This window comes from Macrobrachium nipponense, chromosome 36, assembly GCF_015104395.2.
Source record: "Macrobrachium nipponense isolate FS-2020 chromosome 36, ASM1510439v2, whole genome shotgun sequence".
Classification (NCBI taxonomy): domain Eukaryota; kingdom Metazoa; phylum Arthropoda; class Malacostraca; order Decapoda; family Palaemonidae; genus Macrobrachium; species Macrobrachium nipponense.
Genome location: NC_087220.1, coordinates 49,539,765 through 49,611,853, shown reverse-complemented (window position 1 = coordinate 49,611,853; position 72,089 = coordinate 49,539,765). Strand labels below are relative to the sequence as shown.

The 72,089-nt window shown below is 40.3% G+C and overlaps 1 protein-coding gene across 1 annotated transcript; it reads left to right on the top strand.

Moving 5' to 3' along the window:
• Nucleotides 1-20,290: 20,290 nt before the first annotated feature.
• Nucleotides 20,291-68,927, top strand: LOC135203620 (E3 ubiquitin-protein ligase RAD18-like). The gene is made up of 13 exons (XM_064233451.1): nt 20,291-20,448; nt 42,081-42,133; nt 42,788-42,866; nt 43,452-43,584; nt 51,105-51,311; nt 52,387-52,635; nt 52,868-53,002; nt 53,329-53,475; nt 54,019-54,133; nt 56,506-56,566; nt 65,067-65,741; nt 67,453-67,697; nt 68,179-68,927. The coding sequence occupies exons 2-13, from the start codon at nt 42,083-42,085 to the stop codon at nt 68,287-68,289; spliced, it is 2,208 nt and encodes a 735-aa protein (XP_064089521.1). The 5' UTR covers nt 20,291-20,448; nt 42,081-42,082; the 3' UTR covers nt 68,290-68,927.
• The last annotated feature ends 3,162 nt before the right edge of the window (nt 68,928-72,089 follow it).

Here is a 72,089-nt window from a genome sequence, read left to right as displayed (position 1 = left end):
TGTATATTACTTGTTGTTGATTGTCAATGATTATTTAAGATGTTCTCTTGGAGAGTGGGGAGTATGTGTGGTTAGTTGAAGTCAAGCCCTGTAGGACATTATTACCTCTCCACCAAAGGATCGTTGTGTGTCTGTATCGATTATATATATATCGTTTTTTAAGTAAAGAAGAAAAAACCAAGTCTGTGTTTCTTTACTGCCACATGATCTCTGAGCCTTATTACTCCTGGTGACTGCTGGATTTGATACATAACGCCTGCTTGGACGTACTTTCACTCTTGAAGGATTACTCTTCATCCTGCTTCACCCTCGGCTCAGTAAATGTCGAGGGGCTCTCGCTTTGCCAAGGTATAGGTGACTGATATTTGTTGGGATATCCAAGCGATCTTTGACTTGTTTCTTTTGGACGTCCCGGGTTTCCTGGAGGATCATCCTCGTGGACGTAGGATCGCTGCTTTATGGGCCCGGTCGAGTACCATATGTACATTCATCACTTCGCCCCTTCAGTTTTGTCTCTGGACGCAGAGACATATAAATATTTATAAAAGATCACGGTTATAACTCCAATGTTACGGAGGACAGAAACTCATATGTAATTAAGGAGATCACGGCAATAGCTCCAGTGTTTCAGAGGAGGGAAACCACCGTTAGGTTATTTAGCTTGTGATTATTAGGTTATTCTTACTTTCCGAATACCTTCTCCTGTCTGAACCCCCTTCTTCTTTTGGATGTATCTTTGCCTTACTATCTTCAATGGGTAAGTGCGTTGTTTTATAAGTATTTCAGGGTGATTGATTTTCATTAATATATGTACTGTGAGTTCAGGAATAACTTCTGTCTTTATGTTTTGTATTAAATTAAGTGTTTTTTGTGGTGTTTCGTTTTTCCCCATGAATTAATTTTTGCACTCTTGATATTATTTGAGAGCTATTCCACTGATTGCGGACTTAGCTTCTTGTTGTGAACAGAATTTAGTAAGAAAGTTATTTAATTTTTAGTAGCGGAGGAAAAGGACCGTTACAAATTGGCGACCGTTTGAACAGGATTTTACGTTCCTGTCTGTTCATTCAGTGCAAAATTAATTCTGGGGGCATGGTTTTCTTTGAACAACATTTTTACACCTCCTCGTGTTGAGTTTGTTGGAGTTTGTTTATATTTAGTTAGTTTGTTTTAAAAACAATGTCGACAGTTAATGTGTTAGATCTCCTGTCTGGAGAGGGGTGGCAAGCAAGGCTTGCGGAGCTTGATAGAAGTGAATTGGAGCAGGTAGCTCAACATTTATGCAGGGGTCACACATTCACGTATCACGACGGCGTATGCCCACGTATGTGGATCGTGGGCATCATCGCGGTGAAATGACCTTGAATAGCTGGTAAACAGGACATGGGCTTATGCTGGGGTCACACATTCACGTATCACGACGGCGTATGCCCACGTATGTGGATCTTGGGCATCATCGCGTGAAATGACCTTGAACAGCTGGTAAACAGGACACAGGCTACCGGACGTAAAGCCAGCGACGTAAAATTGCGCCGCAAATGTACGCGCAAAGAAAGAAGGTCGGACGTCTACCTGGAACTTACGCCGATCAACTTCACGTCAAGACCACGCCCACCGTTGTGGGGCTGTGCTGTTGCCAGGGGTATGAGCACATTACTACAGTTTTTAATTTTTTTTAATTTTTATTCTGTTTGAATCCGCGAAAGACATCTACAACACAGCGAATATTACAGTTGAAAATTATGCACACAAAATCGAGATTTATTATCATTGAGAGAGAGAGAGAGAGAGAGAGAGAGAGAGAGAGAGAGAGAGAGAGAGAGAGAGAGAGAGAGAGAGAGATTTACCAAGATATATACTTTCTAATTGTACAACAAAACATTTCAGTAGACGTAATTAGAATAATGGTGTAAATGAGCACATCACTGATTATATATTAACCCCATTTCTGAATGATATTTATAGCAATAACCAAGTAACCAGTCGACAAGGAATACAATACGTAGTTTTAGGAATTATGATTTATGAACGCTTTGGGAGCTCTTATATAAGATTAGCACTAGAATTGTCTTGCTTCGATTTTACCATTCAGACATACACTTAGACTTATAAAACTGTTGACTATGGGCGATTTATATTTAAGCGATATAGAATAACATCTAATAACTTATCAAACATTCTTAAAAATAAATAGGAATTCTACCTATTCAAGATAATATTTTTTTAGATGTATATAGGAATTCCTCTTAGATATTTACATTATTTGTTACACCATTATTGTAAGACTGCTATTCAGAAGAAATAAATATCTTCGACACTTCCATAATCTGAGAATACCGTGTTACCGGGAAAGTGTTCGTGTGTGTGTGTGTGTGTGTGTGTGTGTGTGTGTGGTGTGTGTGAAAGTTATTCTAGCAGATTATACTATACGTTTGCTGTCTACAAGTGAAGTCTTTTGTTATTTTTGGCCTAAGCAGTAAAGGTTATTTCAAAAAGGACTACTAGACATCCTAACAATTGTCTTCGTCAGAAATTTCCCCAGTATTTTTTATATTCGTTATCCATTTCCCACTCGCCTTTTATTGAAACCTTGTCTCCATATCTGAATCGTGATCAGCCACCTGAGACACAGAGAAAACAGCCCCTGGGCTATGAAGCCATTAGTCCTGCTCCCACACAAATGGTTCGCACTGCATGGGTCCATATAAGTACTCGTCCAACCCGGGATTATTCATGGCCTAAAGGAAACCTTACCAATAACACCAGGCCCCAACTCAATGCCCTCTTGAACTGTCAGTTCAAGATGGCATTGCCCAACTCCTCTACTGTTCCTGCGTTGCTAATCATAAATTAATTTCTTACTGGAGCAGGTGTGACAGACGACGTATAGGCGGTAGATGCCGGAATCCTGTTGACGAAAATGACCCGGTTGTTGATTTCTGGTTGAGATTTGTGTACCGGAACGCTGGAATACTACCTTGGGAATAGAGCCTGGGATTACCCTGTATCCCTCTGACAGATTCCAATTCATTGTTTGATTGATGATAGCGGTCAAAAGTCAGGAGAAAGTGGAAATCGTATTAGGAGCCAGTGCTAAAGGATTATTCCAAAATCCGCCATTGTCAATGAAAGAAATAACTGAGACCGTCAGGTCTTGGGAATAATCCTGTGGCCATATTTTCAAGTTGAATTTTCCAACAGATGACCAGAGGGCGCCGACCTGACCCTTTTATACCACGCTACAGCGTTGCCTTGTCGTACAGGGTTGTAAATGTGTGAATCGGTTTCGCCGTAGGCTGCAGCGCAATTAGGAGGCCCACGTGCTTGCGGCGGAAAGAAAACAACGACGGCGAACAATGCAGGTGACCCTAGCGCGTACCCCGCAGCAGTCACCGTGGGTCCCACGTGCAATGCCTGGAGCTACGTCAGGTGACATTTGGCGTGACCACCCACGACTTGTTTTGAACATTTCAAAACTGGAGTGGGCTACGGCGCCCTAGTGGGCGGAGCTTAGCACCCGGACGACACGTCGCCGTACGTTTACGATTTTACGTGTGTTTTACGTTACATTTACGGTTTACTGACGTGAGCTGTTGCCAACTACCAATTTCCGCTCATGCGTGGCGTGCGTGTGACGTGCGTGAATACGTGTGTGACCTTAGCATAATGCTAAGGTCACACGTTCACGTATCAACGCACGCGCCACGCCACGCATGAGCGGCAAATTGGTAGTTGGCAACAGCTCACGTCAGTAAACCGTAAATGTAACGTAAAAACACACGTAAAATCGTAAACGTTACGGCGACGTGTCGTCCGGGGTTGCTAAGCTCCGCCCACTAGGGCGCCGTAGTGCCCACTCCAGTTTTGAAATGTTCAAAACAAGTCGTGGGTGGTCACGCCAAATGTCTCCTGACGTAGCTCCAGGCATTGCACGTGGGACCCACGTGACTGCTGCGGGGCGGGTAAGCGCTAGGGTCACCTGCATTGTTCGCCGTCGTTGTTTTCTTTCCGCCGTGAAGCACGTGGGCCACCTAATTGCGCTGCAGCCTACGGCGAAACAGATTCACACATTTACAACCCTGTACGACATGGCAACGCTGTAGCGTGGTATAAAAGGTCGGGTCGGCGCCCTCTGGTCATCTGTTGGAAAATCAACTTGAAAATATGGCCACAGGATTATCCCAAGACCTGACGGTCTCAGTTATTTCTTTCATTGACAATGGCGGATTTTGGAATAATCCTTTAGCACTGGCTCCTAATACGATTTCCTCTTTCTTCTGACTTTTGACCGCTATCATCAATCAAACAATGAATTGGAATCTGTCAGAGGGATACAGGGTAATCCCAGGCTCTATTCCCAAGGTAGTATTCCAGCGTTCCGGTACACAAATCTCAACCAGAAATCAACAACCGGGTCATTTTCGTCAACAGGATTCCGGCATCTACCGCCTATACGTCGTCTGTCACACCTGCTCCAGTAAGAAATTAATTTATGATTAGAAACGCAGGAACAGTAGAGGAGTTGGGGCCTGGTGTTATTGGTAAGGTTTCTTTAGGCCATGAATAATCCCGGGTTGGACGGAGTTACTTATATGGACCCATGCAGTGCGAACCATTTGTGTGGGAGCAGGACTAATGGCTTCATAGCCCAGGGGCTGTTTCTCTGTGTCTCAGGTGGCTGATCACGATTCAGAATATGGAGACAAGGTTTCAATAAAAGGCGAGTGGGAAATGGATAACGAATATAAAAATACTGGGGAAATTTCTGACGAAGACAATTGTTAGGATGTCTAGTAGTCCTTTTTGAAATAACCTTTACTGCTTAGGCCAAAAATAACAAAAGACTTCACTTGTAGACAGCAAACGTATAGTATAATCTGTTAGAATAACTTTCACACACACACACACACACACACACACGAACACTTTCCGGTAACACGGTATTCTCAGATTATGGAAGTGTCGAAGATATTTATTTCTTCTGAATAGCAGTCTTACAATAATGGTGTACAAATAATGTAAATATCTAAGAGGAATTCCTATATACATCTAAAAAAATATTATCTTGAATAGGTAGAATTCCTATTTATTTTCAAGAATGGTTGATAAGTTAGTATTGTATTCCTTGTCGACTGGTTACTTGGTTATTGCTATAAATATCATTCAGAAATGGGGTTAATATATAATCAGTGATGTGCTCATTTACAACCATTATTCTAATTGCGTCTACTGAAATGTTTTTGTTGTACAATTAGAAAGTATATATCTTGGTAAAATCTCTCTCTCTCTCTCTCTCTCTCTCTCTCTCTCCTCTCTCTCTCTTCTCTCTCTCAATGATAATAAATCTCGATTTTGTGTGCATATAATTTTCAACTGTAATATTCAGCTGTGTTGTAGATGTCTTTCGCGGATTCAAACAGAATAAAAATTAAAAAAAATTAAAAACTGTAGTAATGTGCTCATACCCCTGGCAACAGCACAGCCCCACAACGGTGGGCGTGGTCTTGACGTGAAGTTGATCGGCGTAAGTTCCAGGTAGACGTCCGACCTTGCTTTCTTTGCGCGTACATTTGCGGCGCAATTTACGTCGCTGGCTTTACGTTCTGGTAGCCCGTGTCCTGTTTACCAGCTGTTCAAGGTCATTTCACCGCGATGATGCCCAAGATCCACATACGTGGGCATACGCCGTCGTGATACGTGAATGTGTGACCCCAGCATAACGGACGTAAAGCCAGCACCGTAAATTGCGCCGCAAATGTGCGCGCAAAGAAAGCAAGGTCGGACGTCTACCTGAAACTAACGCCGATATTGTAATGTTCTATGTACGTCAACTTCACGTCAAGAACACGCCCACCGTTGTAGTGCCGTAGGGTACAAAGGCGGGCCTGTGAACAGAGCTTGCCGTTCCGTAAACAATCATTTAACAGCTCGTCTCTTCGTTGTTTTCCTAACAAATTTATCTATTTTAGTTTTATGGTAACTTTTTGATAGTAAGCCATCTGTAATATATATATATAGTAATTAATGTAACATCACAAATAAATGAACATAGGATAAGTACTATATAAGACTAGCACTAGAATTTTCTTGCTTCGATTTTACCATTCAAACATACACTTAGACATATAAAACTGTTGACTATGGGCGATTTATATTTAAGCGATATAGAATAACATCTAATAACTTATCAAACATTCTTTGAAATAAATAGGAATTCTACCTATTCAAGATAATATTTTTTAGATGTATATAAGAATTCCTCTCAGATATTTACATTATTTGTTACACCATTATTGTAAGACTGCTATTCAGAAGAAATAAATATCTTCGACAAGGGAACGTTGTGTCCCTCGTCAATGGGGGTAGCTTCATGGAGAGCTTCCGTGTCGCTGTCATCAGTCAGAATCTCATCCAACTCCGACTCCTGTAGGTGGAAGTTGACATTTTCCCTGTCCTGAATGTCTGCAGGAGTGGTTGTAGGAGTGGCTGTAGGAGTCTTTTCCGGGCCGAAAGAAGGTCCTGCAAGATGTACGTTGATGGTCCCTTCCTTGGTCGTTTTAGGAGGTTCGGCATCTTGAGGGCGCTGTGGAGAGCTTGAAGGAAACTGCTTCGCCGCGGAAAGAAAACAACGACGGCGAACGATGCTGGTGACCCTAGCGCTTACCCCGCAGCATTCACCGTGGCTCCCACGTGCAATGCCTGGAGCTACGTCAGGTGACATTTGGCGTGACCACCCACGACTTGTTTTGAACATTTCAAAACTGGAGTGGGCTACGGCGACCTAGTGGGCGGAGCTTAGCGCCCGGACGACTCGTCACCGTACGTCTACGATTTTACGTGTGTTTTACGTTACATTTACGGTTTACTGACGTAAGCTGTTGCCAACTACCAATTTCCGCTCATGCGTGGGCGTGCGTGCGTTGATACGTGAATGTGTGACCTTAGCATTAGAGTTGGAGTATGATGTATCCACTAGAAAAGGTCTATTGTTAATCCAGGTTTATGATTATGTCAGTAAGGTTAAAAAGGGTGAGGTATTAACACCCAAGACTGAGGTGTCTGTAGAGGTATTGTCTAAACAAATTGAATTAAAAACTTTAGAATTTAACTTTGAGAGATTTAAGGCTGAGGAGAGAGAGAGAGAGAGAGAATGTTTGAGAGAGAGATGCGAAATGCAGCTCCCTCTTCCCCTCCTTCCTCCCCGAGTAGTTTGGTAACGCCTGCCATTAATTTGGGGCAGGCCCTTAAGTTTGTGCCGTGTTTCCAAGAGAATAATGTTGCGGAATTTTTGTTTCATTTGAGAGGATTGCGGCCAAATTGCAGTGGCCCCAGGGAATACTGGACCACTCTCATACAGAGTAAACTTGTAGGAAGGGCTCAAAAGGTTTATGTAACTTTGGATGAAACTTTGTCATCAGATTATGAAATTGTCAAGGCTATCGTGTTGAAAGCATACGAGCTGGTTCCGGAAGCCTACAGGCAAAGGTTCAGAAATTTGCAGAAGTGTAGTGACCAAACCTTTGTAGAGTTCGCGAAGGGAAAAAGACAATTTGCCTTAGACTGGTTTAAATCGAAAGAGGTGGATGACATGGAAAAATTAAAAGAATTGTTATTTGTAGAAGAATTCAAGAGGTGTGTATCAGATAAGTTAAAACAGTTCACCTTGAAGAACGAAAATGAAAACAACTAAAACAAAAAAAAAAAAAAAAAAAAAAAAAAAAAAAAAGGAGCGCGCACTTTTACAGGAAGCCGCCTATTGCTAGCGATGAATATTTTTGTCACACAAGAGTGAGTTAGGAGCATCAGGGACGAGTGTAGAACCGAAATGGGATAGGACAGGTCGAGGTGGTTATAATAAGTGTAAGGTGTTCATGCGACCTAATCAGAATAAGAATCAATTCAGGGCACAGGAACCTGTTGATAGTGATAAACGTTTCTCTGCTTATAATGATAAGAGAGGTTATGGTTCCCATGATCCAGAGTGGAAAAAGAGGGTTACGTGTTTTTATTGTAATAAGAAAGGGCATTTGAAGAGTTCTTGCTTTGCTTTCAAAAACTCATTGCAGGCTAGAGGAAGACCGGTGATGGGAGTCGGTAGAAAAGAGAGCGATCCTGTCCCGACCAGACCAAGTGACCAATGACTACCAGACTGTTTTGAGAGGTATCTATCTAGTGGGAAAGTGTCGTCGGTCAATTCACCCATTGAAAATGAAGTAAGGATTTTGCGGGATACTGGGGCGGCCCAGTACTTGATCTTACGGGACGCGTTACCTAAAGATTTTGACTTCGATTATAAAGAGTTTGTTTTGCGGTCTGGTTTTCGATTCAGTCGAGTCTTACCCCATTGGAAATTTTCATTTGAAATGTCCTTCTTTTTCAGGAATTTTGAAATTGGCAGTAGTAAATAAGTTTCCTGTCAAAGAGGTTGATATTGTTTTGGGGAATGACGTGGCTTTTAAGAATAAGACTTGTCCAATTTTGATCAATCCAGAAGTAGCTGTAGTTACGCGTTCTAGTGCTAGAGTAGTTGACGTTGCAACTGATGTAGACTTGAGTAGTTTGGAACGTAGTAGTAATATTGTAGGAGATATTAATATTTTGAGAGATCATCCGAATTGGACTGTGGAAGAGCTTGTTAAAGCCCAGAAAAAGGAATTTCGTGACTTACCAATAGAGTCAGGTGAAGAGTCGGACTTGACTGTACCTAAATTTAGAATTATTAAGAATATTTTGTACAGGGTGAGTAGGCCGATGGAGGCTGGTAACTCGGAACATGAAATATTAAGACAAATAATGGTTCCTTATATTTACAGAAATGGTTTGATGTCGTTGGCTCATGAAAGTGGTTTGGCTGGGCATTTTGGTGTTTATAAGACGACTAGCAAACTCTTCGCGAACTATTTCTGGCCCAAGTTGAAAGCAGACGTTAAGAAGTTTGTTAATAGTTGCGATGTGTGCCAGAAAGTCGGTAAGCCGAATCAACCTGTTCCTAAAGCTCTTTGTGCCCCATCCCTGTGGTTTCCGAGCCTTTCAAAGAGGTAATTATCGATGTTGTTGGTCCGTTACCGAGGACTCGTAGTGGGAATGAGTATATTTTCGCTATAATGGATAAAATGTCTCGCTATCCTGAAGCTATTATTACCCCGGTACAATTAAGAGTGAAAAAATTGTAGAAGTACTAACCAACTTTTTTACTAGGTTTGGGATGGCCAAGGTCATTCAATCAGACTGTGGGACTAATTTTGTTAGTAAATATTCAAAGGTAAGAGAAAAATGAATGAATTTGGGCATTAGACATGTGACTTCTTCCCCATATCATCCAGATAGTCAGGGTGCTCTTGAGAGATTCCATCAGACCCTGAAGTCAATGATAAAGAAATATTGTTTAACTCATGGATCCGACTGGGACAAGGAATTGCCTTATTTATTATTTGCTTTTCGGTCAGCTCCAAGTCAGTCCTTAGGTTTGTCACCTTTTGATTTGGTCTTTGGACATCGTGTGCGTGGTCCTCTTGATGTCGTAAGGGAATCGTGGGAAGGTGATATCCCAGACATAAGTTTGTTAGATTATGTGACAAACTTGGGTGACAAATTGTCGAAGGCTTGGAAATTTGCCCGAGAAAATTTATTGTGTAGTCAAAAAAAGGATGAAATACTTTTTGATAGAAAGGCAAAGTGCGTAATTGCGCAGTAGGTGATAGGGTTTTGGTACTTTTGCCGCTTGCCGGGTATTCTTTGAAAGCTTCCTTCTCTGGACCATGGAAAACTTTAAAGAAAGTTAGTGAGGTAAATTATTTGGTTGAAACTCCAAAGAAGAAGGAAGCCTTTCCAATTGTGTCATGTGAACATGTTAAAAGCTTATAAGGGAAGAGAGAAAATTATTCCGATAGCCACTATTGCGGACGATGTTTCAAATAATAATAATCTTTATTCCTTTTCAGAGGGTTTTACTGATGATAATTGTGATAATGAAATTTGCATGTCGAGTAACAAGAATTATTTGGAGAAATTTGATGGTTTGGTCTCTCATCTCAGTAGCGAGAAACGAAGGTCTTTAAGAAAATTGGTTATGGGTTACAAAGAATTGTTTTCAGAGGTACCGGGTCGTACGTCTATTTTGGAACATGACGTGGACGTTGGGAAATGCCACACCAATAACAGTCCCCTTATAGGTTAAACCCCTTTAAAACTAAGGTAGTAGCAAAGAATTGACTATATGTTAAAACATGGTTTAATGGAGCCCAGTAAAAGCCCATGGTTCTCTCCGGTAGTGTTAGTGAAAAAGCCTGATGGTGATTTTCGTTTGTGCTTTGACTATAGGAAAGTTAATGAAGTCACGCAGACCGATTGTTATCCCTATCCTCGTATTGAGGATTGTATTGATCGCATGGGAAAATCAAGTTTATTAGTAAATTTGACTTGCTAAAAGGGTAGTGGCAAGTTCCTTTATCAAAACGAGCCAGGGCCTTGTCTGCTTTTGTGACTCCACAAGGGTTATTTCAATGTCGTGTAATGCCGTTCGGTATGAAGAACGCTGCGGCTACGTTTCAACGTTTAATAAACACATTGGTTTATGGTTTGGAAGGTTGCGTTGTGTATATTGATGATATCGTAATTTATAGCGATGACTGGGAAACGCATCTGAAGCGTATTAGGGCTTTATTTGAGGTCTTAAAAAAGGCCGGATTAGTAATTAATTTGAAAAAAAGTGAGTTTGCCAAAGCGAAGGTAATCTAATTGGGTCATGAGGTTGTGACGGTAAGGTGGCGCCTAAACAAGCCAATGTAGAAGCCATTGAGAAAATTTCCATACCAAAGTGTCGAAAGGATGTCAGAAAATTCCTGGTCTAGTTAGTTATTATCGTAAATTTGTAAAGAATTTTTCTGACATCGCTGATCCGCTCACTAATTTGTTGAAGAAAACTGTTCCTTTTAATTGGACTCCTGAAACGCAAAGGGCATTTGAGTGCTTAAAAGGTGTGCTTCTTAGTTTCCCAGTTTTAAGGGCTCCAGATTTCGACCTGCCTTTTTCGCTTGCCATTGACGCAAGTGATGTCTGTGTCGGAGCGGTCTTATAAAGCTGGCCTCACACTAGGCATTTTTTTCTCGAGCAGCGAGCCGTTGCTGCCGAGAATGAAAAACCGGCAGCTTTTAGCTCGAGATTCTTGCTTCCGAACAGGACGGAAAGCAGCCAGCACGAGCCGCGAGCCACAGCATAGTGTAAACAAACAAGATGGCTGCTGCTGATAGGACGTACTCTCCTGAGCCACTCTTGAACCCACAAACGTTTTTTGTTACTCTTGCATTCACGTAAGTTTCCGAGAAATAAACCACTGCAGCGCATCTTGCAACAGTCTGACAATTTCTGGGCGCCATGATGGATATCAGATGAATCAGTTTTTGTTTACTTTTTCCTACGGCTCCTCGAAACCACGAGTTCCTAGTGTGACGATACAACACAACGACGAGCAAGGCGTTTCTCACCCGGTCGCGTTCTTTTCGAAGAAATTGAATTCCGCTCGACGAAAGTATTCGACGGTCGAGAAGGAGACACTCGCACATATTCTGTCTATTAATAATTTTTCCATCTATCTTTCTTCCACAGGAGCTCCTATAAAGATTATGACTGACCATAACCCTTTGACCTTCATCAACAGATACAAAAATAAAAACCAACGTCTGATGCGTTGGAGCCTTATGTTGCAGGAATGGAATCTAGAATTCACTCATGTCCCGAGAAAAGACAACGTTGTGGCCGATGCTCTCTCTCGCAGCGTTGAGTAGGGAAGGATTCTTGCAGAGGGCTATGCGGATAATAAGGTAGTATCTGTATCGTTCTGGTTACGGTGTGTGTACTGTTGAAGTAGGTGCTTAGGTTTGCATTGTAAGAGTAAATGAGTGTGTTAACAAATATGTATTAATTATATTTTCCTTTACAGGAGTTCTGTAAAAGCCTAGGGTTATAAATTTAAGAATAGTTTAATTAAGGCCATAGGTGAAGATAGAAAGTGCTAATCGGTGTTCATAATTTGTGGCAATGTTTATTTTAATGAAGGTTGAAGTGCTTATAAGGTGTGATGGAATTGAGTATTATAGGACACAAATTGGTAATATCGTAAAAATTGTTACTGAAAGGTGTGGTATACAATGATGTTGGTATACAATGATGTTGGTATTTGTTGGTCTTTGGCGCATGGTATAATACGGTGAGGTGATTAATTTGGTGATTAGGATATTAATCGGAGAATCTACATTGTTAGCGGACAGCTACTAATCCGGGCATTCTTGGTTTTCAGGCATAATTACGCTTCACGAAATTTTGTGTGTTGGGATTGCGCAGGGGAAAAGTGTTGGTTTTCTCTGTGTTGTCCAGTGTTAGTGTATATATTCGGTAGGACACTTTTATAGTGAAATAGTGTGTTGTCACTGTGATATAGACAGGACTATTGTTCGCTGAACATTGTTGCAATGAGCGATTTGAAACAAAGTGAAACAACGTTGAGTGTGTGTAAATTAATTATGGCCTATGAACAGTTCTATGAAATCCGGATTAGAGCAGTGAAGCTCTTAGTAATATACGCATGTGAGAGCTTTGAAGCTCTTGGGTTAACAATGTGTTTGGCAATGGTTTTTGAGGTTTTCTGTGTTGTAGATTTTCCATTGTATTAATGATATTTTGTTAATTTTTATGCCTTTGTGAGCTGCATCCTTGTTCCTTTGCCACCCCTCCTGTTGGATATCATGTTTTGTAAGTTTATTATTTTTACATTCTTGCCTTTGTTTTTTGTTTTTTTGCAGGGTTATATAAAACCTCGTGTTTGGCTTGTAGGTCTTTTTAACGACTATTGAGTTTTCTTTCAAGTATACCAAGTTATTTACTGTAAAAAAAATATTTATGTATATATTTTTTTTCTTGGGAGAGGTGTCACTTTGTTGTGATATTTTATTCTTGGTTATTTTATTATTCTTGTTTTTGTTATGTATAATGGATTTTTATATAAAAAAATCCATTAAGTTTGTTTTTCCTTTCCGCCAAATTTTTTTCAAAAAAATTATTTACCATTTTTTAGGGTTGGTTTTCCTCCTCCCCGGTGGTTTGGTCTGTTTTTGGTAATTGCCACTAATGACCATTCTGTCTTTTCATATATTTGTGAGTGAGTGGTGCTGTCACCGTGGCTGTGTCGGAGATTTTTTCGACTGAAGGAGTCAGTTGATCTCCGAGCCTTATTACCCTCCCCCTGGTGACTGCTGGATTTGATACATAACGCCTGCTTGGACGTACTTTCACTCTTGAAGGATTACTCTTCATCCTGCTTCACCCTCGGCTCAGTAAATGTCGAGGGGCTCTCGCTTTGCCAAGGTATAGGTGACTGATATTTGTTGGGATATCCAAGCGATCTTTGACTTGTTTCTTTTGGACGTCCCGGGTTTCCTGGAGGATCATCCTCGTGGACGTAGGATCGCTGCTTTATGGGCCCGGTCGAGTACCATATGTACATTCATCACTTCGCCCCTTCAGTTTTGTCTCTGGACGCAGAGACATATAAATATTTATAAAAGATCACGGTTATAACTCCAATGTTACGGAGGACAGAAACTCATATGTAATTAAGGAGATCACGGCAATAGCTCCAGTGTTTCAGAGGAGGGAAACCACCGTTAGGTTATTTAGCTTGTGATTATTAGGTTATTCTTACTTTCCGAATACCTTCTCCTGTCTGAACCCCCTTCTTCTTTTGGATGTATCTTTGCCTTACTATCTTCAATGGGTAAGTGCGTTGTTTTATAAGTATTTCAGGGTGATTGATTTTCATTAATATATGTACTGTGAGGTTCAGGAATAACTTCTGTCTTTATGTTTTGTATTAAATTTAAGTGTTTTTGTGGTGTTTCGTTTTCCCCCATGAATTAATTTTTGCACTCTTGATATTATTTGAGAGCTATTCCACTGATTGTGGACTTAGCTTCTTGTTGTGAACAGAATTTAGTAAGAAAGTTATTTAATTTTTAGTAACGGAGGAAAAGGACCTTTACACATGCTACTAGACACATGACCACCACATGCTACTGCTAAAGCACACCACTGTGCCTTAGTCAGAGTAGTTTCAGATAACACTTGGATGGAAGGGGCTGCTAAAAATTCCTGAGTATCGAATGGAGCCATTTTTCTCCAATACAATTCTTACAATAAAATGCAAAAACAAGTATATGGTCACTCTTCTAATAAAATATATTCCTAACACCACCAATATAAGCTAGAGTGATAATGTGATTTGTTTTCCTTCCTGGTCTCTGGGGATTAATAATACTTGGTACATAAAGTGCCAAATATCCTGGGTCTCTGGGCACCATTAATACTTGTGACGAAGTAGCAAAAGATCTGTGTCTGGGCACCATTAATGTTGGTTAACCCAAATTGCCAAGTATCTGGTTATTTCACTTACCATTTGTACTTGTTAGCACAAGAGACCCTTTTATTCCTGGGTCTGGGACACCCTTTGTACTTAGGGCACAGTTTGTTCAAGTACCTGGTTATTACTTACCTCATTACAGCCAGACACCTGACCCTTCATCACAAATACTAAACGACTGAATACTCTAAAGGTAACAGTGATCCCTTATAGAAATGAACAGTCAAGAAAACAATCGGTCTAAGTTCATTAAAATAGATGTGAGGTAATCTTAATTAAAGGGCATCACTCCTGCAATTTCAAATCTAAGTATTTCCCTGATTCTGATTTATTTGTGGGAAACGGCACAATTATCACTATATTTCTACCTAAATAAAACAAAATATAATAGTATATTGTTATATACTAGTGGAAGTAAATGAAACTCTTCCGAAAATTTTAAATACAAAAATTTATTTCTAAATTTAAAATTTATGAGTGAAATTCACAACCTCAGGGAAATTGTTATTACTTGAAAACAAAAGTTTAATTAATTCTTGAACTAATTATTAAGCAAAACGAAATCAAAGTTTATCCGGAAAATTAATTAAATTAAATCATAAAGCAATAATTAAATTTGAAATTAAATTTAATTATACAAATTAATTTGCAAGTGTTAGATTCAAACAATTACACAGTATAATATTATTCAAACCAATTAAACAAAATAAAGACAATGCAAAAAACATCATGCATAATAGAAACAATTAAAGCATGACAGTACAAACATTAAGCATATGAAATGAACATGTCAAAAGAACAAAGCAAAAGAAAAATATATTGAAAATGATAATTTTATCCAATGGTAAAATAAAACCTCGAAGTGCACTTCAAAACATTTGTAAAATACCTTATACGCAGCTGCAGCTTCTCACTCAAGAGAAAGGCCTGTTACACACTTTTACACTTTCGTGGGCGCCTTCACAAAACCAATAGAAATACTATGTTCAGATTCCATAAACAACACATATTTTACAAAGAATTACATGAGTGACCTTCTCAAATACAAATGTAAGTTACATTATTGCGTTAATGAAACACTTACGAACGAGCGAGCGCGAGAGGGAGAGCTTTGAGAGAGAGAGAGAGAGTCCTATCCCTCACACCAGCGGCTAGGTCTCAGAATCAAATGACTCGTTCTCTATCCCCAAAAGCGTATGGGCGATTAGCATCTAGTTCAAGACGAAAATATATTACGTCATCTCTCTATGTTGAATATGAATAACATCATTGTAGGGAATAAACAAGGCCCCTTGTTTAGTTACAGGCCAGACTGGAACTATGAAAAAATTAGCTTAGGTAAGGTATTCTCAAGATGTGAAAAAAACAACCCTCTTGAGGTTACATATAAGCGCTCACTCTTTCTCTCTGTCTTACATATGTTTCAAAATGAAAAGTTGCACTACTTAATATGTGTTATCTTTATATGTGGGAATCTGAACACCAAAAAACATACATTTCATAACATGATACACAGGTTCTGAGGTGAATTAATCATATTACCAAAATTATAATTGCATTACAAAACTTACATTATAAGATATATATATATATATATATATATATATATATATATATATATATATATAATATATATATAACTGAATCACGAAAGTTAGGAACGTGATAAATCCATAAATAAAGATATATGCCACGAGGGAAAATAAACAATGGAGTATCCGCGAGATCTTTTGACATTGAAACATACTTTACTTTAGCAGATGAACTGACATACATGAGGAAATGACGATACACGAAAGGTCGTATAATTGACAGATAGGGATTATAAAGAGATTAGTACCTAGAATCCGACACACCTAGAAGATGAGTAACCTTCCCAAACAAGCAAAAAACATGGGTACAATTAAAAGTTTAAGACAATCTGCTCAGACACAAGGGCAAGACAATTAAAGGATTATTATAGGTGACAGCTATTCAGAGCTTTGGTAAACAAAAACATATTCACAATACATATTCACAATACATATTAAACATACTTATACAACGAAGATATCTCTAAGGCAACTAATTTTATTTAAGTCTGTAATTATATCTTAAAGGTCATTCTTAAACATGTTACAAATACAAAGGTCTAAATGAAACAGGCCACGACTAATAGTAAAATTGCAATGAGAAGTAAGTTGTATTAAAGCAGATTCTAAAAGATTTCGTGATAAGACATCTTTTGACCTTGCAATTACTGAACTACCAATCCAATTTATTCGGTGGTTATTTTCACTTAAGTGAATGAATATTGCATTAGATGTCTGCCCAGTTTTTACAGAATATTTATGCTGGCTTAACCTTACTTCTAAGCCCTTGCTCGACTGTCCGAGATAAAATGAGGGACAATCCATACATGGAATTTTATATATTATGTTGTTGCTTTCTCTGGGGCCATTTTTTATTAACATTCCTTTTAGTGTGTTATTATAGGAAAAAAACAAGGTTGACCTTAAAGGCTTTTAGCAATGATTTAATGGTTTCAAATCCGTTGAAATAAGGCTAACTGAGAATGTTCTTGTAATTTTCTTTCTCCGTGTTACTTACACTATAAAACTTTTTGTGGCCTTTATTATAACAAATATCTAATATATGTGAATGATAACATAAATCTTTCCCTATTTTTCTTATGTATTCAATTTCTTGATCCAAATATTGGAGACTGACAATGCGCAATGCTCGTAAAAACATAGGAGAAAAATTTATATTTTTATGTTAAGATGGTTGTAAACCTATCAAGTAAACAAATAAGTGACAATGTTGTGAGTGCGCTTGGATATGGTTTATCTTTCTTTATAACTTTCCGAAAAAATTCTGTTCCCACAGAATTTTTTCGGAAAGTAAGATTTATTGGCCAAGACAAAAAGAGTATTGAACTATTAGAGAAATTTAAAGTAATTAATCCTAAATTACCCTACTTTCATGGCCTTCCCAAACCTCACAAAGACAATCTTCCATTCAGACCCATCGTTTCATGTGCCGGAGCTTTCAATTACAAAATTTCTAAATGGTTAGCTGACCTCCTTTCCCCTTTTTTAGGTACTTTTTCTCCCAGTCACATTAAACATTCGGAAGATTTTTGTCACATATTCACAACATAAAACTTTTAAGCCTTGACGTAGATTCCCTATTCACAAAAGTTCCAGTACAGGACGTTCTTCATTTTTTGAGGGAACAATTATCCCCCTATTCAGATCATTTCCCATTGGCGCTTGACAAAGTAATAAAGTTAGTTGAAAGATGTGCATCTAATAACGTATTTTCATTCGGGGAATCATTCTACAAGCAAATATTCGGGTGTAGTATGGGTAGTCCTTTAAGTCCTATTTTAGCCAATCTGTACATGGAATACTTTGAAACTACAGTAATAAATGCAATAAAACCCAAAAACATGCTGTGGATGAGATATGTAGATTATATTCTAACATTTTGGGATAATAGGTGGGGCAATTTTAATGAATCCCTTCCAAAATTAAACACATTGGTGCCCAGCATCAAATTTAAAGTTGAATGGGAAACAGACAACAAAATTCCTTTTCTTGATGTTTTAATAATCAGAGACACGGCAGAATACAAATTTACCATATACAGAAAACTAACGTTCTCACTCTCATACATTCACTACTTTAGCTATCATGACATTGCTATCAAGATAGGTGTAGCCAGCAACCTGTTCTTAAGAGCCTTACGAATTTGTTCCCCAGATTTCCTGGAAAAAGAATTTGAACTAATTCGTAAGCAACTTTCGTCTTTAAAGTATCCTGACCATATAATTAAGAAAGCAATTCACAAAGCAAACAATTTTCTACCGACCCCCTAAAGACATGACCAGAGATACACCCAACAATAAGATAAAAATTCCACACCTGGACATGATTAAGAAGGTGACTCAGACCCTCGGAAAATCTAACCCTTTTGCATTTACTTATTCAAACACCTTAGCCAAATCCCTGGTTAACGTCCAACAAAAGACATCCCCCAAGGACACTGGGGTTTATCAAATCCCATGCCAGGACTGTGACCAATCTTACATCGGATTTACAGGTAAATCACTTCCCCAGAGATTAATACAACACAAACGGTCAGTTAGGTATGGACAACAGAACTCAGCTATTTTCAACCATATAAATGAACATAACCATAGAATAAACTGGAGTTTGTCACATATAATTTATAGCAGCAACTGCCGGTACAAGAGTCAAATGATGGAATCGGCCTTAATAAAAGAGAGGCAGGTAATGAACATCTCAAAAGGAGCATGGGTTTCAGATACGATCGACAAGATTTTCATTCAACCAACGCTTATGAAGATTAAAGGAAGATTATCAGCGGGGGTGACCTAAATTGGCTTGCCTGTGGATGGACCTATTGGTATAAATACCACCTTTTCTGTAAACCTTTCTCATTCATCTACCTGAGGAGGGAGACAGCAGTCTCTGATATATGGTACTTTTCTCTCCATATTTTGGTGTTTTTGTGGGCTCCTTTTATTAGATGGAATTCTGTTGTAACAGAACATTTTTACCAGTCAAATATATATATATATATATATATATATATATATATATATATATATATATATATATATATAGTTTTTAAAGAAGATATATATTACAGGAGGCTAGAAATAAGTGTAAAACTGAATCAACAAAAACGACAAACTCTGGCATCATCCTTCGCTCAGCACATGCCTGATAGTGGACAATTTAGTAGAGGAAGTGATGAACATATCAATTAAAAGGAAATTACTTCCGAAGTTCCGTCGATAACGAAATGCTTCATCATCATCAATTTTGTATGATGATATGCAGAAGGTTTTTTGGTCATAGTTCGCTAAAGTAAATAACAGAAGAAAAAGAGACCTCTCAAAGCACGACACCAATATTATTCAATAGGAAAGGACAGTAACTTAAGTGTTCAGAAAACTTAGTGATAAACCAATATTCAAAGTTAAATTTTAAATTTTAACAGTTAGAAAAGCAGCTAAATTAATGGTAAAAACTTCAAATGATAGATCATATGGACCAGCTCAAGATATATATAGATTGGTCTTATTCTATATACTTTGGACCAGCTGAGGGCTTGCAAAACAAATCACGGCTAATGTCAACGTATGTACCTTTCATTTTCAGGTCTAATTTTGTAAATTATTTTTTTGTATGTTGACCTCCACAGTGGCCTTGCCTCCACTCCCTCGCGGCAATTATTACTATTTTGAAAATGACAATGTAGTAGTAGTAGTTATGGATCGAGGCAATGCCTATGCAACGGCGCCTCTTAATCTTGGTTTTTTAAAATTTGTTTAGCTCTTTCCTTTTTTTCTCTCTTTTTTTCCACATCAAGTATATGGTTTCTTTTCTTATTTCGTTGTTACCTGAAAATAGAAATTTTCCCACTACGTCACTTTCCTTCTCTTCATAGGGTTGTTGTAGCCCTATTGCTTTAACCCGTTCTTCTATATAAGTACCACAATATAAAAGGAAATGAAATATGTCTTCCACTGTATCATTGCAAAAAGGACAACAGGTGTTCTCATTCTGGTGCCTTTTTGCTATATTTAAATTAAGAGAGTTGGTTCTGGCTTTGAAGAGAAGGGCTGAACCAATTGACAAGTCGGGACAAGGCGTTTCGAGGTACTGGTATTTCGCACCCAGTAGCTTTGACTTTAGTATGGTCTTAAAACTTTCTTATTTTATTGCTTGCGTCATACAGATACAAGATAGTGTTATATTATTAGGATTCGGTGTGATCAGATTGCCAATTTTAGCGCGTAACGTCATTATCATATGAATTACGCCTCTTAAATCCTGCTAAGACTTGCTGAGCTTAGGGTGGTAGTGAATAGCGTTAATTCACCCGTTTGTTTTGGTCGTAATGGCGCCAACTGATTGTAAACAAACACTATGAGTTGAAATTTACGTAAGCAGCTCTTGAATATGCCTGTTTAGCGAACTTCGTTGGTCACCTCAAGATTTCATATCCTGCGAGGAATTCAGGTAATACGAAAGACAGCTTTTATATTAAATGACAAGTAAATAATAAGGTGCCACTAAATATTGGTGGAGGAGACGAGCGGCGAAGCAGCTTCGGGCTCAGAGTTTAGCTATTGTAAGCTTTTTTTAATACCTACCTAGGGTAAACAACCGCGTGGACTGGCCAACTCACCGACTACCGCGGCTAGGCCACCCTCAGAAAAAGTACTTTTAGGGTAAAAAACCGCAGGGTACAGAAGTGGACCATGTATGATCAACGTGAACAATCCCAAAAAAGTACATTAGCCTATAACGCGTCCTGACATCGGAGATGGGCATCAGTCGCGACTTGTTGGTGAGAAACGGAGCTAAAGACCTCTACTCTCCTTTCGAAGTAAATATTTTCTCCAAAGTTAGAAATTAAGGCCAAATTTTAAGATTTAAACTGAGGGTAGTGAAATGGCGGTACAAGGCAGTCTAAATCTCACCAAAACGCGTTCAACATTTTACTTACAACTCGAAATATTTAGAAGATTGATGCCATCTCGATGTTTACGGAGTCGCTTGTTGTCAGTTCAAATTAAACCCATTTCCCTGTAGACTAGGTAGGTATATTACCACGGCAGGCCAACCAGGCCACCTACAATCAATGTTTGCCACCCTCCGAAAAAGTACATTATAACGCGTCCTGACACCCGAGATGGGCATCAGTCGCGACTTGTTGTTGGTGAGAAACGGAGCTAAAGACCTCTACTCTCCTTTCGAAGTAAGTATTTTCTCCAAAGTTAGAAATTAAGGCCAAATTTTAAGATTAAACAGAGGGTACTGAAAATGGCGCCCACGGCAGTGGAAATCTCACCAAACGCTTTAGAATTTTTACTTACAACTAAAAATGTTTCGAAGATTGACGCCATCTCGATGTTTACGGAGTCGCTTGTGTCAACAAACTTTCCATTTCCTGTGATAAATCCGCACACCACTTGTACCCACAGACGCTGGAGCACTTTTATCACAACAATCGAAACACGATTTCTCACCAACAAACAAGCCAGGAGTAAACAGCTGTTTTGGTAGAAGATGACGAGAAGCGTGCTCTTAGCTAATTTTTAAATAAGTAGTAAAACATCAATATTTTACTATTTATGATGATTAATTTGAAAAATATTCGTTATTGAAAAAGTAACTCGACTCTGACTCAAATTTAAGTAATTATTTTTATGAATTAGAACGTTCTTTTAAGTTCTGTATTATGACGTCACGACATCTTGACTTTCGTACCTATTGTAAATAATTGCTATACTCAACTGTCATTGCAGAACAGTTTACCAGTTATTCATGCAGATTGGTTTATCAGCTATACATGTAATTGTTATAATCGTAATGCGCATATATAGGCTATCTTTATTATTTACTTTTTGGATATATGAAGATGTTTTACTGCTGGATTATCGCCGTAGTGTGACGCAATCGTTTTTCGGTCCATGGGCCTCTGTCTGTTTTCGCACCATAAGAAATTATGGGGCCGAATTTGCCAATGACCAGAAAGTTGTTAAAAGAGGAAAGTTAGCATTGAGGGGCATATGTTTTGACTGAGAAAAAAGAAAAAAATACAAATTTATTCAATAGCTTAGCTTTGTAAAAAGTACTTGGTTATAAAAACTTGATTGACAACTAAGCAGCATGTCTACTATGGGTTTCAGAGACATTGCAAGCACGTTTTTTGGGCAATACCTATTTCTGTAACGAACACTCGTAACAGAACGAGATTTTGCTATAGTGCATTACACCCAGTGCCGTAATTTATAAGTGTATCGTGAATCACTAATCGTAAAGAATAACGACACTTGTCCTTGTACCAAGAGACAAAAACTCCATTATGCAGAAATGGATACGAACACGTGTATAAACGCTCACCTACCTCCTCTCCCCCACCCACACCCCCCCCTGCCACCGCCATCCCTTTTCTTCTTCGTTCCTCCTCCGCCTTCCTTTCTCTCTCTCTCTCTCTGTTGCCATTCGGTATGTGTTGACCCTCCAAACTGGGTATAAGACTACACACAAAACGTTGAAATTGGTGAAATTAGGCTATGTATTGGAAGTATATATACATAAATATTAAAGCAATTTTATCATTATTGCATTACTATGACAACTAGAATTCATGAAACAGTTTATAATAATGGAACGGCGTTATGTTTGAAGGCCCTCCACTAATGTGGCAACGATGATTTTGCCATTCTTAGCATGGCAAAACATTAAAGCATGCAAACATTAAAGGTTACATTTTATTTCCTTGGCATACGATTATTAAAGAAATTCAAAAATACTAATAAGACTGAAATCAATGAAAAGTGCTAGCAAAAAACAAAAAAGCAAAAAAAAAAAACGTAGTCGTTCCTCTGCACTTTTCCGTATTCGTTCCTCTATGGTTTTCGGCAGCCAGATGTACGAAAACGTTAGAAACATTTGATTTTATCTACTTTAGAAATATCTGTAATTTTCGGGGTAATTTGGTTGCAAAAAAGGATAATATACATGAATTAAATCAAAATTTTTAAATAACAAAGTAAATTTAAACTAATAACGAGTAAAAGTAACAGTTTAGGGAATAAAACTTTTGCAGGTTTCGTCGTCTGTCGTCGTCTGCTGTTCGTAATTGTGTTTATGGCGCGCGCGCTTAGAAACCAGGAACAGCAAACGGGTTTAAAGTGCAATGTGGAGTGAACTGAGACCAAAATGTGTATAATAACAATCAAATAAGCACTGTGGAGTTTCAGTTGTGATGGCAGTAAGGATAAAAACCACCGATTACAGGTAAGAATGAATTCAGTTCCAACCATAACCCCGGGAATAACAAGTTTCATACTTTCACTAATATAGGCAACAAAATGTTGTTTTATTGTGCTGATTACAACTGCAATTCTTGAGTAAGATCAATAAAACGTTACATACATACGCTAACATTGTTCAAATGAGTGCTGGGAAGGCTGGGGAAAGATGGTGGCCGTCATGATGAGAACCGTCCATGCAAAACGTAGCCGCCATATTGGATTTCAAAACTGCCTTGAAAACATATTTTACGAAGAGCTCACATGCTTATTTTAGTTCATATGGGCTTCATATATCACATATGTTGACGAAACTTCAGTCTTTTAAATGGTATGCTTAGAGTTGCAATTGTATTCATGTTTCACCAATTAAATATCGAGTGAATAAGACCCGTCTACCGTTGATGAGGGTTGGCCTGTGTGATATTCTACCCTAAATCCGCACACCACTTGTACCCACAGACGCTTGGGCACTTTCATCACAACAATCGGAAAACGGTCCCTACGGCTTGTTGTTAGGTAGTAAACAACTGTTTTGATAGAAGAAGACGACAAATCGTGCGCTTCAATAATTTTTTAAATAAATAGTAAAACATCAATATTTTACATTTTGTTCATGAAACTTACCTGTCAGATATATATATAGCTGTATTCTCCGACGTCCGACAGAATTTCAAAACTCCCGGCACACGCAGTGGGCGGCCAGGTGGTTAGTACCCATTCCCGCCGCTGGGAGGCGGATATCAGGAATCATTCCCATTTTCTATTCAGATTTTTCTCTGTCGCGGTAGTGAAAACACCTTTTGTTCATGAAACTTACCTGTCAGATATATATATAGCTGTATTCTCCGAAGTCCGACAGAATTTCAAAACTCCCGGCACACGCAGTGGGCGGCCAGGTGGTTAGTACCCATTCCCGCCGCTGGGAGGCGGATATCAGGAATCATTCCCATTTTCTATTCAGATTTTTCTCTGTCGCGGTAGTGAAAACACCTGTTTCCACTACCTCCGCCTAGGATTTTGAAACTTCATTAGCCGCTTAAGTATCCTACTTATTTTTTTGAATGATTGACTTGGATTTGTGGCTAGGCATACGCTATCATAAATTAATTAAAATTTTTTCATTGCATATGATGTCTGAATCTAGTTAGCCTAGTTTCAGACTTTGTTGTCTGCAACGGGTAAGGGGAGGCTACCGAAACTTCGGTAGACACTCGCTTAGTATACATGACGTTACATGTTTTCTTTGTTGAAAGATCAATGTAATTAGTGTAATGTTGACTGATTCCGAAAGAGACGTATGATTCGTATGTACGCAAATTAGAGCGTGATAGAATCAGGAGGTCTTCCTCCACAGTAACAGAAGTTAGGATAATGAACTACTAACCTCCAGTAGACTTTATTTTGCCTAACCCTGTGGTATGGCTTACGGCCTAGAGGAAGTTCTGTGAGAAGTAATGCCCTTTCTATTATGGTGGATTACATCAAGTAAGCTTGAAAAAGTGCTCGCTCTCCAATCAGTGTTGTGAGTGTAGTGATGTTGATTTTGCCCCTAGTGTTGTGGAGGGGCGTCAGATCGGCCTTATAATGCCTCTAGGTCTAGACCTCTGTCGGACTCCCAGGACCACAGGGAGAGGGCATGTCGAAAGCCGAAGGAGGGTTACGAGGAACCCCCACCGATCTGGCGTCCCTTCGGCAAGACCTGAAGACGCTTCTCAGGCTGCCAAAGATCGTGCACGTGCACGAATCCTGAAGGATTGCTTCTCGTCCTCTGAGGCGTCCTCACCCGTACAGGGGTTGGAGCTCTCGGAAGGACTCGCGCCCTTTAAATAGAAGCTTATTGAGGAGGAACGCCTTCACTCCTCTCTCTATTGTCGTGCGATTGTAATCGCCGCCTTAACAATTTTGACGACTTTCCAACACATGGAGGAAAGAAGAAGGAAATAGGAAGAACGCTGTTAAGCGCCCAGATCGCCTATCATTCTTTACTGTGAAAAGGAAGAAGGCGTACCCTAAGGCGTCCTTTGAGTGGTTTGTCGGAAGTGTCGATGAGGTGACAGAGACGCAAGATGTCGCACAAGCGGCCGCCGTCTTTGTCAGGAGTTGCGAACGTCCATAATACTCGTCGGACGACGATCAACGTACATCGGCTATGACTAGCACGCTTCATGAGCGGCGCTCCCTTGAGGCAGGACGCTTTTGAGGACGCTTTCGGACGCCTCCGTATTTGATAAGCAACAGTCATGTCGAAGTTTTTACCAAGACGTACGGGAGAAACCTTGGTTTCTTAATAAGAATCTTATCGACGTTTGGGTATGATGGCGGATAGGAAATATCTACTTCCTTCCGTAAACTCCCTAGAGATGAACAGGAATTCTGTCTCTTTCCGTCTCTTCCGCGATTTATGAGGAAATTACGAAGATTTAAAGAGTTCCTGGATTAACTTCCTTCCTTAAGGAAATATATTCTCTTTCTATCGTTCTATTAACGAAAAGAACGAAGATAGTAAAAGTTTTTTCCTTTCTCTATCTGCCTCGGCAGGGAAAGAAGGTAGTAGAGTATCTGCTGTATGATAATACGATACGGTCAAATCATAAGCACATACCGTAGTTACTTCTTTGCTGTGCAACTCTATTACCAGTATCCTTACAGGACTTTCCTAGGAAGGACTACGCTTAAAGGGATTGTTATGACAATACCTAATTAGCTTCTAGATTTATCGAAGTCTTGTTTCGCTTAAATATACATTAATAAGAACTTCCTGAAGTTCGATAATAATTTTATGATTCCTTTATTGAATGGAGTAGCTGGCAACTCGGAAGAGTTAAGGCCAGACAGCTAACGGAGGGGGCTGCTATCGCTTAGACCAACGCAGTAACCATCTATTGCTCAGTCATGAGAGGTCGGTCCTGCGGGATGAATGACTAACCGTATCTCTCCCCTACAATCGCGGTCTTAGCGCCTCGGATTGAGGGGATAGTTAAGCAAACATAAATAAAATATTGTCTGCCTTTTGCTAAGAAACGTTCAATAAGAAAGATATTCCAGCCTTTCAATGCTGATTACCGTAGGTAACATTATTAAAGGAATCTAACGCAGCAGAACACTATATATTATATAATGTTCTCATGCTTACGAAAGCATGGCTTATTAGAGTACATGCTTAGTGAGAAGATGAATGTAGTAGAGAATTCACTTTTAAGTCTACGGTATGGTCAAGTCTTATGGCCTTTCATGCATCAGGGCGCTCGACAAGATCCTCTCTGAGATGCCCTTGGTGTTCTAGGCACCAATACGCTCGGTAAGACTCTCGCGAGGACGTCTCTTGAAGATGCTCAACGTCCTACGCATTGAGACGTGAGGAAGCTTTTGCCGATGCTCGACGTCCTACACGAAGAGACGCTCATCAGGACGCTCTGGAAGACGCTCGACGTCATAAACATTGATAAGGTTTTTGGGAAGACGCTCGATGTCTTACACATCTGGACGCTCGCCAGGACGCTAGCGAGGACGCTTTTGAAGACGTTCGGCATCCTACACGTCATGTCGCTCAGCATGAGCACTTACCAGGACGTTCTTCCAGATGTCTACTTTGCTTTCTACGAAGGGAGCGTTCAATAGAATCCATGACTTGATGAATTCCAGAAAAACTGTAAGCAGATTTCGGTGTAATAAAACGCCTCGTCTACTTTCGGGACGGCGCTGCAAAGGGGGAACATTAAGGTCCTACCTGTCGTAAGCCCAGTCTCTGATTAGGAATCTTGCCCCCCCCTTCCTCGATTTCTGCGGGTAATCGGGAAAAACTATGCTCGAATTCCTGGATTACTTTCGTCATGTAAATGGTTAGTTCTCATTGACAAAGATCTTCATAACATTTTATCGCTTAAGCGGATAAGCTCTCATTAACAAAATTCGAGAGAGCTCTCATTCATTAGTCGGAGGCTCATCCAGGAAAAAGACTTGTAGACTACGTCCATGAAGTCTTATGTCCAATATCATAAGAAGCTTGAACTGTCCTTTTCGATCCTCGGTTCTCACTTGATCTCCATTCGAATAATGTTAATTCGTTCTCTTGGCAAAGAGAACGAAGACAGTCAATTTCCATTCTCCTCTCTTCCTCGTCGAGGAAAGAATGTAGTAGAGAATTTTATGTTCAAGTGAACTACAATACTTACGTATTTTATCTTTGCGTCATATTACTAATGTAGGGTTCAAGTCATATACGCATATCATGGTTACCTCTACAGATGGCAACCGAAAAGACGGTTATTGTAAATGTATTTAATCGGTCCTTCCTTCAAACTTCCAGGAGTTTCGCTGGTAAGACAACGCTAAAGGTATTGTTACAACAACATAAACTCAGCGTCGGCATCTAGCGAATTATGTTTCGCTTAAATATGCCTGCTTGAGAATTTCCTTATCGATAATAGTAACAAACCTATTCCTTCGTAGAAGAGAGTAGCGGGTAACTCAGGCAGAATAGTGCGAGACGAGAGGTTGCTGTCATTGTGGATGACGCAGTATATTTAATCGGTACTCCAGGCAACTTTCCAGGAGTTTCCGATTTAACATTTGGTTAATTAAGCGTAATGTTACGACAACACAAAATCAGCTTCTGTATTTAGCGAATTTTGTTTCGCTTAAATATGCCAACTTGAGAGTTTTCCGTTCAAATAATGTAAAAATCTATCCTTAGATGGAATAGAATAGCTGGCAAACTCGGCATAAGACTGCGAGAAGGTGAACATAAGCTGCTGCCTGCTGCCTGTGACTGTCACAGTGTCACCAACTCAGTATCAGGTAGTCGCTGTTAAGCTCAGTCGGTTACGTCTCTCTCTCCCGCGGGATTGATTGACGAACCATATCTCTACCCTACAATCATGACTTTCGCCTCGGGTTGAGGGGATTTCTAGTAATCATGAATAAACACGATTCCTATTGCTAAGAAATTTTCAACAGAGATATCTCTTAGACCTGTTCAGCGCTGCTTACCGCACTGTAACAGAATTCTGTACGAGTTTACCGCGGCATAGCACTATAATAATGCTCTCCTGCTTATGCAAAGCGCAGCCTTATTAGGGAAGGAAGCATGCTTAGTGAGGGAATGGATGAGTCTGCTGGGGACCATTTCCTCGCTGGAGAAGCTTGTTTCCTGAATAGACTGCAATTCAGACCTCTACAGTTTTTCCATGCAGGAGGACTGAAATAACATCAAAGATCTAGAAATAATTCTAAACATCTCTCAATGGGTTGACGATCACCTCAGGTGATACCGAGAGGGTGCCAGGCATCCGGACAGAGGTACAGAGGTCTGGCACATAATCTAAGAGAATTAATTGGAAGCAATTGGTTGGCTCTCCAGTTCCTCGAAGAGTGAGTTTTTGGTCGATTGGTCCAAATCATCTCAGATAATTTCGCAGCTCTCTCATATCCCAAGAAGAGAGAGATGGTTATCGACATAGGCACGGAACGTAACGATCCTCAAGAGGTTCGTTACACTATTGCACGTCCGTGCGGATCTTCTCGATCGGCGGCAGCAACTACTGACGTCTGAGTAATCCTCGCTTAGAAGTATGTCGAGAGTTGTGGAGACGTTGGAGACGTCCTTTCGTAGATTTCTTTCGCAATATTGAAGACGAAGAAGCTTCCTCTACGTTGCTCCCTTATTCTCGATTCGAGAGCGGTAGCAATAGACGCAATCATATAGTATGGAATGGGGATAGTTGGTTAGTCTCTTTTTCCCCTATTCAAAAGCTTAGGAAATCTGATAAGATAATCGCTGGCGTCAGAGGAGCGAGAAAGACGTGATCGCCCATGTTGGCCTTCGAGAGGCTGGATTCGCAGAGGTCACGTCCTTCAGAGGCATTTTCCCCAAGGACCCTTCCCGAGAGAATCGGTCTACTCTAACAGCCTCACTTCGAGAGGTACCTAAAACCTCTCCGCTCTGAGTCTGGATGCGTTCAGACTGTCGAGAAGCGAGAGGATTTTTCAAGATTAATTACAAGTCTCATTGCCAAAGCAAAGCAGTGCTGCATATTTTGCAGTGTACCAATCGGAGTGGGCCGATTCTGGAGATAGTGCAGGAAGAATGACTGCTCCTACACCTCCACCTCTGTTAATTACTTTACCGTCTTCCCTTTCCGTCTGAATTATGGGATAAGCTAACAGTCCCAACGATTGTAGAATACGGAAATATGTTTTGTTGACGGCCTCTAGGCTCAAGAGATTCGGATCTGTCAAACAACAAAGCCCTTCACGATCTTTGAGGTCTGCGGAAATCTTGATGGAACTTAGACGTAGTCTGAAGTTCTTGATGTCAAAGCATTTCGAACCTCCCTTTCTGTAAACTTAATACACGTGACCAGAAAGGCTAATTTTCTAACCACTCTAGCTACGGCAATGAGGGTTAGTGAGGTTTTAGCCATCATCAGAGGTTTTGGCTTTAGAGGACATAATTCGGTTTCCTCTAAGCCTTCCGTTCTTGCTAAGAACGAAAACCCGTCTAACCCTTGACCCAGAGGCCTGGAGATCAAGGGATGGCACAAAATTTATTGGGCAAGAGCCACAGAGAGTCCTGTGCCCTGTCGGGGCTCAAGTTTTATCTTGATAAAACTAAAGAAAGTCAAGGTCATTCGGACAATCTGCGTGTTCCGTAAAAGACCAGACTTGCCCATGTCGAAAGAACGCCCTGGCGTTATTTTTAAGGATTCTTTCTAAGAGGCTCATTCGTCATGTTTGAACAAAGATTTGAAACCTTTTAAAGTAAATGCTCACGAGGTGAGGCGGCGGCCTCGGAAGCATTCAACAGAGCAGACACTCAGTAATATCCTGAGTGCCACGTTTGAGCGAGGCAACTCTGTGTTCGCTTCACACTCCCGACGGGATGTGAAGACGACATATGAGATCTGCGAGTCGCTAGGACCATACATATCCGTAGAAATATTATTGGAGGCAGGAAGCGCACGAATCCTATCCTATAGAAAAGGGATAGGTGTGCTTTTAACTTTGAAGGGTTGGTCGCTTGAGGCGCTTTCCCCCTTTCGTTAGACCTAGAAGTTTATGGGACTAACTTCGATAGGTTAGGTCAGGGGTGGTTTTAGCTTCGTTGCCCTCACAGTATGGTCAATATGGTCCTAGTCACATTGTGGTCACGCTCCCGTTGACAGATCATCTAGAGCGCACCAACTACACAGGTCACTACCTTGTTGGCAAACTCTAGTAAAGCAAAAGCAGACTTCGGTGACAGTAATCAAGAAGTCAGCTATGCTAACAGGTAAGGAATCAAGATGTCAATCATCTGCACTTGAGGTGTTTCCTAATCCTTCTATTCTGTCCCTTCCCACCTCCAATGGTGGGATTCAGCTATATATATCTGACAGGTAAGTTTCATGAACAAAATGTTATTGTTATGATACAATAAAGTTTGTTCATACTTACCTGGCAGATATATATAATTAAAGTACCCACCCACCTCCCCTCAGGGGACAGTGGTAAAAATCTGAATAGAAAAATGGGAATGATTCTGATAGAAAATGGGAATGATTCCATATCCGCCTCCCACGGCGGCGGGAATGGGTACTAACCACCTGGCCGCCCACTGCGTGTGCCGGGAGTTTTGAATTCTGTCGGACTTCGGAGAATACAAGCTATATAATATAGCTGCCCAGGTTAATTATGAAAACCAAACTTTTGTTGTATCATAACAATAACATGTTTTTCCACTACCTCCGCCTAGGATTTTGAAACTTCATTAGCCGCTTAAGTATCCTACTTATTTTTTTGAATGATTGACTTGGATTTGTGGCTAGGCATACGCTATCATAAATTAATTAAATTTTTTCATTGCATATGATGTCTGAATCTAGGTAGCCTAGTTTCAGATTTTGTTTCTGCAACGGGTAAGGGGAGGCTACCGAAACCTCTTGGTAGACACTCGTTTTAGTATACATGCGTTTACATGTTTTCTTTGTTGAGAGATCAATGTAATTAGTGTATGTTTGACTGATTCCGAAAGAGACGTATGATTCGTATGTACGCAAATTAGAGCGTGATAGAATCAGGAGGTCTTCCCTCCCCCCCCCCACAGTAACGGAAGTTAGGATAATGAACCTTACTAACCTCCAGTAGACTTTATTTTGCCTAACCCTGTGGTATTGGGCTTACGGGCCTAGAGGAAGTTCTGTGAGAAGTAATGCCCTTTCTATTATTGTGGATTACATCAAGTAAGCTTGAAAAAGTGCTCGCTCTCCAATCAGTGTTGTGAGTGTAGTGATGTTGATTTTGCCCCTAGTGTTGGTGGAGGGGGCGTCAGATCGGTCCTATAACGCCTCTAGGTCTAAACCTCTGTCGGACTCCAGGACCAGGGAGGGGGCAAGTTGAAAACCGAAGGAGGGTTACGGGAACCCCCCCACCGATCTGGCGTCCCTTCGGCAGGATAAGGCTGCCAAAGATCGTGCACGTGCACGAATCATGAAAGATTGCTTCTCGTCCTCCGAGGCGTCCTCCCCGCAAGGTTGGAGCTCTCGGAAGGACTCGCGCCCTCTAAGAAGCTTTAGAGAAGAGGACGCTTCACGTCCTCTCTCTCGTCAGGAGGGAACGTCAGATCCGCCCCATAACGCCTCTAGGCCTGGACCTCTGTCGGACTCCCAGGATAGGGAGAGGGCATGTCGAAAGCCGAAGGAGGGTTACGGGGAACCCACATCGATCTGGCGTCCCTTCGGCTTGACTTAATATCGATAAGCGTGACAAAGACGCAAAATGTCGCACAGGCGGCTGTCGTCTTGGTCAAGAGATTAAAAATGTCCTTAAGGCAGGACCCTCACAAGACGCCTTTCGAGACATTCAACGCTCTATCGAGAGGAACGACTTCGTTTGCACTTCCTCCATCTAGACTGAAAGGGAGAGCTGGGATCTGGTACGAAACAGGAGAACGAATAAGCAGGATTGAAAGCACCGTCTTCTTCTCAAGGAGATTCGCCAATTTGGTGGACGCTCCAAGGAGGTCTTATTTGTCATCGGCTAAGGTGTCCTCCTCCCCTCTCATGGCGTTATGTATACGTTATGTGCGTTCGCTTTACTACGAAACGGGATATTGTTCAAGCTCATAAGATTGACGTCCGGCAAGCTGATTTGCATAGTCAAATAGCTCGCCAAGACGCATCTTACTCGTCCCTAAGGGACGCTCTGTCAGCGGACAGAGATGACACTGGACAGACTATCCTAGTTTTCGACAGGAGAAGGGCAAAGAATTCCTCATACCCAGAACACACAGGCGTCCTTTTAAATGCCCTTCTGCATGTCGATGACCGTGACAAAGACGCAAGATGTCGCACAGCCGGCCGTCGTTTTTGTCAAGAGTGGCGAAGTCCTGAAGACTCGTCCTGATGACGATCACCGTACTTATGCTTAGGACGCTCGCGTTTGCATGAGCGGCTCTCCCTCGCCAGGAAGCCTCTCAAGTTACTCGTGTTGACGCACGTCATTCACTATACCGCTTCCCTTGATGTTCGTCACTCTTCTATTCCGGACGCTCTTCAAGACGCTCAAAGAATGCAATCAGGACGTTCGGCAAGCACCTCGCGACGATGCCTTTCGGAACGCTCGGCGTTCCTTTTTTGAGCGCGTGTCTGGATATGTTCATTTGCATTACTAAGACGCAAAATGTTGCACAGGCGGCCACCATCTTTGTTAGAAGGTAACGAAAGTCTTTAAGGCCGCTCTTGGAGACGATAGCCTTACGTCTTCCTATAGTGCTCTCACACTTCAGGAGCAGTGTGCGGCTCTCCAGGACGCTTTTCTCGGGTGGCCGTTTCAGAAGACTCTAACGACGTCATAAACATTGATAAGCTTTTTGGAAGAAGACAGCTCGAGTGTACTACACATCTGGTACTTCTCACCTCCAGGACGCTAGAACTCACACGCAGGACGACTCGCCAAGGAACGCTAGCGAGGACGCTTTTGAAGACGCTCGGCATCCTACACGTCATGACGCTCGGTAGAGCACGCCAGGACGTTCTTCAGAACGATAGGCGTCCTACGCATCAAGATTCAGCAGGATTCCCTGCAAGAACGCTCTTCAAGAGAGCGTCGTCGAAGTAGAGGAGGAGTTTGGTCTCGTCAAGATGTCTACTTCTCTTTCTACGAAGGGAGCGTTCAAGAGAATCCATCACTTGATGAATTCCAGGAAAACTGTAAGCAGATTTCGGTGTCATAAAACGCCTCGTCTGCTTTCGGGATTGCGCTGCCGAAGGGGACATTAAGGTCATTCCTGTCGTAAGCCCAGTCTCTAATCAGGAATCCTGCCCCTTCCTCGATTTCTGCGGGAATCGGGAAGGCTATATGCTCGAATTCCTGGATTACTTTCGTCATGCAATTGGGTTAGTTCTCATTGACAAGTTCTTAATAACATTTTATCGCATAAGCGGATAAGTAACAAAATTTCGAAAGAGCTCTCATTCATTAGTCAGAGGCTCATCCAGGAAAAAGACTTATAGACTACGTCCATGAGTCTTATGTCAAATATCATAAGAAGCTTGAACTTTCTTTTCGATCTTCGGTTCTCACTTGAGGATTTCCATTTGAATAATATTATTCCTTTTCTTGGCAAAGAGAATGAAGACAGTCGATTTCCATTCTCTCTCTTCCTCGTCGAGGAAAGAATGTAGTAGAGAATTAGATGTTCAAGTGACTGCAATACTTAGGTATTTTATCTTCGCTCATATTACTAATGTAAGTTCAAGTCATATACGCATATCGTGGTTTACCTCTACAGATGGCAACCGAAAGGACTGTTATTTTAAGTGTATTTAATCGGTCCTCCCTTCTGCAAACTTCCAGGAGTTTTCCGGTGTAAGGACAATGCTTGAAGGTATTGTTACAACAACACCAACTCAGCTTCTGCATGTAGCGAATTATGTTTCGCTTAAATATGCCCTGCTTGAGAATTTTCTTATGATCGATAATAGTAACGAACCTATTCCTTCGTAGAAGAGAGTAGCTGGTAACTCAGGCAGAATAGTGCCGAAACGAGAGGTTGCTGTCATTGTGGATGACGCAGTATAATTTAATCGGTACTCCCGGCAACTTTCCAGGAGTTTCCGATTTAACATTTGGTTAATTAAGCGTTAATGTTACGACAACCAAAACAAAATCCAGCTTCTGTATTAGCGAATTCTGGTTTCGCTTCGATTATGCCAAACTTGAGAGTTTACTGTTCAAATAATGGAAAATCTATTCCTTAGATGAATAGAATAGCTGCAACTCGGGCATAAGACTGCGAGAAGGTGAACATAAGCTGCTGCCTGTAACTGTCACAGTGTCTCACACTGTCACCAACTCAGTGTTAGGTAAGCTCCTTGTACTGCTCAGTCGGTTACGCTCTCTCTCTCCCGCGGGATTGATTTACGAACCGTATCTCTGCCCTACAATCATGACTTTCGCCTCGGGTTGAGGGATTTCTGGTAATCATGAATAAACGACTTCCTTTTACTAAGAAATTTTCAACAGAGATATCTCTTAGACATGTTCGGCGCTGCTTACCGCACTGTAAACAGAATTCTGTACGAGTCTACCGCAGCATAGCACTATAATAATGCTCTCCTGCTTATGCAAAGCGCAGCCTTATTAGGGTTTTGGGAAGGAAGCATGCTTAGTGAGGGAATGGATGAGTCTGCTGGGGACCATTTCCTCGCTGGAGAAGCTTGTTTCCTGAATAGACTGCAATTCAGACCTCTACAGTTTTTTCCTACAGGAGAACTGAAATAACATCAAAGATCTAGAGATAATTCTAAAACGTCTCTCAATGGGGTTTAAGGATCACTCAGGTGATAATGAGAGGGAGCCAGGCATCCGGACAGAGGTCCTGGCACATAATCTAAAAGAACTGGAAGCAATTTGGTTGGCTCTCCAGTTCCTCGAAGAGTGAGGTTTTTGGTCGAGTGGTCCAAATCATCTCAGATAATTCCGCAGCTCTCTCATATCCCAAGAAAAGAGATATGGTTTATCGCATAGGCACGGAACGTAACGATCCTTAAGAGGTTCGTTACACGATTCGCACGTCCGTGCGGATCTTCTCGATCGACGGCAGCAACTACTGACGTTTGACTTTTGAGTAATCCTCGCTTAGAAGTATGTCGAGAGTTGTGGAGACTTTGGGGACGTCCTTTCGTAGATTTTGCAATATTGAAGACGAAGAAGCTTCCTCTACGTTGCGCCCTTATTCTCGATCCGAGAGCGGTAGCAATAGACGCCATCCTATAGTATGGAATGGGGATAGTTGGTTAGCCCTTTTCCCCTATTCAAAGCTTAGGAAATGTAATAAGATAATCGCTGGCGTCAGAGGGAGTGAGAAAGACGCTGATCGCCCCATGTTGGCCTTCGAGAGGCTGGATTCACAGAGGTCACGTCCTTCAGAGAGCACTTTCCAAGGACCCTTCCCGAGAGAATCGGTCTACTCTAACAGCCTCACTTCGAGAGGTACCTAAAATCTCTCCGATCTGAGTCTGATGCGTTCAGACTGTCAAGAAGCGAGAGGATCTTCAAGATTATTGCAAGTCTCATTGCCAAAGCAAGCAGTGCTGCATATTTTGCAGTGTACCAATCGGAGTGGCCGTTTCTGGACATAGGGCAGGAAGAATGACTGTTCCTCTACCTCTGACCTCTGTGAATGACTTTACCGCCTTCCCATTCCGTCTGAAGTATGGGATAAGCTAACAGTCCCAACGATTGTAGAATACGGAAATATGTTGTTGACAGGCCTCTAGGCTCAGAGATTCGATCTGTCAAACAACAAAGCCCTTCACGATCTTTGAGGTCTGCGGAAATCTTGATGGATACTTAGACGTAGTCTGAAGTTCTTGATGTCAAAAGCATTTCGAACCCTCCCTCCTTTTCTGTAAACTTAATACACGTGACCAGAAAGGCTAATTTTCTAACCACTCTAGCTACGGAAATGAGGGTTAGTGAGGTTTTAGCCATCATCAGAGGTTTTCTTTAGAGGACATAATCGGTGTCCTCTAAGCCTTCCGTTCTTGCTAAGAACGAAAACCCGTCTAACCCTTGGCCCAGAGGCCTGGAGATCAAGGGGATGGCACAAATTATTGGGCAAGAGCCACAGAGAGTCCTGTGCCCTGTCGGGGCTCTCAAGTTTTTATCTTGATAAAACTAAAGAAGTCAAGGTCATTCGGACATCTGCGGTGTTCCGTAAAAAGACCAGACTTGCCCATGTCGAAGAACGCCCTGGCGTTATTTTTAAGGAGTCTTTCTAAGAGGCTCATTCGTCATGTTTGAACAAAGATTTGAAACCTTTTAAAGTAATGCTCACGAGGTGAGGGCGCGGCCTCGGAAGCATTTCAACAGAGCATGACACTCAGTAATATCCTGAGTGCCACGTTTGAGCGAAGCAACTCTGTGTTCGCTTCACACTCCCCGACGGGATGTGAAGACGACATATGAGATCTGCGAGTCGCTAGGACCATACATATCCGTAGAAATATTATTGGAGGCAGGAAGCAGCACGAATCCTATCCTATAGAAAAAGGGATAGGTGTGCTTTTAACTTTGAAGGGTGGTCGCTTGAGGCGCTTTCCTTTCGTTAGCCTAGAAGTTATGGGACTAACTTCGATAGGTTAGGTCAGGTGGTGGTTTTAGCTTCGTTGCCCTCACAGTATGGTCAATATGGTCTAGTCACATTGTGGTCACGCCCCCGTTGACAGATCATCTAGAGCGCACCAACTACACAGGTCACTACCTTGTTGGCAACTCTAGTAAAGCAAAAGCAGACTTCGGTGACAGTAATCAAGAAGTCAGCTATGCTAACAGGTAAGGAATCAAGATGTCAATCAATCTGCACTTGAGGTGTTTCCTAAATCCTTCTATTCTGTCCCTTCCCACCTCCAAATGGTGGGATTCAGCTATATATATATCTGACAGGTAAGTTTTCATGAACAAAATGTTATTGTTATGATACAATAAAGTTTGTTCATACTTACCTGGCAGATATATATAATTAGTACCCACCCACCTCCCTCAGGGGACAGTGGTATGAAAAATCTGAATAGAAAATAAAAATGGGAATGATTCCTGATATCCGCCTCCCAGCGGCGGGAATGGGTTACTAACCACTGGCCGCCCACTGCGTGTGCCGGGAGTTTTGAAATTCTGTCGGACGTCGGAGTATACAGCTATATATAATCTGCCAGGTAAGTATGAACAAACTTATTGTATCATAACAATAACATATTTATGATGATTAATTTGAAACACTCGTTATTGAAAAAGTAACTCGATTCTGACTCAAATTTAGGTAATTATTTTTTGGAATTAGAACGTTCTTTTAAGTCCTGTATTATGACGTCACGAAATCTTGACTTTCGTACCTAGGGGGAAAAACCAGCGACTACCAACCCTTATCACGGTTTCAGGTCTTATTCACTCGATATTTAAATGGTGAAACAAGAATACAATTTACAACTCCAAGCATACAATTCAAAAGATTGAAGTTTCGTCAACATAATGTGATATATGAAAGCCCCCATACGAACTAAAATAAGCATGTAACGCTCTTCGTAAAATATTTTTTGTTTTCAAGGCAGTTTTGAAATCCAATATGGCGGCTACCGTGGGATGTACAGGTTTTGATCAATGACGAAAATCATCTTTCCCAGTCTTCCCAGCAATCATTTGAACAATGTTAGCGTATGTATGTAACATTTATTGATCTTACTCAAGATTGCAGTTGTAATCAGCACAATAAAACAACATTTTGTTGCCTATATTACTGAAAGTATGAAACTTTTTGGGTTATTCCGGGATCATGGTTTGAACTGAATTCATTCTTACCTTGTATTGTGGTTTTTTATCCTACTGCCATCACAACTGAAACTCCACAGTGCTTATTTGATTGTTAATATACACATTTTGGTCTCAGTTCACTCCACATTGCACTTTAAACCAGTTGCTGTTCCTGGTTCCTAAGCGCGCGCGCCACAAACACAGTTACGAACAGCAGACGACGAAACTGCAAAGTTATATTCCCTAAATTGTTTACTTTACTCGTTATTTAATTCAAATTTACTTTGTTTTTTAAAAATTTTAATTTAATTCATGTATATTATCCCTTTTTTGCAACCAAATTACCCCGAAAAATTACAGATATTTCTAAAGTAGATACAATCAAATGTTTCTAATGTTTTCGTACATCTGGCTGCCGAAAACCATAGAGGAACGACTACGGAATTATATACATATTTTTTTTTTTTTTTTTGCTTTTTTGTTTTTGCTAGCACTTTTCATTGATTTCAGTCTATATTAGTATTTTGAATTTCTTTAATAACCGTATGCCAGAAATAAATGTAACCTTTAATGTTTGCATGCTTTAATGTTTGCATGCTAAGAATGACAAAATCATCGTTGCCACATTAGTGGAGGCTTCACACATATGCCGTTTCATTATTATAAACTTTCATGAATTCTAGTTGTCATAGTAATGCAATAATGATAAAATTGCTTTAATATTTATGTATATATACTTCCAATACATAGCCTAATTTCACCAATTTCAACGTTTTGTGTGTAGTCTTATACCCAGTTTGGAGGGTCAACACATACCGAATGGCAACAGAGAGAGAGAGAGAGAGAGAGAGAGAGAGAGAAGGAAGGCGAAGGAACGAAGAAGGAAAGGGGTGGCGGTGGAGGGGGGGAGAGGGTAGGTGGAGCTTTATATGCGTGTTCGTATCCATTTCTGCATAATGGAGTTTTTGTCTCTTGGTACAAGGACAAGTGTCGTTATTCTTTACGATTAGTGATTCACGATACCCTTATAAATTACGGCACTGGGTGTAATGCACTATAGCAAAATCTTGGATACGAGTGTTCGTTACAGAAATAGGTATTGCCCAAAAACGTGCTTGCACTGTCTCTGAAACCCATAGTAGGTATGCTGCTTAGTTGTCAATCAAGTTTTTTGTAATCAAGTATTTTTTTACAAGCTAGCTATTGAATAAATTTGTATTTTTCTCAATCAAAACATATGCCCCTCAATGCTAACTTTCCTCTTTTAACGACTTTCTGGTCATTGCAAATTCGGCCCCATAATTTCTTATGGTGTGAAAACAGAGGCCCAGGGACCGAAAATGATTGCGTCACACTACGGCGATAATCCGGCACAAAACATCTTCATATATCCAAAAAGTAAATAATAAAGATATATATGCACATTACGATTATAACAATTACATGAAGAGCTGATAATCTGCATGAATAACTTGTAAACTGTTCTGCAAGAGACAAAAACTCCATTATGCAGAAATGGATACGAACACGCGTAAAAAGCTCCACCTACCCTCTCCCCACCCCCTCCACCGCCACCCCTTTCCTTCTTTGTTCCTTCGCCTTCCTCTCTCTCTCTCTCTGTTGCCATTCGGTATGTGTTGACCCTCCAAACTGGGTATAAGACTACACACAAAACGTTGAAATTGGTGAAATTAGGCTATGTATTGGCAGTATATATACATAAATATTAAAACAATTTTATCATTATTGCATTACTATGACAACTAGAATTCATGGAAACAGTTTATAATAATGAATCGGCGTATGTGTGAAGCCTCCACTAATGTAGCAACGATGATTTTGCCATTCTTAGCGTGCAAACATTAAAGGTTACATTTATTTCTGGCATATGGTTATTAAAGAAATTCAAAATACTAATATAGACTGAAATCAATGAAAAGTGCTAGCAAAAACAAAAACGCAAAAAAATATATATATAATCCACTTATTCGTAGTCGTTCCTCTATGGTTTTCGGTAGCCAGATGTGCGAAAACGTTAGAAACATTGGATTGTATCTACTTTAGAAATATCTGTAATTTTTCGGGGTAATTTGGTTGCAAAAAAGGCATACAACTACCATCCGACTTACAACCTGCTCGACATACGACCACTCGTACTTACAACCTTACTTCAGACAGTTGACCATTGAGTTACTTGGCACTGCGCCATCTCATGAGAACTCTCATCACTCAGGCAGCATCAGTTTGAGTTACCCTGCCCTATCTGCAGCATCATTTGGTATTAACTGTACTGTAGACTGAATTGCAAACCAGTTTACGTAAAAATCGACTTCTGACATGCATGCAAGAACCTAACCCCATTGTAACTCAATGCCTGATTGTACGTAATATATACTATTACATAAATGATTAAAATGTATTAGTAGAAGTACATTATGGTAAAAAGATTGAAATAATGATTGTACATTACATTACAGTACTAAGTAGGCACTTTTATATAGCAAAGGTTTGATAGTATACCCTACCCAGTATGTTGGCCACTTTCTAAGGTTCGACTTACATCTATTCTGACTTACAACCAGTGGGTTGGAACCAAACTTGGTTGTAAGTAGGATGGTACTTGTAATATACATGAATTAAATTAAAATTTTTAAATAACAAAGTAAAGTTGAACTAAATAATGAGTAAAGTAAACAATTAAGGGAATAAAGCTTTGCACCTCATAAATTGTGTGCTGCCCGCAACTGTGTTTGTTGAGTGAGTACTTAGGAACCAGGAACCGCAACGTAGTTCAAGTGCAATTTGGAGTGAATTAAGACCAAAACATGTATAATTACAATCAAATAAGCACTGTGGAATTTCGGTTGTGATGACAGTAAGGATAAAACCACCGATTATAAGGTAAGAATGAATTTCAGTTCAAACCATGACCCTGGGAATAAGAAGTTTCATACTTTCACTAATATAGGCAACAAAATGTTTTTTTATTGTGCTGATTACAACTGCAATCTTGAGTAAGATCAATAAACGTTACATATATACGCTAACATCGTTCAAAAGAGTGCTGAGAAGGCTGGGAAGATGTTGGATCCTTTGCGGTTACGAACGGCACCTCAGTAAGTATTGGGTTTAAAAACTGCCTTGAAAACATATTTTACGAAGAGCGTCACATGCCTATTTTAGTTCGTATGGGACTTTCATATATCACATTATGTTGATGGAACTTCAATCTTTTGAATGGTATGCTTAAAGATGTAATTGTATTCTTGTTTCACCTATTAAATATCAAGTGAATAAGGCTGATCCACGCGATAACGATGGATCCACTGCTGTGTTTCCCCCATCAATAAACATTACATATACAATATGTAAATATTGTTCAAATGAGTGCTGGGAAGGGTGGGAACGACATGGCCGTGACTGTAGAACTGAATTGCACTCACAACCATACCACGCCACATTGGATTTAAAAAACTGCCTTGAACACATATTTTATGAAGACTTCACATGCTTATTTCACTTAGTATGGCAGTTTCATGTATCTCATTTTGTTGACGAAACTTCAGTCTTATGAATGGTATGCTAAATATTGAATTGTATTGTGGTTTCACCAATTAATTATCAAGTGAAAAAAGTGGCCTTTTGACAGATCAATGGTCGCACAGCGGTGAGTTACCCTACTGTAAATAGGGTTGTGTACTTACAAAATAGTTATGTTCCAGACTGCCGTTTGTATGTCGGTGACTGTATTCTTCACACATATAGGTATGAAAGTACAGTATGATATCAGATCAGTACAGTACTGTGCATTCTTTCATCCTAAAACGCAATACATTGTACATACAGTACTATAGGTACAGAATAGGCTCGCAAAACGAAATTGGAAGTTAGGGCTGGCAAAGGGGAGCGCTCTAGACGCAATTTTAATTTGCAACCCCGTTTGTCTGTACTATCTCTGAATATTTGTAAGTTGAATGTTCATAAGTAGGATGGAGTCTGTAGTATATCCAATTGATTGTAAATTTGTTGTTGTTTCAGCTATGGCTGTGGAAACATCCTTGCCTTGGCCAGCCAGCATCCCAGAGCTGAAGGTATGGGTATTTTAAGTACTACTGTAGTTCCAAATTTTTTTGTAATTTATTTAGGTGTTTGATGTAAAATTTACTCTCAAAGTACTTTTCTTAAATTTAGCAGATTTTTCATAATGATTCTACTATTGATATATTGATAAATTATTTTATCATGTATGCTAGTTAAGAAAACATTGTATGTACTTACTGATTGTAAATGAAGAGTGCATATTTTTTCAATAAAATTTATGACACCATAGATTCTGAATGATACTGGAATTGCTACTGAAAGTAATAAAAGAATTTAGTTTGGTTCCATCCAGACTACAGCATTTTGCTTGGAAATTGATTTTCAAGGTGAATCATTCTTGATATTTTAGTTGTAAAACCACCTGGATTACTACTAGGTAAGATGTTAAGCAGCATGTATGCTGTCGTGTGTTAAATATAGAAGTAATTTTAATAAAGATAACTGCACTGTTATTTGATAAGCAACTTATGGCCATTTTAGTTGCTTTCTTGAAGAGCAAAAGTAGTTGGTTTTGTTGAAATTTGATGGAAGTACTTTGGGAAATCCATGCCTTTTCAGCCTGTTCACTATTTTAAGCATTTTAATTTTATAATATCACTGAAAGATTTCTTGACGACTGTATTTAAATTTGATGTAATTTTCAGCGTTTGGATGAGTTACTAAGGTGTGGCATCTGTTATGAATTCATGTCCACATCCATGGTGACCGTATGCTCTCATAATTGTAAGTATAGTCGTATAATTTTGTCTGTGCAGGTGCTGTGCAGTTCATGATTTAAAAACCTAGTTTAATATAGACCGTAGTTATTGCTGGTAGTTGGGATTTCGGCTGTCACAAGAAAATTCTGATCGAGTAGGTAACTTGGTAGACTAGCACTGTAATGCCACTGCCTTCTGCGGTGTACTCTACATTCAAATGCAGGAAGATAATATGTGAGGTTGCTTGAAAGAATGTTAAATGTTAGAGTACAGTAAATTAATCTTGTCTACATCTTTATTACTTTTATTTTTATTTTTTTTATGTGTAAGGGATCTTGAAGAGCAGTGGGAATGGAATAATTGAGAAACGATTTCAACACTTAATTTTATAAGTTACTTTTCACATACAGTGAAGACTGGGGTTTTGTGTGCATTTTCTGTAGATATTTGTAATTTGCTGGTAAGCATTTTAGTGTGCATGCTGAATTGGATTTCAGATTCAGGGGTTTTTTAGGATTGAAAAAATATTTCTGAGTTTTGTGGATTAACTTTGAAACACATTCAAGTTTGTTACATCATGATACATTTGTAATAAGCACCTCTGTTCCAGTTTGTTCCATGTGCATACGTCAGTATTTGGGTTATAAGACCCAGTGCCCTGCCTGTTTCCAAGAGACAACTGGTCAGCAACTGCGCAATAACAGGCTTTTAGATGAAATTATACTTCTTTTTCCTGCTTTGAGGTAATTTTTCTTGAGTTTTGAAAATATTTCAAACCATTAAATTATATTTTTATTGTAGTGTCTTACCGAACAATTATAGAGCCGTGATTTCCACGAGCGGCAGGATACTAAATTCAAATTTAGCGCGTCGGCGTCGCCAACACTGGTGGTGATGACGTCTCTCCCTCCACTCGCGGGAGAACCAGGTACAACTGCCCAGGTGAATCCAATTCTTTTCCTGCCGGCGTACCGGTGAACATCGGTGGTCGGTGCGGTTGGATGACTTTGCTTCGCTTTTTTTTCTGGTGGAATTGATCTTCGGAATTGGGTTGGAAGTACTCTTTTTTGGTTTTTGGGTTGTTGTTATTTTTGCTTTTTCATTTAGGCTGTTGCCATGTCGGATTCTAGTCCGTCGGTGGAGTTAGGTTTTGCATCTCAGGATGTAAAACTAGATTATCCAAGTTAGAATATGATTCTCACACTAAATGTGTTAAGTGTAGGGGACAGGTTTGTTCAGCAGATCGAACATGTAACGAGTGTAGTGATTGGACTGATTCTCAATGGAAGTTTTTTAGTTCATACTCGGAGAAATTAGCTAAAGACAGAATTAGAAAAGCAGCGCTTAGGGAAAGTAGACTTAGCTCTGCTTCGTCTTGCGATGCATCTGTTCCTTCTGTTTCTCCTCAAATTGTTATGTCTCCTTTAACTACACCTCCTATTCCTCCTACTAATCCCACTTCTCCGGCTTCCCGTGTAGTTTCTTCCGACACCATTGCCAGTCTGGAATCGAGGTTAGATCAGAATTTTCGGTACTAGCGAATACGGTTTTGCAACTTGGTAATTCAGTTAAGACGTTTTTGGAGAAAGCGGCCTCAGGTAAGAGTGTAGTTGAGGGTGCGTCTGTCTGTCCTGACAGTCTCCTAGACAAAGGTCACTGTCCAGCTCCCCCGCGGGGACCGGGGAGAAACATACCGGAAGTCCAAGGGAGTCGATCGGGATTTGCCCACAGACAGGCGCCTCTCTTGTTGAGCCTGTTGCGCCTCAACAGGGCTCGGTTAAGCGTTGGAAAGGTGTTGCGGTCAGACGCCTTTCGAATGATTCAAGCGATTCGTCTCCGGTCGCGCGGCGCTCTTGCGAGATTCGCCCGTTTCGCGTCCCTTAAAGAGGCGTTCAGGCGCCGATTCTTCGCCTCCTCCAGTCAAGCGGTATAAGGAGCCTGAGAGTAGGGTTTGCGCCGCGGCCGTTAGCGGCTCGTTCGTCGCCTCAATCTGTGCCTTTTTCGGCTCCATCTACTAGTAGAGATTGTGGTTTTAGCGCTGTAGCTAGCAGTTCTAAGGGTGTTCTTTAGGCGCTTTTCGTCTGTTACGCCTGATGCGCCTGTTTCGCCTCGAATTTCGGCGGCTCCGAGCGAGGCGCAAATAGTTTTTTCCGCCTCCTGCTGACATTTAGGCTCTTCCAAGCCTTCGTTAACTGTTTTTGATTCGTCTCTGGCGCCTTTGCGCAAGCAGTTAGAGATGTTAACCAACTGGATGAATGAGTCCAAGGGTGGTTCGAAACCTTCAGATCCGGTTGTAGTTCCGTCTACTTCTTCGGCGTATCGGAGAATGAAGAAGAAGTAGAGGAGGAGGATTCACATCACCTCTCGTGTTATTCACGTCTCCTTAGATTTCTTCTGGTATCTTATCAGATTATTTAGAGAAAGCGGCTCCGCGCTCCCCAACTTCGACTTTTTTGATGAGGAGGAAAACTTCAGACCCTCTCCTCCCAAAACTTGTTCTATCTAAAGCGGTTAGACATTCGTTGAAAGAGACGGAGAAATGGATGTCTATGAAAAGAGACTTAGGGAAGGCTCTTTTTGCGTACCCTCCCTCTAAGTTGCTTCGTAAAGTATTATAGGTTTTATGTAACTGGGGAAGCTCCTTCTCTGGGAGTTTCTGCCTCCTCCCAGGGAGACTTCTCCAGTTTAATCGACTCTCTAGAAGATCTGCTTTCGCCGCAGCGAAAGTTTTCTTTACAGCGCCTGAGTTGGACCACGTTGTAAAGAATCAATTTAAACTTTTGGAAGTCTTTAGCTTCCTTGATTGGACTATTGGCGCTTTAGCGGCCAAGATCGAAGACTGTCCTTCTCTTTCCCAGGAGTTAGCGGAGGATTGGATTGGTGTTCTGTCCTGTGCGGACAAATCCATTAGGGATGGATGTGATGAGTTAGCTTCGCTCATCGCCTTTTGTACCCTTAAGAAAAGGGCAACTTTGGTGCTCCTTTGCTTCTAAAAGGGTTACGTCCCACAGAAGTCTGCTCTCTTGTTTGCTCCTTTTGTGAAAGATAACCTCTTTCCAGACGATGTAGTGTTGTCAATTTCGTCTGCGCTAGATAAGAAATCTACTTCGGATTTACTGGCACAGTCTACTAAGAGACCTAAAGCTCCTGTGGAGACTGTTCCTTCGGTTTCTCCTCTGGCCCAAGCGCCTTTTCGAGGGAGAAAACCCAAGCGCTTCTTTCGGCCGAAATCGAATTGCGACCTCAGTCTAAGGCCTCGGCCAAGGTTAACAAACCTTCCAAAATGAAAGCTCGGTTCTTCTATGCACCAGTGGGAGCCAGGCTGGCTCTGTTTGGGAGGAATGGGAAAACAGAGGAGCAGAAGCCTGGGTAGTGCAAGTACTCAAGTTCGGCTATCGTATTCCTCTCGTTTCACCTCCCTGCTCTCACCTGTGCCAATTCCATTCTCCAGCATACTCTCCGGGCTCAGACAAATTTCTGGCGCTAGCCGCAGAAGTGGAAGCGCTTGTTCTCAAAGAAGCGATAGAACAGATAGAAGGGGATTTTCCTCCAGGCTTTTACAATCGCCTTTTTGTAGTTCCCAAGTCATCAGGGGGCTGGAGGCCGGTTTTGGATGTGAGCGCCCTGAACTTGCATGTCCAGAAAACAAAATTTCATATGGAGACCACTCGGTCGGTTCTGGAGTCCATCAGACAGGGGGATTGGATGGTCTCTCTGGACATGCAAGACGCTTATTTTCACATTCCGATACATCGCGAATCTCGGAAGTACCTGAGGTTCATGTTCGAAGGCAAGGTGTTTCAATTTCGGGCGCTTTGCTTCGGACTAGCGACCGCTCCTCAAGTTTTCACCAGGGTTCTATCCCGATAGGAAGCTGGCTACACATATTAGGAGTAAGAATCTCCCTCTATCTGGACGATTGGCTTCTCCGGTCGGAATCAGAGAGTCGGTGCATGAAGGACCTTGGAACAACTCTGGATCTTGCCAGAAAGTTAGGAATTCTGGTCAACAAACAGAAGTCCCAGTTGGTTCCATCTCAGAGCATCCTTTATTTGGGGATGATTCTGAATGCTCAAGTTTTTCGGGCTTTTCTGTCCCCGAAGAGGGTTCAAGGCTGTCTGGAGACAGTTCAGGAGTTCTTGGACAAAAAGGTAAGTTTTGCCAATCAGTGGATGAGGCTCCTGGGCAAATTGACGTCAGTGGAGAAATTTGTGACGTTGGGAAGACTGCACATGAGACCTCTGCAGTTTTTCCTGAGAGCCTCTTGGTGCAGGAAGACACAACCAGACTCGATTACCTTTCCTGTCACAGATCAAATAAAAGAGGACCTAAGGTGGTGGCTCTCTCGAGCAAGGTTGGAAGAAGGGTTAGATTTACGACCCATCCTCCCGAACCTACAGTTCTTTTCCGACGCATCGGACACAGGTTGGGGAGCCCTACTGGGAAATCAACGGACTTCAGGAGCTTGGAGAAGAAGTTCCACATAAATGTAAAGGAACTGTTAGCAATTTCTTAGGGCTCAGACAGTTTCGGAGCTTAGTAGAAGGCCGAGTAGTGGCAGTGCATTCCGACAAACTCCACGGCTCTCTCGTACGTGCGGAAACAGGGGGGGACTCAGTCTTTCTCTCTGTACGAAGTAGCCAAGGATCTCCTCCTGTGGTCAAACGAAGCGAAGGTTCAGCTAGTCCAGAGATTTGTTCCGGGAAAGATGAACGTCCTGGCGGACGAGTTAAGTCGTCAACAGCAAGTGTTACCTCTGGAGTGGACTTTGGACAACAAGATTTGTCAGAAAACTTTGGCGCCTTTTGGGGACGACCGTCAATAGACCTGTTCGCGCACATCGAGGAACAACCGTCTTCCTCTCTTTTGTTCTCCAGTCCCAGATCCTCTGCTTGGTCGGTGGAACGCAATGCTGTTGGATTGGTCGGGTCTGGAAGCTTATGCATTCCCTCCGTTCGGTCTAATAAGAGAGGTGCTGAACAAGTTCATGTCGCACAGCAATGTAACGCTAACGTTAATCGCTCCCTTTTGGTTTTTGCCCAGGAAAGAGTGGTTTCCCGGACCTTCTCCAGTTGTTAGTAGACTTCCCCAGACTTCTTCCTCCAGAGAAGTGGCTTCTCAAACAACCTCACTTCAAGAGGTTCCACCAAAACTTGTCCGCTCTAGCTCTGACAGGGTTCAGACTGTCCGGAATCTTGTCAGAGCGAAAGGATTTTCAAGAAGAGCTGCAGAAGCTATCGCTCGTTGTAGGAGAGAGTCTTCTAACAAACTCTATCAAAGGGAAGTGGATAATCTTCAGAGAGTGGTGTAGAAGTGCTAAAGTCTCTACTTCTGCGACCTCTTTAACAGAATAGCAGATTTTCTTCTATTTCTTAGGAACTCTAAGAAACTGGCTCCTTCGACGATCAGAGGATATAGAGCCATGCTCTCTTCGGTTTTTCGACATCGAGGTTTGGATATTTCCTCCAATTCAGATCTGTCGGACCTCATTAGGTCTTTCGAAACCACTAAGCTCCGCAAGATACAGTGGCTTGGAACTTAGATGTGGTGCTTAAGTTCCTCATGGGGCCACCGTTTGAGCCTTTGAAGTCGGCTTCACTCAGGAACTTGACTAAGAAGGCACTCTTTCTTATTGCACTAGCTTCTGCTAAGCGTGTCAGCGAATTGCACGCTATAGACAAAAGAGTCGGTTTCTCTCAAGGCAATGCTGTATTTTCGGTATCTTTGACCTTTTCTAGCCAAAAATGAGAATCCTTCTAATCCTTGGCGAGGAGTTTTGTGGTAAGGAACTTATCTGATTTGGTTGGACATGAGGAGGAAGAAGGCTCTTATGTCCAGTTCAGGGCTATTAAGCAGTATCTGTTTGCCACTAAGTATCAGAGGACAATCTTCTAAGCTCTGGACCTCGGTTCAAAATCCCTCTCGTCCTCGTTTCTAAGAATGCTATATCGTAGGTTCTTTATTAGAGAGCTTATCAGGGAAGCTCACTCCGCAGTCCTGAGAACGACAATCTTTCCGTTCTGAGAGTTAAAGCTCACGAGGTTAGAGCAGTGGCAACTTCTTTAGCATTCAGAAAGAATTTATCTTTAGCTTCGATTCTTCAGAGCACGTTCTGGAGATCGAATTCGGTTTTTGCGAGTCATTATCTCAAAGAGATAGAAACGGTTTTCGAGAATTGTAAAACGTTAGGTCCGGTGGCGGTTTCTGGCATGGTGTTGGGAGAACGGCACAGGGTCGTCACCTCTATGCTAACTTTTCACCTTGAATAGGTTGTCGAGTCAAGGGAAGCTGGGGGTAACTGAGTACCTGGGATACTCACCAGTCTGTTAGGTCAGATTTTACAATGGTTGGGTATATATGTTTTTAAATCTGGTGTTGGTGACAAATGTTTTTGTTATGATTGAATTTCTGTCTTAGCCCAGGGCAAGGCAATCTTTGTTGTTACTATCCTCCGTCAGTCAGCCTTGACTCGCTTGAACTACGGAAGGATTCCACTCCTGTAGAGGCTAACTTTGGGCAAATTCCAATTCCTCTACAATAGTAAGAAGAGCACCGACCAGAGGCAGTAACAGTCTGCTGTAGCTCTCTTACAAGGTAAGGTACAACAGACACCTTGAGTGTTTACTGGTATTGCAATAAATGTAACCATTTAAAAATACTAGTGGTCCACTGAATCCCACCTTCCCATAAATGTGTAATCAGCTCTATAATTGTTCGGTAAGACACTACAATAAAAATGAAATTTTCATTATTAAAATGAAGTTTTATTGTATACTTACCGAACAATTATGATTATACCCATCCCTCCTCCCCTTAGGTGGACGGACGGGCAGAAAGAATTGGATTCACCTGGGCAGTTGTACCTGGTTCTCCCGCGAGTGGAGGGAGATGACGTCATCACCACCAGTGTTGGCGACGCCGACAGCGCTAAATTTGAATTTTAGTATCCTGCGCTCGTGGAAATCACGGCTCTATAATTGTTCGGTAAGTATACAATAAAACTTCATTTTAATAATGAAAATTTCATGTTCAGGCTGATTCTGAAAAAGTAGAATGAAGTCGCTTTACATAAGCGAGTTGTAAGTGAGGTTTTGTATGTATTTTGTCCTCTACCTATTTACAAAAATGGCTATTGTTTTTAAATTCTTAACGCTTAGAAATTTATAAATGTTTTTCTTCAATAAATTCTGACATCCATGGTTAGTTAATAAACAGGTTTTTGTGCAATGTTATGCTCAGCAAACTGGTTCAAATTGTATATTCGCTGAAATGTGATGCTTATGAGAATGTTACTGAAGGCCTTTCAAGTGCTATGATACAGCATTGATGATTGAAGTAGAAGTGTCTTTACTACATTTCATTTAAGGATCTTGGAAAGGAAGAACATTGTGGAGAAATGTTTTGCCATATTTAACAGAGAACTACGCAAAGAGTTAAGTTTCAAAACTTGAGTTGGTGTTTTTGTTTCCCCTGCTAAAAACCTGTGGATCATGAGAACCACTTTATTTTATTTCTTAAATAGGCTAAAAAAAAGATATGTATCTCTCTCTCTCTTTAAGGGAAGATTTGGATTAACAGTTTATTAACAAAAAATTATTGGAAAAAATACACTAATAAAAAAATGACAGCCAAAAAAGTAACATAAATTGAAAGGAAATTTAAAAGCGATTAAATGACAGGAACTAGACTGTATTTTGTGAATGGAGGCTTTGACATATTATGTGGTCATGTAGGTTGCATATGTGAATAGTTTTATGCAAGTGACTAAAAGCAGTGGAGAAAATCTTGTATAAAAGATAAACAGCTGAAAGCAGCAGCTAAGTCACTTACTGTATCTTCCTGGAGTGTTGTATTTAGTCCTTCTAACCTGACCATTATACTACTTAACTATTTCCTGCTCCAAGTTTTGCCCCCTGTTCAGGAGTGAGCACTTCAGGCAATCACCATGAATCTAATATTGTTGTGGTGATATGATTAAACTACTACACAAGAAAAGATTACCAAGAAATGGAATTCTCCCAAAATTGGAATAATGGTCATCAAGTTGATTAAGTTATACTACCACAGTTTTACCATTGCAACTACTGTTATCTTTTGAATTATTTAACTTTTTCATGTAGTATAACTAATATAGAGTAGTCTAACATATTGCACTGTTGCAAATTTTTTCTCATTCACTGAAAATTATTGTTTAATTTGCTATTGTATAGTTTTGTTGGTTTGATGTGTTTTATATATATACTATATATATTTTTTTTTTCAGGGACAAGACAGCTCGTCAGTGTCAATCGGCAAAAGGGAATACTATATCAGGGTATCTTGTGAAAGAAGATGACAGTAACGACAGCAGTGGCTCTGCCAATGCTGATGTTAATTTGTTGTCCCCTGATGTCAGAAGTAAATTAAAGAGAGAGGATTATGCAACCCCATCTCAGGCAACATCATCTGACGATTTGCTCAGTACACCCAGGTAATTGTACTTAATAACATATGAGTTTGTAGGAATAACTTTATTGGTCCATGAGAGTTCATGCAGTTGAAGTATTGCACTTGTTAATTGATGTGGATGTTGGTGATATAACTGTACGATTGTGAATAATTTTTTCAATGAAATGTAGTAGAAGTCATGTTTGTCCAATATCAGTCTGGGTTGAGGAATTACTGATATTGAAAAATTAACCCTTTACTGAATTATGTTTTGTTTCACACAGAGATTTTATGATGAAAACTCATGAACCCAAATTCACTAACTTCATCCTATAATCAGATTTTATAATGAAAACTAATGAAGCCAAATTCACTAACTTTCATCCTATAATCACTTGTAGTTCAGTGTTTTGTCCTTTTTTTTTCATTTTTACCAACTAGATAGTTATCCAGCAGGGAGTATGTATATAGAGTTAGATTTGAGATTAGTTATTTTAGTTCCCTGTACTCTTGTGAAATGTTTAGTCATCTTATCTTAGAAAGAACTAGATAGGAATGTTATAGCGGTTTTGGATATTTTCATTCATTTGTGATATAAATAGTGAGAATTATTTTGTCCTGACAGTTGTAGTGGCTCTATTGAAAAACTGTAGTTCTAATGATTTTTTATAAAAAATAACTATTTAAGTTTCAGTGGAGTTTCATATAAGCCAATGTGGTTGTTAGCTTCATATATTCTTTTTTATTTCATAAGGTTCTACCATAATGTTCCCCGTAGTTGGTTAGTGCCGTTAGTACACCTCATTCAGTGCAATGTAGGCATTACTTAAGGTTCTTTGCAGCATCCCTTCAGCCCCTAGCTGCAACTGCTTTCATTTTTTTTTAACTGTACCTCCGTTCATATTCCCTTTCTACCATCTTACTGTCCACCCTCTCCTAACAATTGTTTCATAGTACAAATGTGAGGTTTTCCTCCTGTAACACCTTTCAAACCTTTTACTGTCAATTTCCATTTCAGCGCCGAATGGCCTTAGTTGCCCCAGTGCTTGGCATAATGCCAAAAAATCTATATAAATAAAAAAAAATCTACCATAATGTTAATTTTTCTGGCTCTGCAGGTCTTCCAAAACCTCCCTTCTGACGGAGACACCAAAGAGGGGCCTTATGAGTTCTTCTTCAAAGCGTCCCCTGGTATCTTCGTCTTCTAGCAGCAGTCGATCCAGTAATGGCATTTTCATTTCTAAATCATCTGTTAGATCTCCAAGCACAGTATCTGCATCACAGTCCCCCCCTAGTACATCAGCTTCGTTATCACAAAGTGGTCGGCAATCTGTGTCATTTGGTTTTTTCTCTATTATAGGTGAAAGGTAAGTTTTCATCAAGATTTGATTAATTAACTTATAAGATATGATGTGGTCAATAAGGGGAAGTGTCTTAGTGGGTAACCATATTTTGTTTGCTATGCCCCTGTCCTATTATCTGTTTCAAGTATACTGTTTAGAGTTTGTTTAACAGATATCTTATATCATAATAAAGAAATGGCCTTTAGGAAAATTAAATGACATTCATAATTAAGGTTTATTTCTTTGTTTCTTTCAGAGCCGGGAGTGACACTGCTACTGAGGAACCAAAGGTAGCGTGTCCTGTTTGCAATGTGAGGGTGCCAGAACGGAACATAAATCTGCATCTTGATGCTTGCCTTAAACGTATGGAAGAAGGGGATAAAGAGGAGGTGTAGGTTCTTTTGTTATTTTACAAAAGCTCTTTTTGACTATATTTCTTTGTTAAGACTCTTTGACAGTTGGTTATTTTGCTGTAAGTATTTCAGTGTTTTGTCAGTGAAGTATTTTCTTACATTACAGTTTTAGATGCAATTTTGCAGAGGCTCTCTTGTGTTAATGGCAACACTGATGATCATGAGTTTAACTGTATGAGTTTCCTTTTCCTCATCTTTTAATTTCCTATTCATATCTTTCTCTTGTGGTTGCTTATTGGTGAAATGAATGTGTGCATTTGAATAAATTTTATAATCCAGTTACAATAATAAATTTTTCTCACAGAGTTTGCGTTGACCAGCAGCCGAAACGAAAGCCATTGCCAAAGTTAGTGTATTCACTTCTCAGCGAGAAGCAGTTACGACAAATGTTGAAGGAAGTTGGCCTTTCCATTCAAGGGGATAGGCAACAGTTGTCGAACAGGCACCGAAGGTTGGTATTGATATGCTTCCTATATCTATAAGAGATCCTCACATGAAAATGAAAGAAGGAGGTATCAAGACTTTCAACTTTTATTCCAAAGTCATTTTCATGTAAGGATCTATTATGTACTTCACCCATGGGACCATTGTGGGATTGCAGATTTCTATAACTGATGCATCAAAATGCTTTTAATGTATCAAAGCTTTTATGTCTAGTTGCTGAAACCCTTGAAGTTTGTCAAGAATTCACTTTTAAGCATTTTGTTTCTAGGATCTTTATGACTGAAGGCTGTTGACACGACAGTAAAATGAAATAGATATTAGAAAAATATTTTTATTTATCTTAGTATACAGAAAATATAGAGGTATAGGCCTAAGATCATTGGCCGAATTAGTTGTAACCAGTTAATGTCCTTTAGCTTTTATATCTGATTTCTTTCTTTTAATTGTAAGGACCAGGTTGATGTATCATTTTATGGTTTTTATGGTCATACTAAGTCTCACTGTAAAAATGTTTATATGTTATTAGCATTGAATTAATATTTTATTTCAGGTATACCACTTTATATAATGTGGAATGTGATGCAGCAGAACCGCGACATGTACAGGAGATTTTGCGTCAGGTGGAGCGTGAGGAAAAGGAAGAAACCAAAGGGCTGTCTAAAAGTGTAAGTTTTGAATGCTCATGGAATGATTGAAGCATTAATAACGTTGGTAAATTTTGAGCCGCTTGGAGAAACAACTCTGAATTTCTCTTGGCTGTGAATTAGAGTTAAACATCTTGTGTTAATATAGTAGATGTGAGCAAAAGTCATGATGAGAACTGCTTTTGCATAGCAGCACTATCTAGCAAACTAAAAGTCCATTGTGGAATAAAGAGAAGCATTTGGTAAACAAGATACAATTCAAGATTTTTTCTTATATCAAGTACCAGCTTGATTTTGCTCTAGTCAGGCATGGTTTGGCTTGCTAACAAGTGGTGCATTACTTATTCCCCTTTTCAATACTTTTGTAGTTTTTCTCTTCAGTATGGGTGGATGCTTTCCTATTTAGAGCAGGTATTTTAGGATGAGATTGTCAGCCCTGCCCACTGATGGGACTATTGTGCTGTTGGCATCTGACATTTCTTGACCAAAGGAAATAATATGTACCGTATATTTCGGCGTATAAGTCGACCCTTTAGCCCCAAAAAATCATGCCAAAATTAGGGGGTCGACTTATCTAACGGTAACAAAAAGTGAATCTTTATTATTTTGGCATATCGGTACAGGAATCCAGGCTTTACAGTTGGCTAATAACAATGACAGCCTTGTTGAGGTAAACTATGTATGTAAATACCAGTATTAAAAAACATTTCACACTGTAATGCGACAATAATAATACATTAGAACATCCATTACCTTAAATTAAATTTAAAAAATCAAAGTAACTTGAAGAAACTCCAATCGCACAGCAAGTGTAAACATTGAGTAGCCATTTGTAGTGCAGTAATTGAGAAGGATGCGTTCACTCTGACAGTTTTGTATTTACCGGGGTATTGTTCAAAAACATTTATGGTACGAAATCTATTTATCACTAAATAAAATAAAAAAAAATTGTATTTAATAGTAAACATGTATTTAAAATCCTTCAAAATGACTTGAGTCATCGTCACTTGAATTAAACAATTCATCAAACAAATTATCATTCACGGTTTCATCATAAGGATCACAGTTTGAATCTGGTGAATCAACTGCAGGTTCGTTTTCCCTCAAATGAGCCTGTTTATGCCATAGAAGAACCAATGGTTCAAGGAATATTCCAACACAATAATAGAATACCGGCATGTCGTTTAACAACCCAATCAAAACATTAACCTTGAGTAGCAGTTGTGTTACATACATATATAGCGTAGGCTCTTATGCAGCGTTAGTTAGCGCTTTGTTTGTTTATATTACACTCAAGTAACGTATCTTTCGTTTCGTCATTTCTAATCATATTTGCCTGTATTCATCTTTTATATATTACACAGATTTGTTAATATACCGAGTATGTAACCTTTATTCCTTATGGTAAGTAGAGCAACATATGTACCATAAAAACATTCAGGTTATTTTATATGATACGTTTTACCCTGCTGCTTATTTTGAACGTACGGTTGGCCTCACATTTTATAGGTCGACTAATATACCTGATATTAGTTAAAATCATAAAAATTTACTCAGAATTGGGGGGTCGACTTATGCGCCAAAATATACGGTATTTAATTTATCGTAATTTTACCCCTTTTTCTATTTCTTTTCTTCTCAGTTTTGAGTTTTCTTTTCAGATACTTGCATGTCAGGTCACTGATTGGTGGACTTCCTCCATAAGATTGTATGGACAGCTCTTATGAAAGTTGCATTCATTCCTATAGAGTTCCTACAGAGAGTACCACCACCTACAGCACGCCTTGCTCAGCCCTATAGAAAGTGCTGAATGTTTTCTGCAATATCCTTCTTCCTTTTAATTTTCTTCTAACACCTTTGATCTCTTCCAACCAAGTTCTTCATCGCCAAGTTTAACCTGCTTTTATGTGTCAGCTTCCCTATTCTCCTTTGGTGCCAAATCACAGAAGATCTTACATATTGTGCACTCATTTCTTGGCAGTGATTGAATAACAGTAGTTTGTATTTGCCATATGTAACTTGAATATTTTTTTTCACATGAGAGCATTAAGTTTTTGTGGAGCCTTGCTAGGCAAGTTACAGATCTTTTTGGCATGTTTGTCAAATATACTTTCATGCCATTTTTGCTGTTACAGGTAATTAACTTTGTTTAAGGATTTTGTCATAAAAGACATTTAGATTGTTATTCCGGTTTCAAGAACAGTTTTTTTGTCACCATGTTCTCTTAGAAAATTTTGCATATCATTTGTTTTTAAAGTACAGTACAGTACATGTATACAGAATTTTATTAAGTTTTTTTTTTTCCACTTTTGACAGAAAATCTCTGTTATATTATTTTGGAAGGATACAGTACTAGTAATTATATTTACTTATTTGTTTTTTTTATTTCACAGATCTTCACATATGACAGAAAAACTCCTGTAGAAGTTATTGAGAAAGAGCAAGTTAATTATTGTAAGTATTTTATTTCAGATTCTTTTATTCTATAATGTTCTTTTGCTTGTTTGAAAATACTAATCCAATAATGTGATGTTTTCAAGATAGAAGTCAGATATTCTAAAGGTTAGACATTCATCTGTTGTGTTGCTTAAAGTAATCCACATTGTTTTTATGGATTGGGATTTTAGTTGTAAGGAGAGAGTATTATAAATTCAACATTGCAGTTAGAAAACAACTTAGATGAACAATAGCAAACTGTTTTAGATGTGTCATAATATTCATATAGAAATATGAAGACCCAAAGAAACAGAACAACTGTGCCATGTTTTGTATCAGGGACATGCATTAGATATTTGGGTCATCTTAATTTATCATTGGGGATTTTAACTGTACCAGCATACAAGTTTATAGCGTTGGCAAATCAAACAAAACCTGGTAAACAGGTTTTGTTTCTGGCTCTGTATTGGTCTACCAGGAAGTGCTCCACACCATTACAAAGATAATAGAAGAAATAATTGTAGTAGAGATCATACATTTTGTTTGCCTATTCCTAGGGGTTTGGGTTGTATCCAAAATTGTGTAAGTTCCATCATCTTAATTTTCCCTAAAGAGAGTATAAATTTATGATGAAGGTTACATGAGTATATCTACTTAAGGAAGTGCATTGCAAATGGGTTTCCTCTAAGGATAGCATAAACTTGTTGCTGGACTTTACCACCCCCTACTCATGCAAGTACAGAGGTATAATTACAAGGTGAATGATAAATGCCAAAAATAATAACTACAACTCAATGTAAAACAAGAACAAAATGTCATAATAAGTTGGGATAGAATGGAGAACCAATGGTAACTAATACTGTGCCAAGCATCACCTCAAATTAGAAATACTTGATCAAAAAAATTAAAACTTAGTAAAAAATAGCAATTGGTTAACTCCTAAACTGTTCCAGTGCTGAAAGTACATAACTGAGGGAATTGCAAAGAACGGAGAACAAAACATTAGGCTATTCACAGTAACAACACAGCTGTGTCAAAAAGTAGTACAATGAGAAGCTTTCACATGCTGCAGATGGGATGAAAATGCACTCCCTGGCAGTGGCACACTACAACAGTAGGAATGTTGAGAGATCCCAGGGAGCACAGTGGCACGTCCGTTTTCAGTATTCGTACGCAAAAGGCTGAAAACAGCTTCTCTGCAAGTTCACCATGTATATTTAGATGTATCCAGCCCGAGAAGAGTCTACTGAAGACTCAGAGGTCTGGAAAAACGAAGCCCTATTAATAATAACATTTAGATTTATCAGTGCAGTGCTTTGCATTGTACACCTGCATGCAATCACCGCAGTTAAAAACTGTCGTATCTTGAATGGGCTTGTAAAGAACATGCTTTATTTTTAAAAGAATCATAGTATGTGGCAACTTCATTAAGGGAAATAGCTCCATTTTCTGACTGCCACAGACAATCTTTTTTTTGTTCATGAAACTTACCTGTCAGATATATATATAGCTGTATTCTCTGAAGTCCGACAGAATTTCTAAAACTTACGACACACGTAGTGGGAGTTAGGGTGGTTAGTACCCATTCCCGCCGCTGGGAGGCGGGTATCAGGAACCATTCCCATTTTCTATCAGATTTCTTCTGTCGCCGGTGTCGTAAACATCTGTTTACACACCTCCGCCTCAGGATTTTGGAAAACTTTTCATTGCTTGAGTATCCTCTTGGACTTTTGGTTTTTTTTTTTTGATTGGATCGATAGCTTGGCATACGTGATTTGGACTGTTTTTTTAATTTGGCTTAGATTTTTTCCTTAAATATGTCTGGATGTAGTTCGGCTAGCGCCAGGGTGTGTTCGAAAGTGGAATGCAAGGTTAGGCTTCCTAAAGCCTTGGTTGATCCTCACACATTGTGTAAAGGGTGTAGGGGGCAAGAGTGTAAATATGATTTGCGCTGTAATGAGTGTGAAAGCTTGGATGATTTACAATGGAAGACGTATGAAAATCCTACGTAAATAAGTTAGAACGTGATAGGATTAGGAGGTCTTCCTCCAGGAGTAAGTCGGGTAGCAGACAGGGTATTAATGTATCCCCTTCTAACCCTCCTTTAGATTTTGTGTCTCCTAACCCCGTAGTGTTGCCTTCGGGCCCTCAAGTGGTGTCTGCGGAGGGTAATGCCCTTTCGCTTATTCTGGATTCATTGAAGTCGCTTGAATCTAAAGTGCTTGCCCTTGAAAACAGGCAAAATAAGTGCAGTGATAGTGCCCCTAGTGAAGTGGAGGGGGCGTCAGATTGGCCCTATAGCGCCTCTAGGCTGGGACCTCTGCCGGACTCCCAGGACTCAGGGAGAGGGCATGTCGAAGGCCGAAGGAGGGTTACGGGGAACCCCCACCGATCTGGCGTCCCTTCAGCAGTTCCTGTGGACACTTCCCAGGCTGCTAAGGAGCGTGTCGAGCACGTATCCTGAAGGATTGTTTCTCGTCTTCCGACGCGTTCCTCGCCCCGCGCAAGGGGTGGGAATCTCGTTCGGATTCGCGACCTTTGAAGAGGACTCTTCAAGAGCTTGACGCTTCACGTCATGCTTTGTCTGAGTGGCATTCTTCTCCGGAAAGCGTAGCTTTTCCGCCCCAGAAGAAGTCTAGGACGTCATCCGACGATGACGCCCGCGAGCGCCCCAGTCGCTCTAGAGCCAAGGCTGTTCCTGGGAGAAGGAAGAAGGCGTCCCCTCGCCCCTCTCCTTCTCACAAGCGTAGCTCGTCTCCGCGTAAGGAGACATCTCAGACGGATATCATCATTGCGATGCAACGGCAACTGGACGCTTTACTGAAGCAGAAGGAGACGGTACCTCGTCGAAGGAAAGACGATAGACTGCCTATCAAGAGAACTAAGCAGTCTTCTCCTACGGCTCCTCTTTCGTCCCCGTCTTCTGATTTTTCGCCCTCTAGACGTCGTTTTTGTGCTCCCACCAGGGTTCGTCTAGAGGTGACGTTAGACGCCAGGTTAGAGAGTTCTCTGCATGCTCCTCTCTCTTCCCGTAGAGAGGACGCTCGGCGTTCCGACTTCGACGCTTCTGCTGACGACGATTTTGTAGCTGTCGGACGGACTTCTATGCGTTCGGCCCCTCTTCGACATGACAGTGTTGACGCTCAACGATACGCTAGTCGGGCAGTTGATCAAGTTTCTTCGCGGGACGTTCGTAAGGACGCTTCGCGGGACGTTAGAAGAGTCTCTTTGATGGACGCTCCGTTGGACGCTTCGCTGGACGCTCGGTCGGACTCTGAATTTGTACGCTCGAGAGAACGGCTACGTTGGGACGGCTCAGATGGACGCTCGTAGACGTTTCTAGTAAGACCTCTGTGGATGCGAATGTGGAAGTTCGCTGTCCACTCGGATGTTGTTCCCGAGACTTTGGCACGTTCGCCTCTAAAGGTGATTCCTGATCCTGTGACTGTTAAGGATCCGTTACCCTCGTCTTCTCTTCATCGTTCGGATAGGAGACTTGGAGCTAAAGGACTTCTGCCTCTTCCTTCGGACTTGCACTCGGGTAGGGAGAAGGAGAACTTAGCGGTTCTTCGGAGGATGTTGATGAAGAACAACCTGCTACGTCTGCTTCGTCAGATTATCAAGTTTTGGCACGGACTACTTCGTGATTCTTTATGGCGATACTTTTCAGCCCTGCTGCTCCTCCTCTCCTCCTTCTCAGTTTTCGCCGTCGAAGACAAGCAAGTCTCCCAGGTTTCGTGAAGATGAAGACGTCGTTATCTACTAGAAGAGCTTTCCGGAAGGTTAACGCCTGGATGGAGTCTAGGAAAGCAAAAGGAAGGACTACTTTCGCCCTGCCTCCGTCTAGAAAACTGCGGTAGGCAGGGATGTGGTATGAGACAGGCGAGGAATTAGGATTGAAGGTTCCTACGTCTGCTCAAGGTGATTTCGCCAGCGTGTTGATGCCTCAAGGAGGGCCCTTTTAGCCTCAGCTAAAGTATCTTGGACGACTTCCCGAACTGGACCATCTTTGAAGGGACTGTTTAGGTCCTTAGAGGTATTCAACTTCTTAGACTGGTGTCTTGGAGCCTTAGACAACCAATCTCGTAAGCCAGACTCGATCAGCTTGGGGGAGCTGTCCAGTGTATTGTCATGCATGGACAAGGCCGTCAGGGATGGCTCAGAGGAGTTAGCCTCTCATTTTTCAGCAGGGGTTCTTAAGAAAAGGTCGCTTTATTGCAACTTTGCGGCTAAGTCTGTCTCTCCCGCACAGAGGACAGAACTTTTGTATGCTCCCTTCTCGAGTCATCTCTTCCCCCAAGCTATGGTGAAGGATCTGGCAGTTAGTCTGCAAGAGAAAGCCACACAAGACCTGTTGGCTCAGTCTTCGAGACGTCCGGCTGGCCCTTCAACGTCGTCAGGAACCCAACCGTTAGAAAGCAGAAGCCCTTTCGTGGAGGGACTTCCGCTAGATCGTCTCCTCGAGGAAGAAGCCTTCCTAGAGGTAGAGCCCCTTCCAAGTCTAGGGGCAAGAAGTGAGAGATCGTGCCTTCAGTCACCGGTAGGAGCCAGGCTGCAGTTGTTTGCAGAAGCCTGGAGAGTAAGAGAGGCAGACACCTGGTCTCTCGACGTCATAGAGAAGGGTTACAAGATCCCTTTCATAAAGCCGCCCCCGTTGACTTCCACTCCCAGGGACTTGTCCCCATCGTATCCTCTAACAAAGCGAAAGATACTTTTCGACCTGCTCGAGCAGATGCTCGAGAAACGAGCAGTGGAACAGGTTTTAGACTGGCAACGCCAGGATTTTACAACAGATTGTTCTTTGTACCGAAACAATCGGGAGGGTGGCGGCCCGTCTTGGATGTATGTAAGTCGTCTAAACCTATAGAGAAGCAGAGGTTCAAGATGGAGACACCTCAGTCAGTTCTGGGGGCCTTAAGACCCGGAGATTGGATGGTATCACTCGACCTCCAGGACGCCTACTTTCACGTCCCGATACATCCCCAATCGATGAAGTACCTTCGGTTCGTATTGAAAGGGAAGGTCTTTCAATTCAGGGCTCTTTGTTTCGGACTGAGTACGGCCCCTTTTATCTTCACCATCTTAATGAAGAACGTGGCGAGGTGGCTCCATCTTTCCAACATCAGAATCCTAGCGTCTATCTGGACGACTGGCTCATACGAGCCTCCTCGCAGACCCGGTGCCTGAAGGACTTACAAACGACTCTGTCTTTAGCTGCGTCCCTGGGACTTCTGGTGAACTTCGAAAAGTCACATCTGACCCAACACAGTCCATCGTGTATCTGGGGATTCAGATGGATTCAGTGGCTTTTCGGGCTTTTCCGTCCCAGGAACGTCAGCAAACAGGGCATAGAAAAAGTGTCGGCCTTTCTTCTAGGGGAAGGATTCATGCTCGGTGAGGGAATGGATGAGTCTGCTGGGGACCATTTCCTCGCTGGAGAAGTTTGTTTCCCTGGGGAGGCTACACCTCCGACCTCTTCAGTTCTTTCTGTCAGACAGCTGGACAGAAAAGAACAACTTCGACATGAAGTTAAGCATCTCGGAAGAGGTGAAGAACCATCTAAGATGGTGGCTCGATCCGTGGAAGCTGTCAGAGGGCATATCCCTCAAGCTTCAGAACCCCGACCTAGTGTTGTTCTCCGACGCGTCATCCACGGGGTGGGAGCAAATCTAGGGGGTGGGAGGAAGTGTCAAGTACCTGGAGAGGGGAACGGGTAACCTGGCATATCAACTTCAAAGAGCTGGCAGCGGTTCAATTAGCGCTCCAGTTCTTCCAGAACAAAGTCTCCCGTCGTGTAGTTCAAGTCAACTCGGACAACACCACAGCCCTGGCATACTTGAAGAAACAAGGAGGAACACACTCTCGCTCCCTGTTTACTCTAGCGAAAGAGATCCTACTTTGGGCAAAGGAGAGAGAAGTCACAATATTGACAAGATTCATTGCCGGAGTCGAGAACGTCCGGGCAGATCTCCTCAGTCGACAAGGACAGTTATTGCCGACAGAGTGGACTCTCAATCAAGAAGTATGCCAGGAACTGTGGGGTCTTTGGGGATGCCCCTTAGTGGACATCTTGCACATCAAGGACGGCGAGACTTCCTCTGTATTGCTCCCCGGTTCTCGATCCGGGAGCAGTAGCAGTAGACGCCCTTCTATGGGATTGGACGGGCCTGGATCTCTACGCTTTTCCCCCCTTCAAGATCCTGGGGGAGGTGATGAGAAAATTTGCAGCTTCGGAGGGGACGAGGTTGACTTTAATCGCCCCCTTTTGGCCCGCAGCGATCTGGTTACACGAGGTGATGTTCTACCTAGTGGATTTATCCGAGATCTCTTCCGTTAAGGAGAGATCTACTCAAACAGCCCACTTCGAGAAGGTACCACAAAAACCTCTCCGCTCTGAGTCTGACTGCGTTCAGACTATCCAAAAGTTGGCCAGAGCGAGAGGTTTTTCAAAATCAGTGGCTAAAGCTATCGCCACCGCGAGGAGACCATCATCAATCGCGGTTTACCAATCGAAGTGGGCAGCCTTTAGAAGTTGGTGTAAGAGAAAAGGAGTTTTCCTCTACCACTACCTCTGTGAGCCAGATCGCCGACTTCTTGCTTTATCTGAAACAAGATCTGAAGTTGGCAGTGTCAACTATTAAAGGCTACAGAAGCGTCCTATCTGTAGTTTTTCGCCATAGAGGTCTTGACCTCGCTAACAACAAGGATCTCCATGATCTATTGAGATCTTTCGAGACGACCAAGGTACCACTACCGAAGCTACCTTCGTGGAACCTGGATGTGGTCCTCAAATATTTAATGTCAAATCGCTTTGAACCTCTTTCCTCTTCGTCTCTACGAGATTTGACGAAGAAAACTGTATTCCTAACTGCTCTGGCGACGGCGAAGAGAGTTAGCGAAATACAGGCTATCAGCAAACACGTCGGTTTCAAAGGGCATAATGCAGTCCTGCTCTTTGAGTATGTCGTTTCTGGCCAAAAACGAAAACCCTTCCAATCCGTGGCCTAGAACATTCGAGATCAAGGGTATGGCAGAGATCATTGGTCAAGAGCCAGAAAGAGTCCTGTGTCCTGTTAGGGCTCTTAGAGAGTATATTCGTAGAACGAAGGATTGCCGAGGTTCTGCGGAGAACTTATGGTGTTCGGTCAAGAGACCAAACATGCCCATGTCCAAGAATGCACTGGCATTCTTTTTAAGAAACACCATTAAAGAGGCGCACGCTTCTTGCAAAGACAGCGACTTGAAGATACTAAAAGTTAATGCGCACGAAGTAAGGGCTATTTCGACCTCAATAGCCTTTCAGAAAAACATGGCTCTTAAAGACATTTTAAGTGCTACTTTTTGGAGGAGTAACTCAGTGTTCGCCTCGCACTACCTACGGGAGGTGAGAACGACCTATGAAAGCTGTTACTCTCTCGGACCATACGTCGCCGCAGACACTATTTTGGGGGCAGGAGGTAGCACTCATCCTTTCCCATAGAAAAGGGTAGGTGAGTTTTTAATATTTGTATGTTTATGGTTGTAGGGTCGGCTGCCGAGTACAGTCGTCCCTTCCTTTAGCCTTTGGTATATGGGAGTTTGTTGTTAGGCTAACTTAGGTGGTGGTTTTTGCCTCGTTGCCCTCAGAAGTATGGTCATGGTCTAGTCACATTGTGGTCCCGTCCCCGTTGACAGATCATCTAGAGCGCACCAACTACACAGGTCACTACCTTGTTGGTAACTCTAGTAAAGCAGAAGCAGGCTTGGGTGACAGTAATCACGAAGTCAGCTATGCTAACAGGTAAGGAACCAAGATGTCAATCATATACATTTATATGTTTCCTAAAATCCTTTTTCTGTCTCTCCCACCGCCAAAGGTGGGATTCAGCTATATATATATCTGACAGGTAAGTTTCATGAACAAAATGATATTGTTAAGATACAATAAAGTTTGTTCATACTTACCTGGCAGATATATATATTTTTAGTACCCACCCACCTCCCCTCAGGAGACAGTGGAGATAGAAATCTGATAGAAAATGGGAATGGTTCCTGATACCCGCCTCCCAGCGGCGGGAATGGGTACTAACCACCCTAACTCCCACTACGTGTGTCGTAAGTTTTAGAAATTCTGTCGGACTTCAGAGAATACAGCTATATATATATCTGCCAGGTAAGTATGAACAAACTTTATTGTATCTTAACAATATCATTTTTTTTTTTTTTTTTTTTTACCCACATTATATCAAGACATTATTATTAAAAGTACAGTCAGTCCCCGGTCATCTGTGGGGTGCTGATAGCGAAAACAGCCATTAATCGAAATTCAGCGATTTATGGCGCCGATAACTGGTTAATGGGGCCAGCACTATCTGCACCATAACCGTAAATTGGCGTGTTATGGTTCCTTAAATAGCTGATTTTATGGTGCTAGAGAAGCACCATTAACCGAGTCTGCCGATGACTGGGGACTGCCTGTAACAGGTGTGTATGACTGAGTTTTTGAGCTTTGTAAAAATATATATTTCTTTGTTTTTAGTGAAGAAGAATGACAATCATTTTGCAAAACTTATTGCTGATGTCAAGAAGAGGCGAGAAGAAGGTAAGAAGAAAAAGCTGAAAGAACCAATTGAGGAAGAGCAACATGAAGAGAAAGTAATGTATACTCCCGGCACAAGCAAAGCAAAGTCACGTCCGGGTTCAAAAAGTAAAACGCAATCAAATCATCATCTTTCGGGTAGTGATAATGAGAGTGACGGTGATAGCTCCAAAAAAAAGACTGCTACAGGAGTTGTAGCAACAAAATCCATATTAAACTTTTTCCAAAATTCCCCCAAGAAAAGTAGCCAGTCTGCTTCTGAAAAGTCAGGTAGCTCGAATCACATCATTGAAAAGTTGCCAGATAATTTAATGATTACTGATGATGATGATGATTTTTTCTCTGAAAATTTTGTTGAGACCAATGATAGCAAGTCACTGCCTTCTGAAAGCAATGACTTCCCTTTGCTTAAAAGTGAGGCCAGTGCAGAAGAACTTAAAGTTAATGGGTGTGCCGCTCACATTAAACTGGAGATGGAAGAGACTATGAAATGCAGTCCTGATATTTTTAGTGCAAGTCCTACACATTCCGATTGTAGTGATGACAGTGTAAGTCTTTTGAAGGATCAAGAAGGAGAAGTGGAGGACATACTTCACAGTGGACCAATAATAAAAGGTAAGTTCATGGAGTTAAAATGTGTTTCGAAGTTTGTATGCGTTCATAGGTCTTTTATCTTTAAATACGCAAGGTCTTATGGCAGTGCACTTTTTATATTCAGTCTTAGTAATGGCTATTTGTTACACACAGTAGCCCCTACAATAATGGAAAACACTACAGAAGAAGGATTTTGTTCCCTTGTTGTTAGGACCAAAATCCTTACCTTCATAAGATAATCAAGCATATAGTAACCTGTTTCCATTCTAAGTCAAAGCAAATTCCTTTTCTATTTTAATTAGTAAAGTTGGGAGAAAAATCTTTGTAAATATCCTCACATCATTCACCTTCCAATATTAGATTTTATATGAGTAACTTACCAGATAATTACATAGCTATAGGTTCCACTTACAAACTGTAGCCATGTAATTATCGGTAAGTATATATAAAACTCTTTATTATAAAAATTTATGCAATTATTTGGTAAGTATACACAAAACTTTATTGCATTATAAAAATGCCATTTTATTTTTTGTTTATGTCAGTTGGCTGATTGTGCATTTGAGTCTATCAACGTGACCACTCTTGTCAAGTAGATACTACAATAGAGTTGTATAGAGTATTTTTCTATTGAATTTTATGCAGATTTGAGTTACTTTAAGCGTGAAGTGAATAAACAGATAACAGACACATTTTTTAGTTATTGTAACCATAAAATTGGTGTGGTAAAAAAAAAAAAAAAAAATTAATTAAAAAAAAACTGACTGAATGCTAACTTAAGGCCTTGATGAATAAAGAAACTTCACCTTTTTTCTCCATATCATAGCTTTCTCTTAGAAGACCCTTTCAGTGTTTTACAAAACCATTTTGACCTCCATTTGACCTGGTTACAAGTAATGATTTTATTGTAAAACAAGTTTTTTATGCAAAAAAAAAAAAAATTAAATGGATCCATTTTGTTGCTATCCAACCACTCCATCTTGTCATTGAATGGCTAAAAACTCCTCAGTTCAGCCCCATTGTAAGTCATAGTTCGGAAGACACAAAAAGAGATTTGAAGTACAGGCAGTCCCCGGCTTAGGATGTGTTTGGGTTACGACGTTGCGAGGTTAAGGTGCTTCTCAATTGTATTCATCAGACATTATTTCCAGGGTTACGACGCCTACAACGCTGATCTGGCAGGTGAAATATGACACTAAAAATGCAGTTTACGTAGTTTTCAATGCACCCAAAGCATTAAAAGTAAGGTTTTCTTAGGATTTTTTACGATGTTCCGGCTCATGATGATTTTCGGCTTACAATGCGTCTCAAGAACGGAACCCCCGTCGTAACCCAGGGACTGCCTGTATACAGTATCTGGATATGCCAAAGACTATGATTGCAGAGTGATTACGAGCAGTGGATATATATGGAAACATTTTGTTTTTTAGTTACTAGCGTGCTAACTTGTTTTTTCTAAATTATGTTTAGTATATCCCTATAGCCTTTGGACTACTGCTCCTCCTTGCAGCTTGTGATATTGATTTAATGTAAAGTAAAGTGATTTTCTTAATTAGTCATTACCCACAGCAGTAGGGTTATATTGATGCTGTTAAAAACCTGTACGTACATGATCATGTGTATCTCTGTGTGTATTTTGCATTTATTCATAAGTAAAGATTCTGTCCTTGAATTATTTGCTTGTGTTTACATTTGATTCTAAGACCCCTGACATGACTTGCTAACATTCCAGAGGAAGCAGAAAATGAATCAGATGAGGAATTCATTCCTGGACGTCAGCCAGACTCTTGCCCTCTGGACTCACAGCCTGAGAGATCACCAAGCCCTGCAGTTGGAAAGAGAGTTACGAGACACAACAAGTCTTCATCTCAGACTCCACAACCTGACTTAAGTGAGTTAGGTCCAGAAACACAGGATCTGGAGTTGGATTCGCAGGGTGATCCAGAGTACCAGCCATCGCAGATGTCGGATGATTTAGTAAGTGTGTTTTGCATCTTTTTCAGTTATTTCCTACTGTACTAATTCAGGAAACTTCATGAACATAGAATTTGCAATGCAATGTGGAGGGTGAAAAGCAAATATCTGTTAAATTGTAGGTTGAATTCCAAGATTAGTTAAATGTTTAGGATGTTCTTGAATAATGATATGTTTTAACAGTAATAGTAAACCAATGGGAAGTGTTACTATATACAATAGCCTCTTTTATTTGATTGATTCCAACACATTAATCTTTGATCTTTTGTGTAAATCTGCAAACCAAAAATAATTTTGGCTTATATACAGATCATGAAATGCCTAAAAGTCTTAAACTTGCTTGATTCCATATGTTACTAAGGTAAGCATGTGTTGAAATATGTTCCTTGCAAACATATTTAACAGAAATTAACCATTAATATATCTAGGCTAAAAATATTTCCTGAGTGAACATTTGCTAATTATATTATGTATATATTTTTAGGATTCTCAGGATCTACTGCCTGTGACAAGAAAGTCTAGAAGAAACTCGAGAAAACGCCAAGGAAATGAAGAACCTGTAGAATTACCAAGGAGTCGTCGTAGGAAAAAATGAAGTTGATGTAAACGTATAGTTTCAATTATTGTCATGATATGTTGGTCAGAAACCAGGAACGGAAGTAGCTGTGGCTAAGTCACAAAGCTTCATGTAGCGGGGAGTGGTTTATTAATTCACAAAGGCTTGAAGAATTTGCAAAAGTCATGGCCTTTTAACCCCAAACCATTTTTGCTTTATACTAGTAAGAGTTAAATACAAAGTAGCTTTATTTTAAACCATTCATGAGAGTATGGCTAAGAGATTAATACTATTTTCATAAGTATCTGAGTCTGTATATCATTTACACTTCGCATCCTAGATTGTGGAATGTGTAAATGTAGCAAAAATGAAACTTTATTATTTTACTATATGGAAATTTTTCTCAACAATATACAGAAAGTGCAAGTTGGTAAAGTGCAAGTTGGTTAATCCTACAACATTTAATGTTTCATGTATAGTTGGGAATTGTTGGTATGCCTTGTTTAATTTGTGATATATATTGACTGAAGTGTAACTTAAATTTTTGTATTTATAGTTTTTAAACCTTATTTTATTTTAAATGTTTCGTTATAGTAATGATGCCTTCGTTTTCATCTCTATCACCGTCACTGCCTATAATGGCACTACCCATATATTTTTTTTTTTTTTTTTTTTTTTTTTTTTATGAATCATGGATCCCTCATGTGAATGATTGGGTTTTCAAATATTAGGTTGTCCATAAACACATTATCAAATACCCAGAATAGTACATCAGTTTAGGTTTAAAGTTACTAAATAGGAAAAAGTAAATGATTTTGTCTTGTTGAGAGTTTTAGATACATAAACGCCTTTGTAAGGTAGTCTCCCAGTGCTGGTCAGTAATTTTTATATTTTGAAGCCACTGTCTTCCAGTAAGTAAGAAATATTGGTACTTTACTAGAAGCTATGCTACTTCTGCTATTAGAGCTTTGGCATTCTAGTTTATAGTTATGTGATTTCACATGTCTTTGCTAATTTTGGTTTTTGTATACCAAAAGCAGACATTTACATTACAGTTCCGTCAATAATACTCCTCATAACCAGAGCAAATAATAATAATAAAAGTATTTGGATAGAAGACTATCTTTCTGCAATAATGTTGAAAGTAATACATACTTGTTTCACCTGCATTGAGTTTCTCATTTGTTTTTCTATTTGCCTTGTGATTTTCTTTTCATGTTAGGGCAAATAAAAATTGAACTGCCCAGTGTTTATTCAATTAACTTGAACATTTTAATTAGATTACACCTCAATTTAACTTCAGCTTACAATGAATTACTGTACTCAAGGAGGTTACATAATATCTGTTACAGGACTTATAGGTGGGGCATTTTTTACGTAGAATGAGTAGGAGGAAGCAAGAATGATCATCATCTCAAGACTTCAGATGATTTGTTGATAATGGAAGGATTTTGCAAATTTACTGCAGGTCTTCATTTAGTAATCATTTTGTCAAAGGTACAAATGTGTTGGATGTATCATTGCTTAAGGAGGTTAACTTGTAGAATTATTTGATTAGAAGCTGAAATTTGTGAAGTTTCATGAGATGCAGAATTTTCAGAGATGAATTTGGATGTAAATTGTTTGCAACTGTATCTTGCTAATTGCAAATAATCCAAGTTACTGATTGCAGGTGACCCATGCAAAAACCTGTGGGGCCTAAGCGGTTCTTCATCCTGTCATATTGCCAACGTCAACCGTCCAAACATGTAGATCTTTATCAGAACTTTATCTTTTTCATATACGTATATATTTTTTCACCCTTTTTTTAACGAAACGTCACATCAGGATTTTACATTTTTTGTGTTTTTGGTCTTGTTATAATTTGTACCCGTAATAGTAAGTCATATGGTATGCTGTGTGAATAGCTTTTTAATTTTATTTGAAGTATGTGTATGTGAAGGCTGACAAATTTTTCAGGGTGTATCATTATTGGATTAATGTATCAGTGTTGGATTAATAGCATGTTCTCACATAGGTCACAGTTTAGGTCAGGTTCTTGCAAAATCATCTTTAAACACTTTAAACACATTTGCTGGATGTTGAAAGGTGTCATTTATAGCTTGGAGTGGTATTTGTGATTTTTCTAGCAGACTTGAAGAGAATTGATAAAATTTTTTACCATTGTATTTATATTTTCTTAAGTGAAAGAACCTCTTTGGCATTAAGGTGTGACAATGGAATTATTATTAAGGTTATGAAGCACTTTACCAAAACCACTGAATCACATAGAAAGATTATGTGGCTTATCTCAGGGGTATATTTTAAATAACAAGTGACATGGTTCAGAAATCATGTAAAGCCATTGGTCCTGTTGCTAAATAACCACTGGTTCCATGTATTGTAAAAACACCAAACAAACAAGTACTCAATCACCTAAATAGGAAGTGGCTGAAAGTGATTAATAAGAAGTAAAAAATAGAAAACATTACTCTTTGGGGCTGAAAAGGTGGCAAAAAGAATCACAGTACTACTATCCACAGTGTTTCACAAGGCTGTTGTTATTGAGTGACCCTCATTTGTTGGGCAGTGCATTATCATGGATGTGTATACGTATTGCATCAGAGAAGTAATGATTTACTGTCTACATAATAGTCTGGTAAAATGATGTGTGTTGGGAATTTATGGTCAACTAATACATTATTGTTTTCATTGTTATATGAGTAGATCACGGTGTTATAATTGTATAGTATTTATATCATGTTTTCTCTGATTTTATTTTGAAATTTAGAAATTTAGAGAAATGAACCAAAAACACTAGTTATTTACTACTGGCAGCTTAAATGGTACGGAGTCAGGTACCATGAAGTAAATAGCAACTTACTTGGCCTCTTTTATGTTGATAGGAAGATAGATAAAGTACGTGGGTAAACTATGAAATAAGACAGTCCAAATATGGTAGCCAGACTTGAAAGAATGGAGTGTTTAGGCCTATACTCTGTTTTTTTCCATCTGTCCATCCGCCCGTAGTGGTCGCGCATGGTAACACTGCGTTTCGGGCTTTAAATAGTTACGCCATGTCTAAGTTTTAGGTAAATAAAAGGATATCTGGGTGTACATTTGCAACTGAAAAGTGTTTTAATAATTTACTCTATGCGAATTACACCTTTAATGTTCAAAATAGGATATTATTTAAAGCCCGGGACGCAGTGTTAACAAGCGCAAACACCACAGGCGGATGGACAGATGGAAAAAAGCAGAGTATAGTGGTGTGATAAAACTATGTGATAATAATAATTCAAATATATTATTATTATTAATAAGGCTTAGTTTTTCCAGACCTCTGGAGTCTTAAATTCAAATATACTAGTGGGTCAGCCCTATGAGGTAAACCTCTTAGTACTAGGAACTATATAATATATTGCATTGTAATGTGTTAATTTTCAAGTTGTAAATATGTTTTTATATCTTATTCTCTGCTATGATACAGTTGGCGGTTGATTAGATATCAATGATTTTCATTTTTTCAGGAAAAAGGGATATTCATATAGTAATTTTTCTCTTATATTATCTTGCATAGATAGCTCAGTATACCAGGGGCGTTAATAGATACATTCTTAGTGTATGAAGCTTCATAGTTAGTCATGAGATTGTTATGAGATGCATTTTTGTGTTGCTGGAAACACTATGTGCTACCAGTTTTATTATTGCACAGACTAACTAACCTGTGTCACAGTTGTAAGATGAGATACCTTTCAAGCCTGAAAAATAGGAAAGTTGTGGTATACAGTGTTTACATTTCTTGTATACAATTTATGGGCTTAGCACTTTTTGCATAAAGTGCAAATTTACTAACTTAA

What these genes read in the sequence shown, in the direction of transcription:
- LOC135203620 (XM_064233451.1), top strand. Translation starts at nt 42,083, where the DNA reads ATGGCTGTGGAAACATCCTTGCCTTGGCCAGCCAGCATCCCAGAGCTG. An exon ending in GAAGGGGATAAAGAGGAGGT is followed by an intron (nt 53,003 to 53,328) that starts GTAGGTTCTTTT and finishes TTTTTCTCACAG; the next exon opens with AGTTTGCGTTGACCAGCAGC. An exon ending in CGCAGATGTCGGATGATTTA is followed by an intron (nt 67,698 to 68,178) that starts GTAAGTGTGTTT and finishes ATATATTTTTAG; the next exon opens with GATTCTCAGGATCTACTGCC.